Source organism: Peromyscus eremicus, chromosome 5 (genome assembly GCF_949786415.1).
Source record: "Peromyscus eremicus chromosome 5, PerEre_H2_v1, whole genome shotgun sequence".
Lineage (NCBI taxonomy): Eukaryota > Metazoa > Chordata > Mammalia > Rodentia > Cricetidae > Peromyscus > Peromyscus eremicus.
This window is the reverse complement of record NC_081420.1, coordinates 35,689,835-35,761,923: the sequence shown is the minus strand read 5'-3', so window position 1 is coordinate 35,761,923 and position 72,089 is coordinate 35,689,835. Positions and strand designations below refer to the sequence as shown.

At 37.0% G+C, this 72,089-nt stretch overlaps 1 protein-coding gene across 1 annotated transcript; it reads right to left on the bottom strand.

Moving 5' to 3' along the window:
- Positions 1–30,670: 30,670 nt before the first annotated feature.
- On the bottom strand, positions 30,671–36,905 carry LOC131910426 (prolactin-3D4-like). The gene is made up of 5 exons (XM_059262355.1): positions 36,875–36,905; positions 35,587–35,744; positions 33,917–34,024; positions 31,893–32,072; positions 30,671–30,862 (listed from the first exon to the last, which is right to left on the bottom strand). Exons 1-5 carry the CDS (start codon positions 36,903–36,905, stop codon positions 30,671–30,673), a joined length of 669 nt encoding a protein of 222 aa, XP_059118338.1.
- Positions 36,906–72,089: the final 35,184 nt, after the last annotated feature.

Here is a 72,089-nt window from a genome sequence, read left to right as displayed (position 1 = left end):
TCTGAAGATATTTAGTGTAGGAGAACTACACTGTAGTGAATTGTATGCACAGAACAAAAGTAAAACAGTTCAACAATCTGAAACATGTAAATGGGGGAGGTGATATCCAGCTGCTCAGAAACTGGCAAATGCCAAGAAATGTTTGGATTAACATAGTAAAAATGGCAATCTTACCAAAAGCAATCTACAGATTCAATGCAATCCCCATCAAAATACCAACACAATTCTTCACAGACCTGGAAAGAATAATACTCAACTTCATATGGAAAAACAAAAAACCCAGGATAGCCAAAAGAATCCTGTACAATAACACAACTTCTGGAGACATCATGATCCCTGACTTCAAGCTCTACTATAGAGCTACAGTAATAAGAACAGCTTGGTACTGGCATAAAAACCGACATGTGGACCAATGGAATCGAATTGAAGACCCTGACATTAATACGCACACCTATGAACATATAATTTTTGACAAAAAAGCCAAAAGTGCACAATGGAAAAAAGAAAGCATCTTCAACAAATGGTGCTGGCAAAACTGGATATCAACATGTAGAAGGCTGAAAATAGATCCATATCTATCACCATGCACAAAACTTAAGTCCAAGTGGATCAAGGAACTCAACATAAATCCAGCTACTCTGAACCTGCTAGAGGAGAAAGTAGGAAGCAGTCTTGAACGCATTGGCATAGGAGACCACTTCCTAAATAGAACACCAGTAGCACAGACACTGAGAGAAACAATCAATCAATGGGACCTCTTGAAACTGAGAAGCTTTTGTAGAGCAAAGGATACGGTCAACAAGGCAAAGCGACAGCCTACAGAATGGGAAAAGATCTTCACCAACCCCACATCTGACAGAGGACTGATATCCAGAATATATAAGGAACTCAAGAAATTAGACATCAAAATGCCCAACAGTCCAATTAAGAAATGGGCTATAGAACTAAACAGAGAATTCTCAACAGAGGAAACTCAAATGGCTGAAAGACATTTAAGGAATTGCTCAACATCCCTAATCATCAGGGAAATGCAAATCAAAACAACTCTGAGATACCACCTTACGCCTGTCAGAATGGCTAAGATCAAAAACACTGAAGACACCTTATGCTGGAGAGGATGTGGAGCTAGGGGAACTCTCCTCCACTGCTGGTGGGAATGCAAGCTTGTACAACCACTTTGGAAATCAATATGGCACTTTCTTAGAAAATTGGGAATCCATCTCCCCCAAGACCCAGCTATACCACTCTTGGGCAGATACCCAAGGAATGCTCAAATATTCCTTTTTATTCCTAACCCTCTCTGTAAGAATGCTAGGATTACTGGGACTCAGTAAATGTCTTCAGGACCTGGTTTTACATAACATAGACACCAACACTGTCAGGGACAAGTGGTCCACATAATTTCCACACCAATGAATCAAATTGACCTCTCATGTATTCACTTTGGACTTACATATTATGGTAGAATGTTAAAACAATGACACATCACTGGAAATACAGCTTTCAAAACCATATTTCTCTACATCTACATGACTCCTCATTATATGTGTTCACATAAATTTTTATGGTAAATCAAATCAAACTCTGCTTGACATAGAGAGTCAGAGGAAAGACACTGAACTATGGTCTTGTACAGACCTCATCAAACCGGGGTCATCCTGAGAAACAAGACAGAGTATGAAGAGGAGCTTCTTACATAGCCGATTTTCACTTATGATATAAGAGAAGGTAGAACAGATGGGGAAGGCAGGCCATAATGTAGAAATTGAAGTGGGACAAAGAAAGTCTTAAAAACAGAAACTAAATAACACAATGGTTAGTTAGGTTGCATGCTACTAGAGGAGGAGCCTTTAGTATTATACTATATAACTGCTGTATATGCATTTCTTGCCCATGTTTATAAATGTATATTCAAGTATAAGTGCCCAATTCATATCAAAGTAGCTTCCCAGAGAGTAATAAGAACAATCTCACCACGGTGATGCTAAAAATTGTCCTTGGAACTTCTGAATCTGCTGTAATGTAAGTTGGCACTGGCCTAGTGTGTAAGTTATCTTCTGTGAGATGTGGTTGATGATTTGCTGACTGTTGCTTCTTCCTGCACGCTATAGACCAGAGATCACCCCTGTTTGGCTTCTGTAATCACATACAGAACAACTAGGCTGTGTACAGCTTTACTTGTTTCAGGGAAAAACAAGAAGGAAACCTACTTTTGTTTCATGAAGCTGCTTAATGCTCTCTGGAGTCCAGTGGAAGCAGTGTGGCACACGCTGGGCACCCTGTCCTTTAGCCAACTTGCTTTGGCAAACTTTACATTCTGGAAGAAATGATACCATTCAATATATTAGACTTCAGAATTGAATGAAAACATATAGGACCATAGCATCAATGTACTTGATAAAGCTTATTTTTTTAAAAAGACACAAGAACTTCACAAAAATTAAAACACAGGAATAATGAAAATTCATTTGTTCATTATTTCTTCCCTTTAGATATCCAATCTAGCTTACTGATCTCCCAACCTCTAACCCTTCTTTAATATTCTCTTATTTTTTGGTCCTTTAAAATGTTATGGTTTGGAAAGCAAGCACTAAAAACCACACAACCTCCAAATCAAAAACTTAGAGTTTTAAGTATAGCTTTTCTAGGATTTGAGTTGAGTGTTATAGAATAATGATTATAGTAATCAGTTGTGGATTATGTTTCCTCGGGCTATAGAACTAAATAGAGAATTCTCAACAGAGGAAACTCAAATGGCTGAAAGACATTTAAGGAATTGCTCAACATCCCTAATCATCAGGGAAATGCAAATCAAAACAACTCTGAGATAACACCTTACACCTGTCAGAATGACTAAGATCAAAAACACTGAAGACACCTTACGCTGGAGAGGATGTGGAGCTAGGGGAACTCTCCTCCACTGCTGGTGGGAATGCAAGCTTGTACAACCACTTTGGAAATCAATATGGCACTTTCTTAGAAAATTGGGAATCCATCTCCCCCAAGATCCAGCTATACCACTCTTGGGCATATACCCAAGGAATGCTCAACCACACCACAGGAGCACTTGTTCAGCTATGATCATATCAGCATTGTTTGTAATAGCCAGAACATGGAAACAACCTAGATGCCCTTCAACTGAAGAATGGATAAACAAAATGTGGTATATATACACAATGGAATACTAGAAAAAATCATGCTGAGTAAGGTAACCCAGACTCAGAAAGACAAACATGGTATGTACTCACTCATAGCAGGATACTAGATGTGGAACAAGGATGACTGGACTGCTACTCACATCACCAGGGAGGCTACCTGGAAAACAGGACCCCAAGAAAGACACGGGGATCGCCCAATGACAGAGAAATGGAATGAGATCTACATGAACAGCCTGGACATGAGTGGGGGTAGTGAAGGGCGAGGGTCGAGGGAAAGAGAGCTTGGGGGAGCAGGAGATCCCAGCTGGATCAACAACAGAGAGGGAGAACAAGGAATAGGAGACCATGGTAAATGAAGACCACATGAGAATAGGAAAAAGCAAAGTGCTAGAGAGGCCCACAGAAATCCACAAAGATATCCCCACAACAGACTGCTGGCAATGGTCGAGAGACAGCCCGAACTGACCTACTCTGGTGATGGGATGGCCAAACACCCTAATTGTCGTGCTAGAAACCTCATCCAACTACTGAGGGATCTGGATGCAGAGATCCATGACTAGGCCCCGGGTGGATCTCTGGGAGTCCAATTAGCGAGAATGAGGAGGGTTTATATGAGCGAGAATTGTTGAGACCAAGGTTGGATAAAGCACAGGGACAAATAGCCAAACGAACGGAAACACATGAAATATGAACCAATGGCTGAGGGGTCACCAACTGGATCAGGCCCTCTGAGTGGGTGAGACAGTTGATTGGCCTGATCTGTTTGGGAGGCATCCAGGCAGTGGGACCGGGTCCTGTGCTCATTGCATGAGTTGGCTGTTTGAAACCTGGGGCCTATGCAGGATCGCTTGGCTCGGCCTCGGAGGAGGGGCTGGACCTACCTGGACTGAGTCTACCAGGTTGATCTCAGTCCGAGGGGGAGGCTTTGCCCTGGAGGAAGTGGGAATGGGAGGTGGGCTGGGGGGAAGGTGAGGGGGGGCGGGAGGGGGGAGAACAAGGGAATCCGTGGCTGATATGTAGAACTGAATTGTATTGCAAAATAAAAATTAAAAAAAATAATAATTCAAATTCTCCTTCACAATGCAAAGGAAAAAAAAAAGGAATATTTGTCTTAGGGTTTCTATTAATGAAGAAATACCATGACCAGAGAAACTCTCATGAAGGAAAACATTTAATTATAGTAGCTCGCTTACAGTTCAGAGGTCAAGTCCATTACAGTCATGATAGGAAGCAAGGCAACATGCAGGTAGACATGGTGCTGGAGCTGAGAGTTCTTGCATATTGATCCAAAGGCTAAAGAAAGTGTGGCTTGAGTATGATGACACCTCAAAGCCCACCTTCATAGTGACACACTTCCTCCAACAACACCAAACCTACTCCAACAAAGCATACCTCTTAATAGTGCTACTTACTCCCTTTGGGGGCTATTTTCTTTCAAGCTACCACAAGGACAGATGGTTGAATGTAGAGTGAAAGCAAAATAAAGTACTTTGATCTGTCAGTAGAAAAAAAAATTGTTCATATCTGACTAGTTTTATTGAGCAAACTATAGTACATTGGCTAAAATTTTACATTTCTTCAATGTGTAAATAGTATGAACATATGTATTAATAACAAACATATACTGTAGTTTACCATCTTTTATAAAATCAACAGATATCTACCTTCTTGAATCTCACTTAGTTTAATGTGATGTTCAATCATTCTTCCTTACACAGAAGACATTCTGAAAGCAGTCATTATTATTTTGCGTGCCTGGGATTATCCTCTTATACACCTGGTGCTTGCCATGACCATTTTCCCAACAGCGTCTGTATCTAATAATATGCTACAAAGAATCAATGATGTGAAGAATGGAATTATTGGACTTTTGGAGGGACTTGAGATCATACTCAGCATGGTAAGCTGCCTCTTCACATTTCGTTTTTCGTTTCATACATAAAAGTGGTGTTTTGTACAATGAGAAAAGAATTTTTAAATAATTCATTTGCAAGAGTGAAATTTTTGTTTCACATTTGTTGACAATTTGGTAAGTAAGGGATCACTTGCAAATCTAACACCTGAGGTGCTTACTGAGAACTGAATAATCAAGTGGTTTTAACAAAAAACCACTGTTCTTCATAATAATTTGGAAAGTGGCTTTTTTGAGTGAGGTGGACAGCCCTGCTTAATGTAGAAGATCTTACGATAGCAATTTCCTGTTTCTCCTGTATCTTAAAACTCTAAATAAAATATGTTCATCATATCTAAGGATTCAGAAAAATGCATAGAACAAAGAATATTTAAAGTTAGAAGATGAGGACACTCTACTAGAACCATGAGTTATGAAAGGCACATTACAGAAAGTACAAAAAATGTGCAAAATTCCTTGAATTGAAAGAAATTACACTAACCCCTCCATTTTCCTATGGTTCAAATCTATGTATTCAGTCAGGTACAACTTTCTGGCTCCCCTTCTGTCTACTTGTATACCGATATATTTCATCTGGGATCAATGGCACACCCAAATACATAACTTCTAGGTTTTGATGACTAATCCCTTTATGGTATTGGCCCAAGTATCTGAAAATCCATGATTTATAACTAGTAGTTCACTCCACTATGTTCTACTGAACAATTCAAAATTTTACAAGGAATATCCGCTGGCCTGAGGATATGTCTCATTTCTGTAAATATCGTTCTTTTATATATTAGGATCTGATTTAATCTCATTATTCTTGTCAAGAGGGGGTGTAGTATCTTCTCCGCATAAGGGCATCATTAGAGAGGAAGACATATGGAAATCTAAGGTGGATTCTGGGTAGAATAGAAAGAAGTAAACTCAAAACACAAGTTATGAGTCACAGGAGGATATTTACTAAAGATTGACTTCTGACCAGAAAATGCATGCACATGTACACTCACACATATTCACATTCATACACACATATACACATTAAGTGAAAGGAAAAAAAATGCTAATAATGTCAATGATACCTATCTATTTTATGCACAGACCCAGCCTGGAGTAATAGTTGACTATCCTCATTCGTCAGGACAGAGAGAATTTCAGTCATCAGATGAAGACACTCGCCTTTGTGCTATGTATAACCTTTGCCACTGCCTGAAAAGGGACACACAAAAGGTTGAAAGTTACCTCAAGATCGTGAAAGACCGAGTCATCTTTAAGGATAACTATTCATCAGAGAAGCTTCCTCCTGCAGCAGATGACTAAAAAATACAAAGTTCCACAGATAGACATTATGCAGAGACTGGGATATCTTGGAGCAATCAGTCCTAAATGAGATGTTTCCATCAAATCCCTCCCCTTAGAGCTCAGGGAATCCTTCATCAGAGAAAGCAAAACAGTTTAAGAGACAGAGGGGATAGAGAACACCAAGAAAACAAGGCTCTCTATGTCAGCGTGAGTAAAGCTCATATAAACTCACAGAGACTGAGGTATCATGCACAAGGCCTGCACGGGTCTGTGCCAGATCGTCTGCATTTATATTACAGCTTCCAGTTTAGTGTTTTTTATGGGATTCCTGGATATGGGAATGAGTGGGTCTCTGATTCTTTTGCCTTATCTTGGGCTCTTTTTCTTTCATTGGTCTGTCTTGTCCAACTTCACTCAATGTGCTGGTTTTGATTTTGTCTTAACATACTTTATTTTGTTATATTAATAAACTGAATGAATAAATAAATGAATACTGTGACTACAATAAAGGTTAATAACTGAACTGTCACTTACCTTCTGGGAGAGGGAAAATCAGTTTTCTCCAATTGAGTGACACTGGATATATCAATCATTTCAGAGCAGGTCTTTGTTCAGGAGTAGTTGACTAACATATAATTGACTCCACAGATATTTTTAATGTGTGCTTTTATTTAGTTACATTTTGGTTCATTTAGTTACATTTTGGTGTTTTTTTCCTTAGGTGTTGATTTATTTTGTTTTCTTGGTTTGAGGGGATTTTGTTGTATTAGGTTTTTGTTTGTTTTTCGAGAAATAAATTAAAGTTGAGTAGAGAGAGGGAGAGGATCTAGAAGTACTTTCAGGAGAGGAAGAATATGATCAAAATGTATTTAAATTTAAAAACTGCTTTTAAGCAAAAAAATAATAAGATAAAAGTGTGAAAAAAAGAGTAACTGTTAAATGCACATCCCTGAAACATTCTGCTGAAATGGCCCTTGGTGAACCAGACCTTCAATTCTTTCCAAAATTTTTATTTTTGCATGCATTCATTGTTACAATGAATTTTTTATAAAGTAAAAGTTATTCTTTAGAAATGCTCAATACAAAGTGAAAATTGGTTAGTTTCCTGTGCCCATTTAATATACAATCAATCTTTAGTTTTGTGATGTTCTTGGAAAAATTTTTACAAGTATGCTGTTTGCAGAGCCAGTAAAACAACTGACAACTTACTTTATAATCAAAGTAAATAAAAAAGACCAAATTAATTAAAACTGAAGAAAGGAATTGCTATTACTAAGTAGATCCTTTAAATGGACATCTGAGATAGTTTACAAAGACAAGCCATTCAGTGAGCAAATTTTCACTGTAATAAGACAATACAAGTTGTATTTGCTATTGCATTTTCTAGGAGTACCACCAATTTTATATGTTCCGAGATGTATTAGAAAAGAAGCAGGGAATGGCTCTATATTCCTCCAGCACCCATTTCCAACCATGATCCTTCTTAGGGGCATCTTAGGAAGATCACACATGTCTGGATTACTGTGGTTCTGATAATGTTTCATCTTACATGCTTGGTATTTAACATCCTGCCTCGATCCTCCAGTTGTTAAGGATGCACAGCAGTGGAACATGAAAGTATATGTTCTTCCAATATCTCTGCCTTTTCTTTCTTCTGCACATTGATTCCTGTGATTTTATCAAAATTCAGAAGGGAGAATTAATGTAAAATTTTGATATGTTAAATTTGCTAACTGAAGAGCCTTACTGACTAGGTGTCGAGTCAAATCCCTCTGCGAATCAGGTGCTTTTCTCTGGGCACACAGTGGTGTCCCAAGAACACCAGTGGGGAAGCATCAAAGGATGGTAACTTTTGTTAGGAGTTGTCCCCTGGCTAGGTCCTGTTGTCCGCAGGGGAGCTCTGCTACTTAAGTCAGCCTGTAGCCTCTGTGCATGGCCCTCTCATCCTGAGTGCACACCGTTGGAGAAGTAGCTCAAAGAATTGTCTCCACTAACTGACACATTGTCACAGGCACAGGGCTGACTCCAGCAGGGGAACAGTGACAACACTGGATCCCTAGTCTCTACCAACTCTCTTTCCAGACTGTTTTTATACATCTAGAGTATACCAGACATTTACTTTTTTACTTTCCTTAGCAGACACTCATGAGAAAAATTTGAACCATGTTTCCCTACTTTTAACCCCAAGAATAATCTGAGAGTTATAGACACTCCATACCAATCCACTGTGTGATAACACCATGCTCTAAAATAAACAAATATTCTACTATTCCCTCTAGAGAGAAATGATTGGCTGAGGAATCTTGTTTAGGGCTTATTCATTTTTCTTTGCTATAGCACTTCCATCCCACCCATCCCATGTCCCCAGTGCTGGGGCATTACCCAAGTCAATCATTAATTAAGAAAAATACACAACAGGCTAGCTTACAGGGCAATCTGGTTGGGACATTTTTCTCATATGATCTTCCCTCTTCTACAATGCATCTAGACCGTGTCATGTTGACATAAAACAGTAAAACACACTTTTGTAAATAAAACATTTATGTATCTACAGCATAAAATCTAACACTTACAATGGTAATTTCTGACTTCATCCATTTATTTTTGAATTACATTTTTCATAACAGCTGAATAATCCCACATTGTGTAAAGATAGACCACTTTGGTTGTCAATTATTCAGCTGATAAATATTTGGGCATTTCCAGTTTAGGCTACAAAAAATAGAGGAGCAATGAATGTGTCTGAAGATGTATATGAATCACAAGTTGTAGAATTCTCTGGGCTTATGCCCATAGTTGTAGAGATGAATTTGTAGCAGGTCTATTTTGAACTTTTGGAGGATCCTCCATATTGATGTCCACAATGGACTTACCGTTTTACACTCCCTCTGGAAATCCCTCACCCTACATCTTCACCAGCATGTGCTGTAATTTATTTTATTTATTATACCTTTCTAAAGTGTAGAATGGTGAAATAATATAGTTTTAATTCACATATTACTGATGGTAAAGAAGCTGAATATTTCTCAACCATTTGTGGTTCATTTTTGAGATATTGTTATGCAGTTCCATGTCCCAGTTTTCAGTGTTTTTTTTTTTTTTTTGATGTGCTTGTTTTTTTTTTTTTTTAATTTTTATTTTGCAATACAATTAAGTTCTACATACAGGCACAGATTCCCTTGTTCTCCCCCCTCCCGCCCCCCTCACCTTCCCCCCAGCCCGCCCCCCATTCCAATCTCCTCCAGGGCAAAGCCTTCCCCACAGACTGAGATCAACCTGGTGGACTCAGTCCAGGTAGGTCCAGTCCCCTTCTCCCAGGCCGAGCCAAGCGACCCTGCATAGGCCCCAGGTTTCAAACGTGCTTGTTTTTTTAATACTTTGTATATTCTGTGTACTTGTCCTCAGTCATATGTAATTGGTAAAGATGATTTTCCCACTCTGTATGCTATTATGTCATTCAAATGATTCTGCCATCGATGTAGAGAGATTTTAGTTTCATGAAGTGCCATTTATTTGTTTTTAGTATTAAGATCTGCTGTATGACCAGGCAGTAGTGGCACATGCCTTTACCCAGCACCCAGGAGGCAAAGACAGGTCTATCTCTGAGTTTGATCAGCCTTCTCTACAAAGTGAGTTCCAGGACAGCAAGGACTATGCAAAGAAATCCTGTCTCAAAACAAAAACCAAAAACCAACCAACCAAACAAAAAGTTTTGCTCTATCAGAGCCTGTTTCCCAAAGTTCTGTGCCTGTAAATTCAAGCTTATTCCTTACTTTATCTTTTATGTGATTCAGAATATGAGGATTTAAGTTGAGGTCTTAATGGATTTCGTGTTTAGTTTGTGTAGGGTGAGAGTTTTGGTTCTATATTCATTCTTATACATATAGCTATCCAATTTGACCAAGAAGAATTTTTTTAATTACAGTCTTTTCTTCAGTGTATACTTCTCTATCGAAATCAGGTTTCTGAGGGTGTGTGGACTTATGTTTGGTTCTTCCATTCTGTTGATCAATCAAAATATGTGCTTTTATGCCAATACTATGATTTTTTATTTCTGTAGCTCTACATAACAGCATTAAATCGGGGATGGATGATGTCTCCAGAAATCCTTTCATTATTCATTTTAGTCTTAGGTATCATGTCTGTTACTATTATTGTTGCTTCTATACTAAGTTTACAAATATTTTTCCAAATTCTGTGAAGAACTGTGTTGGAATTTTCATGATTTGCATGTAATATGCAGGTTAATTTTGTATTTTCCCAATATTAATTCTATAAAACAATGAGCATAAGAAGTTTTTCATTTTTTTGAGGTCTTCAACTTCTTTCTCCTATGTTATTTTTATTGTAAAATTGTATATTATTTATAAAATTGAAAAGTAAAAATTACATATAATTTTTACAAAAAATATAAAATATGAAATTGAAAAATAAATATAAAATATTTGTCAAATTAAAAATTATAGTTATGAGTAATGTATAAAATATTATATTATTATATTTATTATACTATTTTATTGAAAAAATGTTTTACTGCTTAGACTAATTTTTAGATATTTTCCTTTTATTCTGTGATTATTATGAAAGGTATAATTTCCTTGATCTTTTTCTGTGTATATTTGCTATCTATATATATAGGGAAGCTACAGATTTTTGTGTGTTAATTTTGTATCCTGCTATTTTGCTGAATGCATGCATCAGCTGTATAAGTTTCCTCCTGATATTCGGGGTATTTTCATATTAAAACATAAGTATTCTTGCTAATTTGTCTTATATGTTAGGAATTGTGTAGTTTTTTATCAACAGCTTTTAATCTCATGACTATGAGTATTAAGCTATTTAATAACCCCTTTTGATGTAATAAAGGCACTTAGAATAAAATACAATGAAAACAGAAAAATGAGCACCTTAATGTCTTGAGTTTTTATTTTTATACCTTTTATCTCCTTTCACATAGTCTTATTACTCTAGCTAAGATTTCAAGAATTAAATAAAACAGACATGGAGAGATTAGGCATCCTTGTCTTGTTCAGGTCCTCTGCAGGAGCAAGAAAGACTCTTAACAACTGAGCCAACTCTCCAGCCCCAGAAATTATTTTTAATTATCCTACATTTGTCCCAGATAGAGATAACTAACATTTTTATATATAACCTTTCATACACACACAAAATTATGAAAGGCCCAATGTCTGATATCTAAAAGCAGCAGAAAACTGATGTCTCAGTTCATATCAAGAGTAAATTCAATCTTCATCATCTTCATCATCACCATCATTACCATCATCATCAGGTCCTCAACAGACTGAATGATGGCCATGCCACCCTCACTATAAGGGCTACCTTTATTCTGTCAGATCAAGTGTTAACGGCCTCTGGAAATATCTCACAGATGCACCAGGAGCTAATGTTTTACCAGCTATCTGGGCATCCTTTAGCTCAACCATCACATGGTCTTCAAATGGAACTAATTCTTCTGATACCGTGAGCTTGGATATCTTAGCCTTGAAAACTGTGAATTCAGCCTGGTGAATGCACACACTTTTAATCTCAGTCCTCGGGAAGCAGAGGCAGACTGATCTCTCTGATTTCAAGGCTAGCCTGGTCTGTACAGTGAGCTCCAGGCCAGCTAGGATTACACAGTGAGACCCAGCCTCAAATGAAACAACCTTGTGAATTTGTGGTGCTTTACTATATCTGCCCTAGCAAGCTGACACACCATTTGAAGGACAGACTCTGGGCATCAAGCCCATGGCCTGTGTACTAGGTACACATAAACATAGGTCTGAGCTACAGCCTCAGACCTATGCCATCAGCTCCCCAGGTAAATAAATAAACAAATACCTCTGCTTAAAAAAAAAAAAAAAGAAATGCTTTGGTTTCTTTGTATAGAACTATGTTTATTTCTATGTTGGATTTGTTTGTTTATTATATGTAAAACATTTTAAAGATTTAATAATTTTAGACATCTTCTTCTAAAATAATACTCCATCTTAGTCACTGCAGAAACTTGAAAGCTTTCTAAGCTCTTCAAAATGAAACATCTTAGAGAACTGATGTCTCCAACAGCTTTTTGCTGGCTACTGGTAACAAGATATGCCTTTTCTCCTGAAAATCTTGTACAGCCACAGCAGATTTGGAAAGGATGGAAATGAAGTAAAAATGAAACAATGCGAGAAGCTCAGAAAATAGATTCATAAAACAGTAGAATTTTTTTTCATTCATTTTACACACCAATCCAAGATCCCCCCTCTTCCCTCCTTCGATTGGTGTGTAAAATGAATGAAAAATTTTCTTTAATTTTAAAAAAAGTGTAAAGGGCATTGCAACTACTTAACCATTCAAGAAAGAAAGCCATTATACATATGGTTATGGACACACACACACACACACACACACACACACACATCTATATATATATATATATATATATATATATATATATAGAGAGAGAGAGAGAGAGAGAGAGAGAGGGTGGTAATGGTGATAACATAATAATCTGTTAATTGAGGAATTTAGGTGAAAGATGTAGGTGGATTATATCTATTGTTCTTCCAATATATTTGTAGGTTTAAAATTAATTTAAAATAAGTGTAAAAAGAAACTCTATCTTTGAAAAAAAAGTGGAAAAATCACATACATAAAATCAGGATCACATTTTCCAGGCTGTACTGCAGTGACGGAAGGCATATGAGCCCAGTCGGGAGTGGCTTCTTCAGTGTCAGCAGTGTGGGAATTGCAGTGAATCCTCAGTTCACTCAGCTGACAATAATTCCGTGTGGTTGGGAGATGCTGTAGCACATAAAGGCTCTTCCCTCTAAGCTTGACAAATCAAGTGCAATTTGGAGACCTACGTTGTGTAGGAGAAAATCCACTGTGGAATAATATCTTTTGACCTCCCTATGGGTTATGCCCATATGCACATCCCCACAAGAGCATCACATACATGTCCACAAAACAAATAAATAAAACAAAATTCTTTTACAAAGGTTTTTCTTAATCGAAAACTCAAAAATCACTCTCCTCGCTTCATCAAACTAAATTTTAAGAAGTTGATATTAGATTAGAAAAAAGAATGAGTTGTTCCTAATTAGTAAATTTTTATTCTAAACAGTGTTTCTAAATTTAATTACAAATGTAGTTTTTAATTAAGCCTAGAAAGTATAAAGATGGCCTCCCCTTTTTGATAAAAGAATATCAATTTATTTTATAGTTGTTCCAATGCAGGTACAGAGACTGCTACTACAATTTCATAGCAAAGATGAAATGATTGCCATGAAAAATATACAATTTTCCTTGTTTAAAAATTTCCTTAATGCAATTGTTTTCTTAAAATCCATATCTTGTTCCTCTATTTAAATCCTCCTTTGTTTGCTCCCTAACTTTTTTCTTCCAACTTCATGTCTTCTGATTTAATCCTATGGAATCCACTAAGCACAGTGGGTTTATATAGTGGAGTTAGGGTAATCCACCTGAGCATGGGAAGCATCCCAGGAGCTTCATCTTCATAGAAAATTCAGACTCCTTTTTCCGGAAGTCATCCCTACCACTAACTAACTGCTCAGCAAGTTATAAGACTTCATTAGCTCTTTTTTCATTAATGATGGCTCTCTCTCTCTCTCTCTCTCTCTCTCTCTCTCTCTCTCTCTCTCTCTCTCTCTCGTCTTTCTTTCTTTCTTTTCTTCTTTCTTTTTTTCCTTCCTTCTTTCTTTCTTTCTTTCTTTCTTTCTTTCTTTCTTTCTTTCTTTCTTTCTTTCTTTCTTCCTGCAAGATTAATCATGTGAGTTAATGTGTATAATGGGACTGCCATGTTCTGCAAATAGTCCAGCAAATTGTCTGGCAAATATCTTACATATGTCCACTACCTCTTGCTCTGACAATTTTTCAAATACCTCTTCTATCACTGAGAATTGTTGGATAAAGTTATGATATAGATACCCTATTTAGAGGTGAATACTCCACAGTGTCTTGTAGGTGCATTATGACTGGTTGTTAGTTTCTGAATAAATACTATATAGTGCATAAAAAGCTTCTCTGATGAAAGTACAGAGATGTACCAATGTATGTGTATTTAAAGAAAGGACTATGTGACAGTTCATGTAATTTGAGAAGAATAATAACATCAAATTACCCATTAGGACCTATGAAATAAGAAGTAATATGATTCTGGACTGGGTAATAAAAGCAGGAATGATTTGTCTTGTAGAACAGGCCTTAAATCTCATCACCCATGCCACTCCTGCTACAGTGAATACATGCTCATAAGATACTCATCATAGCTATTGTCCCTGTGCTTTTTCCAATCATGGTCTCAATGTCTCTTGCTCATATAATCCCTCCTCTCTCTCGCTGCTTGGACTCCTGGAGCTCTACCTGGGGCTCGGCTGTGGATCTCTGCATCTGCTTCTACCAGTCACTGGATGAGAGTTATATCATGACAGTTAGGGTGTCCCACCATCCAATCACCAGAGTAGGTCAGCTCAGGCACTCTCTTGACCATTGCCAGTAGTCTAAGTGGAGGTAACTTTGGATTTCTGGGGACTTCTAGCACTCTGCTTCTTCCTATTCCCATGGGGTCTTCATTTATCATGGTGTCTCTTTCCTTGTTCTCCCACTCTGTTCCTGATCCAGCTGGGACCTCTCACTCTCCTAAGCTTGCTTTCCCCTGACCCTTAACTTCCATTACCCCCCTCACCCCCAGTTTGCTCATGTAGATCTCATCCATTTCTCTGTCGCTGGGCAATCCCTATGTCTTTCTTAGGGTGCTCTTTACTAGGTAGCCTCCCTGGAGTTGTGAGTTGCAGTCTGGTTATCCTTTGCTTTACATCTAGTATCCACTTATGAGTGAGTACATATCATGTTTGTCTTTCTGAGTCTGGGTTACCTCACTCAGGATGATATTTTCTAGTTCCATCTGTTTGCCTGCAAACCTTATGATGTCCATATAGCTGAGGAGCCCCCATGGAACTGGACCAGGCCCTCTGGATAAGTGAGACAGTTGATGAGCTTGAACTGTTTAGGAGGCCCCCAGGCAGTGGGACTGGGACCTGTCTTTGGTGTATGAACTGGCTTTTTGGAACCTAGGGCCCGTGCTGAGACACTTTGCTCAGCCTTGGTGTTGGGAGGAGGGGACTGGACCTGCCTCAGCTGAATCTACCAGGCTGGGCTGACTTCCCAGGGGAGACCTTGCCTTGGAGGAGGTGGGAATCGGGGGTGGATTGGGAGGGAAGGCTGGGAGTGGGAGGAGGGAGAACAGGGGAATTTGTGGCTGACACGTAAAATTAAATTAATTATAAAATAAAAATATTTATAAAAAAAGATACTCATCATAAGAGCTCATAATTTTCTTGAGTTCTTTATATATTTTAGAGATCATCCCTCTGTCAGATATGGACCTAGTGAAGATCTTTTCCAATTTTGCTTGCTGCCATTGTGTCTTATTGACAATGTCCTTTGCCTTACACAAGATTTTCAGTCTCACAAGGTCCCACTTTAATTGTCAGTCTTAGTGACTTTACTATTGTGTTGTATCCAGGAAGTTAACTCCTGTGCCATTCCATCCAAGGCTATTCCCCACTTCTTTTCCATCAGGTTCAGTATAACTGTGGCACAGCTATATCTGAATGGAATGGCAGAAGTCATAAAGCCAGCACAGCTACCTGAAAAAGATCCAGCACAGCTGAGCCACATGATGGCTGCCATGCCACCTTTGGTTTTCATCTCCACCTGTTACATACTTGGGACACTTTTAATGTTTTACAATTTGGGGATATTAGACTGATGGAAAATTCCTTATGAATCATTTATGACTTTTCCCAGGAATGCTGCTTCCAAGCTTCCTCAGGACAGTCTTGAACATACTATTCCTCCGACTTTTAGGGAGATATCTTTATCTAACTGAAGGTCTTCCTTATGCCTTGGAGGTTGTGACACACAAAGAAGCCAGAGTTCTCTTCATGAGGCTATGAGACATTCTTGAAAGATCTGTCCCTGTACTTACACAGGAACAAGATATTCAAAGCAAAGTAAACTTAAAAAGGTCAACAAGATTTGGTGGGCTAGAAGAGTTGGCCACAGTTCAGATTACAAGCCTCTTCCCATTGTACACTCAGACAATCATGTGGCATATACCTCTGCCCCATGTAGAGACATATTGATGAACAAAGTATGCAGTGGAGAGATGATAAAAATAATGAGATATCAAGACCTCCCTTTTTTAGAAAAATTAGCACATGCAGATCACAGTAATGTCATATGACCAAAGAACAACAGAATGCCAGAATTAGACATATAGACAAAGTCTATAAAGATATAAATGTGAACATTGTATTGTGCCAGAATTTGAATAATAACTTTAGTAGCTTTGGCCTGAGGACTCTGAGCATTCTGACCCTTAAGAGTTAATAATACACTGCTTGGGTCATGGCAAAATGCCCAGGTGGCTTGAAGATTTTTGTTTTGGTCTAGTGTTCTTGAAGCAAACAAAGCTAACAGCCTGAGAACAAGCTGCTATATGCCTCTAGATTCCTAAAATTGGGTTATGGGGTTAATGAGTAAGAATGATAACTCTGTTTATTAATGATGTCAAACTTGAGGGAAAATGATTGGAAATGATAACTCTGTTCTGTCATAGTTTATTAATGATGACTAAAAGATGATCAAAAGGAAGTGAAACACATGTCCAAAACCAAAAATGATATGATCTATGTTTTGGAATATCATGGATATATCCCTGCTTACTAAATTCTGTATAAATAAAGAAACACTCCAGCTGCTAGACAATCAGGCTGAAAAATTCTCCTGACCACCATGACCTGGCTCACTTTCTTTCCCTCACTGACTCCTTACATCCTTTGCTGGGACCTGTCCCACTAGGGATGACTCCTGTATGCTTCCTTTCTGTCCATCTCTTCTAAAATGGAACTAAGAGGTTTCCCATGTCTGATTCCTCTGTAGCTGCTCTTGTATCCACCCATCTTCAGACCCTGCCCTCATCTGGAGCTGGACTCTGGCATAACTGGACTCATGTTGAGGTCTTTGATCCACTTGGACTTGAGTTTTGTGCAGTGTGACAGATATGGATCTGTTTGCATTCTTCTACATGTCTACATCTAGTTATGACAGTATCATTTGTTGAAGATAATTTCTTTTCTACATTGTACAATTTTGGAAAGAATTAAAGAATTTAGATATCAAAAACCAAATAATCCAATTAAAAGTGAAGTACAGACCTAAATAGAGAATTCTGAACAGAAGAATCCTAAATTGGAGAGAAACACTTAAAAGAATGTACAACATCATTAGCCATCAGGGAAATACAAATCAAAATGACTCTGAGATTTCATCTTATACCTGTCAGAATGGCTAAGATAAAAAATTCAAATAACAACTTATGCTGGAGAAGATGTGGTGAAAGGAGAATTCTCCTTCATTGCTTGTAGGACTGCAATCTTCTACAGACACTTTGGAAGTCAACATCATGGTATCTCATAAAATTGGTAATCAATCTACTTCAGTACTCAACTATACCACTACTGGGCAAATACCCAAAGGATGTTCATTCATACCACAAGGACATTGGCTCAACTATGTTCACAGCAGCTTTATTTATAATAGCTGGAACCTGGAAAAAACTTTGATGTCCTTAACCAAAAAATGGATAAAGAAAATGAGGTATATTTACACAATGCAGTATTACTCAGTTGTTAAAAATAATGACATTAGGAAATTTGAAGGCAAATGGATGGAACTAGAAAAAAATTATTATCATGAATGATTTAACGCAGACCCAGAAAGACAAACATGATATTTTCTCACTCATAATTGGGTATTAATTGTGAAGTAAAGGACAACCATACTACAATCCACAAACTCAGTGAGCCTAGGTAACAAGGAAGGCCCAATGGGGGGATGAATGAATCTCCTTGGGAAGGGGAAATAGAAGAGACCTTTTGGGTACACTGGTGGTGGGTGATGGTGGGTCAGGATGGGAACTTAAGGGAACGAGTTGGGATTGGCTGGAGGGGAAGATTATTGAAAAAAAATGACTGGAAATGGGGTGAAGGACTTTTCAGGGACAGGTAGAAACCTGATGCAAGGGAAATACCTACAAATCTACAAGGGTGACCCCCAGGTAAGAATCCTAACAATAGTGGATAGTTAGCCTGAACTTGCCATCTCCTGGCATCAGATGGGTGACTACCTCAATTGTTATCAGAGAGCCGTCCTCTAGTAACTGATGGAAACAGATACAGAGACTCTCAGCCTAACATTAGGCTGAGCTTGGGGAACCCTGCTGAAGAGTGGGAGCAAGAATTGTAGGAGCCAGAGGGGTCAAGGACATCACAAGAAAACCCACAGAAGCAATTAACCTGGATCACAGGAACTTAGAATCTGAACCAACAACCAGGGAGCCTGCATGGGACTGACCTAAGACCTCTACATATATTTGACAGTTGTGTAGTTGTGAGACTCCTAACAATGGGAGCAGGGGCTGTCCTTATGCTTTGGCTGGCTCTTGGAAACCCAGTCCTCATATTGTATTGCCTTACCTAGCCTAAACACATGGGGAGGTGTTTAGTCTTATGGCAACTCGATACACTATGCTTTGTTGATACCCATGGGAGGCCTGCCCCTTTCTGAACAGAAACAGAGGAGGAGTGGATTGAGAAGGAACAGAAGTGGGCATGGAATGATGGGGAGATGAGGGAGGGAAAACTGTAGTTGGGATGTAAAATAAACTAAATGAAAACATTAAAAAAAGAGCTCATAATGTTTGTGTCTGTGTCAGGCTTTGGTGACTCTCCTATTGTGTCATGAATCAAATCTTCCTATAATATTACAGTTTTTCAGTAAGCATCAAGATTCCAAGTCAGCCCTAGTTTGATTATTCTATATCCTATGACTGAAGTATATGCTAACTGTTGCCTACTGGAAACATCATACCCTATGCCTTGTGTGAGAACTTGTCCAATGGTAAAGTGAAAAGCATTCGAAGAAAGAAAATACCTCAAGTTCACATCTGAAGATAACACGCACACACACACACACACACACACACACACACACACACAATTTAATCTTTTGAATCTTTAAACTCCAATATAGCAAATGCAGCATGACACTATTATGCATGTCATCATGAGATATTATTTTATGGCACCAATCCTCTGGGGACATAAACACACATCTACTCACACAAGTTAGACAAATGATAGTAGAACAAAGTAAAGACATGATAAAATTATGTTTTGGTGAACCAATGATTGAACTGAGGTTAAATATAGGAGTGTGAGTGAAGGGTTACATACCAGAGAAAAAATTACAAAAGGGATTTTGGCAAACAAAGCTCACCCACCATGTGTGAAACTCAGGAATCTAGAAACCTAGAACACACTGTACAATTTGTCAGCAGCTCAAAAGGTTGGGTGATGTACTCTCCAGTGATTCTGATGGGTCTGAGTCTCATCTGTAGTTTTAGGGAGCTAGCTTGTCTGAAAATGCCACCCTGTAGTTTTGCAGCATATATATTCAGCCATGGAGAGTCCTACTGAAATGTGATAAATTTCAGGGTCTTATCTGACCTTAAAGAGCTTTCTAGAAAAACAGAGTTTTTCACCTCCCATTAGTAAATTTTGTTTCACATTTCCTTTGACATTCATCTTAGTAAACTTCCATCCAAGATGGAAGAATTTGATCAGCTCCGGAAAATTAAAAAAAAAAAAGAAAAGGCTTAATAATAGATGTTTGACTTCATAGTACTCCTCCATACAGTATACTTTCTGAGATGAGATTTCATGTTTTTTTTTCAAAAAAATTGAGAAGTCGAAGATTTAAACAAAATCTAAATACTAAAATATCATACAAGACCAAATTGAACCACAACTATTTTTATATGCCAGAAAACCCTGAAATTTTCAATGACATAAGAAAAATATCCATTAAGCAAATGGCTCAAACAATTATCAAATATTCACTCTTTATACATTGTGAAAAGAAGACAGGGCCTATCAAGGACAATACCAGGATATTATTCTATAACTCTTGAAATCTAACAATCACAGTTTTCTTCAGTAGGCTGGGGGAGGGACTCTGTTTGTGAAGCACTTTCCCGTTAAACTTAAGGACCAGAGTTTGATCCCCAGAACTAATGTAAAGATGCCTAGCATGGTGATATGCACTGGAATACTAGAACTGAACAGAGAGACACGGGAAGATCCTTGTGTGTCTGGCTAGCCAATTTATTCTAATTAGTGAGATTCAGATCAACAAAGACTTTTTAAAATGAGGTAAACAGGATTCCTGAGAATGATATCATGGCTGTTGTCTACTCTCTATAACTGTGCACACATACCCACAAGCACACATACATAAAGGCAGAAAAGCTGAGACTACCTCAAAATTAGAGGACATACTTCCATTTTTTTTTACCTATTCCTTAAATATGCAATGATGTAACAGTTACAACTTTAGTCTCCTATCAAGAACTGTAGATGTAATTCTAAACAGTCTTATTAAACAAGAAACACAGAGCCAAATGCAGAGTTAAAAGTCCAGAGATCAGAGAGCAGTAGCCAACAGCTAAGACCACCTTTTTACTACCTGCTGCTGCTGCCATCCTTCCCCTGAGAAAAAGAGACCTTCTCATTGGTTCTAAACCCAGCTACATGACTTCTTCATCACTGTCTGTCTATATAGACCTCCCCAGGTCTCTATGGTTGGTACTTGGATTAAAAGCATGTGTCACCAAGCTGGCTACGTCCTTCAACACTCTGTCTGCCATGTGATTGGATTAAGGGTGTGTGCTACCTCTGCATGACTTCTGCTAAATGACTTGCTACTAGCTCTGACCCCCAGGCAAATTTATTTATTAACATACAAATAAAATCACATTTCAGCACAAATAAAATATCACCATATTTCCCCTTCTATTCTAATAAGAAGAAAAAAGGAAAAAAGTTATAACTAACATAAGAAAAACTATATACAGTAAGTACAATAACTATATGCAATATATACGAGCAATAAATACCTAAACAATGTCTAGTCCATTTACATTTGACAAATTCAGAGAAAATAATTCCATTATCTATTTTATAATGGTTTAAGTCCAAAATGTACCTGATTCAATACTCTTAAATCATTGTCTTGCTGAGGCATCATCACAGAAACTTCCTCCAGCAGTACATGGAAATAAATACAGAGACCCACAACTGAACAATGTCCATAGTGTGAAAGACCTCGGAACATAGTTCTAAATGGCTTGTCTTAATCAATCCTTTCCCTCAGGGATAATCATAGATAGAATGTGTGGGGATTAGGGTAGGTGAGCAAGAGAGGAGGATTTTGGGAAAGAGAAACTGAAATTAGAATATATTGTAGGAAAATATATTTTCAAAAATTTTAAATATTGTATTTTCATGCCCCTGTCACTGCTCACAGATACATATACCCAACCCATACACACATAGCCACACCTAGCTGCTGTGGATGATTAATTCATAAATAAAACACTGATTGGCCATGACAAGGGAGATGAAAGGTACCAGTAAGCCACGAGCCACGTGGCAAAGTATAGATTAATAGAAATGGGATAATTTAAGATAGAAGTAGATAACAAGAAGCCTGCCCCAGCCATACAGTTTGTAAGCAATATAAGTCTCTGTGTGTTTACTTGGATGGGTCTGAGCAGCTGTGGGACTGGCAGGTAGGAGAGATTTGTCCTGACTGTGAGCCAGGCAGGACCAGAAAAACTCCAGCTACACCTAGCTTTGTGTCCTCATTAAAAAGAAATCAGTCCAATTATTATCAATTATATATACTAATGTGTGCATCCATCCCTGGGATCAAGTTAGACATACTAGTTGTTAGAACAGTGATGATACCTAACTAACTAGCCCAGGAGCTATCAATTGCCTACATTTTTTTCAGCTATTTCTGTGATTTAGTGCATACTTCCTTTTTCCATCATAGAATTTTGCAAGGTCAAGCCTTGCAAATGCATGGCTTGACCTTGCAAAATTCTTCCACATGATGTTAAAACATTATAGTTCATATTTGCAAATTTTATATTCATTCCAGCAAACACTGTTTTCTTGCAGTTATCCATGACCCCAGGTTCTACTCATTACTACTGGTCGTGCTCAATGATCTCTGAGGTTTGGGATGAAGGAGGCATGATATAGATGTCCCACTTAGGGTAGACCACTATGCACTCATTAATTTTATATACCTTAACCAGTTGTTCATCTGTGTTTTTAATTACCAGCTAAATCAAAAATAAAACATCATATGCTTTATTTGAGATATGTATCAAGAGATGGTATAAAATGACTCATTAGGACTTGGTTAAATACAATATGCTTTTAGTAGAATATTTGTAGGAGGTTCTCCATACAGACCCACAAATTGAGTAGCCATAGTCTGTGTCCCTGATAACTGTTTCAGGTATAGGTTTTATCTTGTAAAGATGGGATGAAATCCAGAAAGCAAGTGGTTGATTACTCCCATGACATTTATATCACTACTGCCCCAGTAGGCCTCTCTTAGCAACCTGGCCATTATTGTACCTCACAGCCTTCCCAGGTTGACAATGTGTATGATTACATTTATCTCTGGTGGCATGTTTATGAAGCTCCAGCACTATCAAGACAGCCAATAGTGATGAAGCTTTCAGTCAATATTAGCTTGTCAGTCCATTTGTTTTGTCTCAAGTATGTCATGAAATAGAAAATAAATATTTTAAGACAGCCAATCTACTCAAATCATCAGAGGAATCAAAACAATTCCAATCAAACTACAAACACATTTCTTATTAAAAATACTATTAAATTTCATATGCAAATACAGCAAGCAATGGTAGGTAAGATACTGACCAATACAATGAAAACTGTTTCAAGAATCACCATCCTTATTACAAATTAAAATGCTGAGATGTAATAATGAAATCAGCATGATACTGACATAAAAACACATCCATTAAGCAATCTATTAGAATTGAGGAGCAAACTAAAAGCTCAAACTTCAACAACCACCTGCTATCTGACAAAGAGAGCACATATTGGAGAAAGGCAGTATCTTGAACCATTGATACTCCTGTTAAATTTAATAGCTACATTAAGAAAAATAAGATTATCTCTTTATGTGTCCAACTTAACACAACTCAATTCCAAATACCTCAAAAGATTTGACATGAAACGTGATATCAGATCCTGACATAGTAGAAAGTAAGGATTAGTGTTGAAGGTTCTGGCACTAAGAGACACCCCTTCCCCATTTGAATAGATCATGGTACCTCCTGTATTAGACCCCAAATTGACAAATAGTAAGTACCACATGAAGCAAAAAGAATCTCTACAGAAAAGAACAATACAATTAGGGTGAAAATGTAACCTACAGAATGTGGAAAAATCTCTTTACCATGTATCCTTCTGAGAGAGGTTTAGCAGATAGCATCCTAAATCTTCTGTAAACAAAAAAGCAATACTATAGGAGGCCCTGGAAGTAAACAGAAAATTCTGAAAAGATGAAATACAAACAGCCGAGGAAGACTGCTTTTTTTTCTTTAGTGTTAAGCATCTTTAGACACCAGGAAAAAGCAAATTAAACTTTGTGATCTCATGTTGCAGCAGAATAATAAGAGTAAGAAAAAAAAAAAAAACGACTACACCTAGAAAGATAGCTAAGAAGTCAACTGGATTTACTGCTCTTACAGAAGACCCAGACTCAGTGGCTAACCCTCGTAGTGTCCTACAGTGATCTGTGATGTCCATCCAAGGTGATTCCACTGACTGTTACTAAATCCTAAGTCTTTGTAGATCTGTGGTACAAATGCCTGAATTCAGGGAAACGTACAACCATACAAAATAAAATTTAAAAAATAAATACAAGTAAAATTTAAAAGGCTGAGCACAAATGCGTGCACTTATTATTGCGGAAAGAGTAACTATAATTCAGAGCTGGTAGAGGTGCAATTTGGTACAGCCATTGTAGAAATCAAAGTGGAGGTCCCTAAAAATGCTAGCAATAGTTCTTCCACATAATCCAGCTATAACACCCTTAGGCATATTGCAAAAGGACTCTATGCCTGACTATAGTGATACCTACTTATCCATAATTTATGATGTTCTATGGCCTACTTATATCATGGAAACAGCCTAGATATTGATGGGCTAAAAAATGGATATTGAAAAGGTCAGTGTTTCTTAGCATTCCCAATGATGCTACCTTTATCTAGTTCATCATGCTGTGGTGAACCCAAACCATATTTATTTAAACTGGTACTTCAAGACTAAAATTTTGATACTGTTATAAATTATAATATAAATATTATATGCAGAATATCTGATACTCCACCCCTGTGAAAGTGTCTTTGATGCACAAGGGGTCCCTTACCCACAGGATGTGAATCTGTAATACGAATTGCTAAATGGTCTTATAATAAAAGAAAATATCCGGAGCCAGATATTGGCGTGAATGCTGAAAGATCAGAGAAACAGAACAAACCACAGCCAACCTCACCTCACCAACTCCTCAGCTGATCTTGTTTCCTCAGACTGAAAGCCTCTGAGTCCTCATCGAATGGTTTTCAGCTGAACTGCTTTTAGTTCCTGTCTTGTCACACCTTATATACCATTCACCATCCAGTCATGTTACTTCCTGGGATTAAAGCATGTGTGCTTTCCATGCCAAGGCATGAGATCTCAAGAGCTGAGATTAAAGGTATGTGCCACCACGGCATGACTCTCTTCCCAGTGTGGCCTTTAACTCACAGAGACCAGACAGATCTCTGCCTCCCAAGTGATAGGATTAGGGTGTGTGCCACCACTGTCTGCCCTCTATTTCTAATCTAGAAACTGGCTCTGTCTTCCTATCCCAAATAAGTATATTAGGATACACAATATATTGGGGTACACAATATATCACCACATGAATCACTGATTTAATCAATGGAATACTTTAAGCAATTAATGAAAATGAAATTTACAGATAGTGGATGGAGCTAGACACAATTATTCCTAGTTGAATAACATAGTCAGATACAACAGATCTAGCCTTAACTCACACCCTGAACACTGGTGGACTTCAAGAAATAGGGAGTTTGTGGAGCACAAATATAGGTAGACCATAGATCCCAGTAACACTCAAATTCACCAGAAGCAAATAGTTCTAGTTCAGAGCTAGTCCCCAACATAGAAGAGACCAGAGTGTGACTTCACAAGACACCTGACATCAAACTGTTCAAAATGAATGTGCAGATCTGCCATGTAGATTTAAAAGCCACAACACAGATGAAAACTTTGAAATGCATTCTGCACACACACACACACACACACACACACACACACACACACACACTCACATACAAACATTAAAACCCATGAAACCCACATGAAGCTACTGTACAATTCTTACAGCATATAGCAAAAGATCTGTATGTCTTATAATACTGATATCTACTCATCCATGTCAATGCTGCTCTTTTCCATACCCAAGACATGGAAACAGCTTAGATGTAAATTAACATGTGTGTGAATATTGAAAATTAGGCATTTTCAGACAGTATAATTTTTTTCTTCATTCTTTTCTCATATAATATTCCAACAGCAGTTTCCCCCTCTCCAGTCCTCCCAGTCTCCTTGCCACCTCCACTGTCCCCAGATGCATTGCTCCTCTGGTTGCATTCAGGAAAGAGTAGGCCTCCCAGGGATCTCAGCCAAAAAGAAATATAACAAGATTTAGTAAGACTATCCACAAATACTCAAATCAAGGCTGGAAGAGTCAACTCAATAAGAGGAAAAGGGTCCTAAGATCAAGCAAATGAGTAAGAGAAAACCCCACACTCACTTTCAGGAGTTCCACAAAAACCTAAAACTAAGCAATCAAAGCATAAATGCAGAGGACTGAGTGCAGACCTATGCAGGCACCTCGACCTTCCCTTCAGGCTCAGTGTGCCCTTATGGGCCCTTCTTAGTTGACTTTGTGGGCCATGTCCTGGTGTCTTTGACCCTTCTAGCTGCTACTGTTCTTCCTCCTTTTCTTCCAAGGGATTGCCTGACCTCTGCCTAATGTATGACTGTGGGTCTTGTATCTGCTCCTATTAGCTATAAGAGGAAGCTTCTTTGATGATGATTAGGGTAGGCATAGATCTATGAGTACAGCAGAATATCATTAGGGAACATCTCCATGACTTTTAAATTTAATTGTATTTACTTTTGCCAGTCCTGTTTGGTTCTATTCTGGGTCTCTGAGCTATCCATCTTCAGAATCTTGGACATCCAGACAGTAATGGACATGCGCTTCCTCTCACAATATCAGCCTCAAGTTAGACCAGTCATTGGTTTGACACTCCAACAAGTTCTGAGCCATCATTGCCCCAGCACATCTTGCTAGCAGGACATGTTGTAGGTAGAAGGTTTGATGACTGGCTTGGTATCTCAGGCCCACCATTGGAAAACTTGCCTAGTTAGAGAAGATGGCAGGTTGAGCCTCCATATTCTTCATTGCTAGAAGTCCTTGCTAAGACTGCCCTCATAGATATCAGGAACTTTGCACTGCACTAGGTTTCCACATCACCCCCCACCACCACCAAATTAGGTCAGGGTGGAAGGGACAGGAAGAGAGAGTATTGGGAGAGATGACCTGAATTGGGGCACAATGTAATTTTATCTAGCAGTTTAGAAAAATAAAATTTGCAGATAAATGAATGGAACAAGAAACAATAATTTTAATGAGTTAACCCTTACCCCAAAATGCATACATTTCATTTCTCTCATTTGTGAATACTAGCTTTGAATATTCAGATTTATGTATCTCATTTGTATTGTGTGGCACTATTCCTAGGGATACATGAATAGACATCTACTCACCACTTACAGATAAAAGTAGGGATAGCACCAAAGTCCAACTTGGTGTATGAATGAGTTTCACTGTGGCTACCTATAGCTATCTGTATGAAGTGATGCTTACAGGAGCAGAAATGAATCAAAGAGCGAACCACCATAACCAATCCTGGCATGGACAACATTTCACAAAACCTGGAACAATGAAGCGTACTATCCAACCTTCATGCAGCTCAATGGGTTGGAGTGTATGTGTATCTTCTTCAGAATTCTCACTTTGTCTGAGCTCTTCACAAAGTTCAGCTGGTCTGTGACTATTACACGTAGCCTGGCTCCTCTCTGCTTATTTCAAGTAGCTTGACTAATCTGTCTTCCATAGACAGTTTTGCTTTCCAGCTTATATACTCTTGTGGATGGAGGTACTTAGGGAATATGCTCAATTTCATGGAAATTCTGAAGCTATTTGAGTTATATACTTCCTGTAATAATATGCTTCCCTGTGAGACAGAAAGTTCACCTCTCCTTGAACATCCCTTCCTTTTACTTCCCTGTAAATATCCTGTGTTTCAATGGGCTTCCTGGTAAGATTCAAGCTTTTTTTTTTTTTTTTTTTTTTTTTTTTTTTTTTAAGATTCAAGCTTTTAATCTTAGAAGCAACTGTTACAAGACAATTTCAAATACTCAGAGATGTCCAAAAATTAGTAATTGTCATGGACAGCTGAGAGTGGTTTCTTTCAAGGGAGAGAAGTTAGAATGCAGATATATATGATAGGGTTAAGGAAATAATGGAATAAGAAATGTTAAATGATGTGAGGGATTGTAGGGCAGAAAAAGAAATATAGGTAGAGATAACTTAACACTAAAGGCTTTCAGAAAAATTAATGTGAAAATTTTTACTATAGTAGTTTCCTAAAATATAAGCATATGCTTACATTTTAAAAAGCTCAATGGAATTATCCTACAGTGGGACAACAATATCCATATTAGACATCACAGGATAACAAGTAAATGCACCTTGTTAGGCATGGGTCACTTCTATCAAAATTGTTGGCCAATGAGGGCCTCATAGACTGTCAAACAATACAGGTTACTGCCATTGCTCTAGGTTACCCTCCAGAACATGATATTAAACCCTATCACTGAAGACTCTGCTATACTGAGCCATAGTAAAGCCTTGTGAGTATGTTGGTTTATTATTTATTAACCTAAGAATGTTTATAATAATTCTGGCAAATAGAATAATAAAATACAGGAAAAGAAAGTTCATGAATATTTACACCAAGCTTTATTTATCTCACTGTCTTCTTCTGGATTTTCCATCACTCAGTTATTCTAGTCTTCAGTTTCTTGGTCTCTTTTAATCTTTGCTTCTTTATCCTAGAGTTGTGGCTAGTGATGTTCCTGCTATCCTGTTTCTTTCCTTTAAGCCAAGCGGACTTTCTTACATTGACTTTTTTGGGTAACAACTCCATGATATCTCAAATTTTGCCTGGACTCAGTCCTTGTCTACCAACTTCACTGGTTCACAAACCCCAGAACTGGATTAATTTTATTTTATTTTCCATATCTAAAGTATTTCTTTCAGTCTTTAAATTACCTTCAATACTTACATTGACATCCATCGTCCTTTACCACATAACAATGATTTTTCCTGCTGAACTTATGAATCCTCTATGAAAAACCAGGCTGTTCCTGGGATTACCCTGTAGTGATGTGTATATCATACTATCATAGGAGATTACTAGTACCCATTTAGAGGAAACATGATTTATAATTATTTACTACTTCTCTAACGTGCTGTATATGTGACTATCTCAGAGTTTTGTACATACTCAGAATAGTTATATCATAGAATACTCAAGAAGAATTGTTAGATGTGTTATCTTCCTATTTGTCAGTGCTCCATCCTGCTTTCAGGTGTCCAGCCCTACACCATCAGCATCTTGAAACTCTGCTTTCATACTCTCATCTTCATTTACCACTGAAATTCTTCTGATTTATTTTGACTGAATGCAACAGCCCTTATATTGATATTAGTATAACATTTGTTTATTCAGAAATTTATTTCACATAGCCATCCTGGTGTGAAAGTGAGTAACTGCTAATTCTTCTCAAATATCTTTTCTGCTTTCCCTTTGGTATCCCTACATATTACTTATGCTTTCTCTTAATCCTGCCTGAAAACTTCAGACTCCAATTTGAATATCACCACTGAGAAACATGTCACCACGTCCTCTGGCCTGTTGTACTGTGTCTATAAATGTGGGAAATACTTGTTTGTTTTATATATATATATATATATGTATTTTTTTTTTTTTTTTTGGTTTTTGAGACAGGGTTTCGCAGTGTAGCTTTGGAGCCTATCCTGGAACTCACTCTGTAGCCCAGGCTGGCCTCGAACTCACAGAGATCAGCCTGGCTCTGCCTCCCAAGTGCTGAGATTAAAGGCGTGCACCACCACCGCCCGTTGTTTTATATTTTCCTTTTTAAAGTAGTAAAATAGTCTCAAATTCTGAGCTACATAAACGGAAAATTCAGGTTCGTTTCTAAGGTGGTCCTTAGAGTAATTAAGGTGGCAGATGGGCACTAGAGAAATATAGATCTATTTCACTCTTCATTCCTACTACATTTTTGAATGTTTAAATTAATTTTGTAACATGAATTTCTGAATGGTCTTATTAATAAAAAAAAACAGTGCCAGAAATGGGGGTAAATTCTGAAAGATCAGAGAGACAGAACAAGCCACAACCAACCTCACCTCGTAAACTCTTTAGCTGATCTTGTTTCCACAAATCCTTAAACTGAAAGATTCTGAGTTCTCACCCCAAGGACCTCAGTTGAACTGCTTAAAAGGCCTCTAGTTCCTGGTCCACATGCCTTATATACCTTTCTGCTTCCTGCCATCACTTCCTGGAATTAAAGGCAAATATGCCTTTCTCTGCTCAGACATCACTTCCTTCCTAGTGCTGGATTAAAGGCATTTGTGCTTCTCAAATACTTGGTAGCAAAAGCATTAGATCTCAAGTGCTGGGATTAAAGGTGTGTGCCACCATACCTGGTTCTGTCCAGAGTGTGGCCTTGAACTCACAGAGATCCAGACAGATCACTGCCTCCCAAGTGATAGGATTAAAGGTGTCTGTGCTACCACTGTCTGGCTCCCATGTCTAATCTAGTTGCTGTTCTGCTCTCTGATTCCCAGGTAAGTTTTATTGGGGTGCACAATATATCAAGCACACTTGTCAAAGTTCAGATTTTTACATGCACATCACAAAAGACTGGATCCTTATTATATTAAATGAAACAAAAGACTCTTAGAATTTTATGTTAAATCTGTTGTTTCTGAAGAATTAGATTTTATTGTATAAAAGAGATCCATTATAGCCATGCATGCACTGAGAGGAAATAAAAGCACTACAGTTCTTGTTCAAAAAGGCTCATGTCAGCAGGACACTGCAGGGTTGTGCAGTCCGCACTCATTCTTAAAAACACTCATTTTTAAAGACCTCTCGGCACCTCAGGAGCTTGAGGAAAGCATCAATCTTATGGGTATCCCTTCTCAGGCAGCGGAACAGGGTATAAAAGGCAAAAAGGTGAGTGTCTTCATCAGATGATTGCAAGTCTGCCAGTCCAGACCAGACAGGATAGGCATCTTTTTCAACTTCTTTCTGGCTCTAAACATCAAATGGACAGATGTTAGTCACATTATCCCCTCATAGGTCTCTCTCTCTCTCTCTCTCTCTCTCTCTCTCTCTCTCTCTCTCTCTCTCTCTGTATGTGTAATAGACGTGATTTGGATGTCAGTGGTCAATTTTGGGTAAAGTTCCTGCAGTGAAGTCTACTTTGATTTTTGAGAAATCTGCTCTTACTTTTACCTGCAACTCATGGCTAATCTCTTTAAGTCTGAGCCACTAGTCTGAGGGCTACAAAGGGAAGACACCACATCACCCATTTGACACAAATCCTGGAACTGGACTCAGGTCCTCACACATGGAAGGAAGGCACTTAGCCACGAGACATCTTCCAGTGCACGTTCTGTATAAATTGTTAATTAATTTTGGTAAAACACAGAGGACTATAAATTTATAATGAGAAGTCCTGGAAATTGGGGTAAAGGCATTAGACACCAAAACATAATTTGGAGACAGGTATATGTATTTTCTGACACGCCACTGATCTCAGATAAGACAGATCCATATACAAGCAGACAGATAGTGAACCAGGAGGGACTATTTGAATGTAAATATGGAATTAACTAAAAGACAATGAAAGGCAGTATCAGTACTTTCACTTTGGGGAGTTTTACATGTTCTCAGTACTTTCCCTGATGTGTCCTTCATACTATATTAGTTCTGGTAGAGTGTCCTGATCCTTTCCTTCATTTCAGATGAATCCATTCTACATTGTATACACTCTATTGAATACTTGAACATGAGCAATATATTTCACTTAACATATTGTGTGCAGGCAATCCAGGCAGTGACTGTTATATGATCTTCTGCACATTAGGCTGTAGTGTCCACCTCATCCAGGAAAGCCACTGTCGAAATGACTATGAGTCACAGAACTATTTCCTACAGAGATCACTGTTCTAAGGGCTTATTAATTGACCTTGTATTTGGGAATTTCTAAATTCTTGTTGAGTTACATAATTCACAAACTTTATACATAGGATGACCAAAGACACATATTGAAACAGCTTACCCTACTGAGTATGGTCTTCATTCCTTCCTGAAGCACATGGGTTTTGTCCTTCACAGCATTGGCTGTTTTCAGCATTATATCAGAAGCTCCAGGCAGGGTGGGCACTGCAGAAATCAGGTGTTTCAGTGGTTCTTCCCAGGCATGGGAAATATTGATCAGTGTTTTCAGAAGGTCTTCAGTCTGGGAAAACATCATTAGATATCTCCTTAAACTAAGTGACATACAGCTGTGTTGATAGATACTTGTATTTTTTTTCACAAGGGAGGCAAACTACAATGTATTTTTATTAGTAGTAATGTATGTTAATGACTTAAAAATATTTAAGGATTGCCTGAAAATAAAATTTCAGCTACTGAATTCTCCTTTGCTAAATCAAACAAATTGGGTCTTAATATTTTGACTGTTCAAAATGATCATATTTCATTTTTCATTTATGTTTTACCATTTGTCCTAGTTGTTTGAACTGTTCTTTTTGATTGCTTGCCCTGCCTATGAGAAAATTAGGTTTACAGGGCTCAGGAGTTGTCCAAAACAAGACTCATTTTACATTGATGCCAATAATCTCAGGAGTTAATGCTTCAAATCATTTCTATACTTCGGAATCAAATTGGTCTCTCATATACTTAGATAAGATATTTATATTATGGTCGAATATTATAACAGGTGACTTCAGACAAAATGCTCTCCAAAATCCTACTTTTTCTTTTATCTGCATAATTTCTGCTACACTTGATTCTAGAGGAGTTGCATAATTATTGACATATACACAAGAAAAATTATTATAAAGAATTGCTTTAATTCCAGGCATTGGTAGAAATCAGAATTGAATTTTGGCCTGTAATTGTTAGTACATGCCAGAGTCATATAAAATAAATTCTTTAGTTAGCTATTTACTGTGATGTTTATAAGGAATCTTACAGTCTATGGAAGTAAAGAAGAAAGTAATTCAAAACTAATCTAAATAAAATGTTTGTGAATAAATGGAGACACCAGTGGTGATAACCAACATATTTATTCCTAGTAGCGTTAGACAAAAGAATTAAGAATGATTACATGACATGAAAGAAGTTTAGTGTAAATTCTTACTTAATATGCAAGGGAAATGACTTCTGTGTACTGTTTGGAACCACAGTTCATTGTGGTCTTAAAAGTACTATTGTCAGAGACTATTTTTCAAAATTGAATATTTCAGTGTCAACAGTGTGCTATTCCCATTGTGTAGAATAGTAATCTGTATCAATATTTTGTTCTGTTTCTTTTTTCTTCATGATAACCACACTTTATTCATGAGAATATCTTGTATATGACTTATTTGTGTTGGTAATATCAGCATGACTGGAGAATAGATTATGTCTGTGAAATTGTTATACGTATTAATTTTATATAAATAAAACTGATGTTTGTGACAAATAGCCAGAGTGAAGAGATCATAACACATATACATTAAATCTTCAGAGTTATGTAGATGTCTTCAAAACAGAAGCCACCCAGAGGAACATGATATAGTTTAGAGAAGAGTCTTTTGTACAGTTAAGATGTAGGTAAGAGAAGACAGACCAGTCAGAGAAGACTGTATAAATTAGGATGGAACAGAAATAGGTCCAGGAGAATTTAGAAAAATAAAAAGAAAGGACATACTGCTTTGTTTTTTAACTTGATGCCAGAGGAGGATCCTTTAGTGTTATATTTCAAGCACAAAGTGATTTACATTTACTCTATATGTATATTTATATATTAAAAATGAGTGTCCAGTTCAGATCAAAACTTTCCTGGAAAAAGTAGGAGTTGGTCAAAAACAGTTTTCTATGATGACAATTACAATTCTGGGACAATATGATTTGGCAGGCATTTTAGTTAGTGCTAAGGTTATCAGCTCTATGATGTGATTGTTCTCTGATAGCCGCATCTTTTTTGATCTATTGGATCAGAAATTTCCACACTTCTTGTTGGCTTAGTAATCACACACAGCACAGTTACCTTTGTATAGCATAACTTGTTTCATAAAAAACAGGGAGGAAACCTACTTTTGTTTCATGGGCTTCTTCTCGAGACTCTGGAGTGTGGATGGAAGCAGTGTGGCATAAGCTGGGCATTCTGGTCTTGTACCAACTGCTCTTGAAATATTTCATGTCCTGGATGAAATTACATGATTTAGTTAACTGGGGATTCAGAATTGAGTAGAAACTAACATTGTATGTTTGATGAACCCTACATTTTTGATATTTAAGAAAAAAATTGAAACAGTAGAATGATGGAAACACCATCTGCCTACCCTTCATTCCCTTCTGCATGCAATCTACTCAACTGTCCTCTCAATCTCTTCCCCTCTTTACTGCTCCCTTGTATTGTACTTGCTAATGTTATTGTTTGGAAAGAAAGCACTAAGATATACTCAAACTTCTAATTACTTACATCTTTAAGTATGAGTTTTTCTAGAATGAGTGTCATAGGAATAATTATTTTTCAATGGCACAAACCTTTATTTTAATATAAGAACTGTTCATTTATAACTTGGTTCTCAAATATCAACAAGTGTCAACACAATAAAAATGTTCATGATAAATGTAGGCTTCACAGATATTATTACAGTCAATAATTAACCATTAAATTCTAGTTGCATTTTAAGGACAGAGTGAAGTAAGAATTCACATAAATATTCAAAGTTTCTGTGCTAATGATACGAAGGATGTACTTGCATAAGATATTTCTTAAGAAAATACAAATCACTTAATTCTAACTATCAACCAATTTAAAAGAGTTAAAGTGTTCTTAGAAATGTTGTGCAGCCTGAAGATTAGAGGAAGAATGAGAGGTATGAGAAAACTGGTATGGGAAAACAACAACGGTAATGTATATTCCTTTAAATGTAGCGATATATAATCCATATGCTCAATATTCAAAGGACATTTGCTTTGCTGTTTCCTCACTGACAGGCCCAGATAGATGAGTTAAATCCCTGGGGGAGAGGGAATATAGTTTGTGTCTAAAGTAGCCCTTCAATTTCACTAAGACATCCATTGCTAAAAATGATAACCCAGGAATGTTTGCATTCATGAGCTTATCTTTAACTATGTTGTTTTATTATGTTTTTCATTGTTTACATGATTTCAATTTGCCTAAATTTATTTCTCTCCATCCAACTAACTTCAGTTCTCCTGTACAAGTTATCTTCAGATCAGTCAGTAAGGAATATTCATGAATACAGAACCTATGGATACGTGACCAGGAAATCAAAATTCCAACTAAGAAGTTCAAAGTTGTTATTGTTAAAGTTAGTAAGGGAAAATTTGAAATATCATTGAATTCTTTTTGAGATTTTATGAAACTTCATATTTTGCCTTTTATACATTTTGCTATATGATTCTTTCTATTACCTATAAATTGAATTATTTGGAATTGGATACATGACTCATTCCAATTTATTCAGTGATTAGCTAAGTGAAGGTAGTTTTAGAAAAGAATCCAGGGGCTGGAGATATGGCTCAGTGGTTAAGAGCACTGACTGCTCTTCCAGAGGACCTGAGTTCAGTTCCCAGCACCCACATGGCAGCTTAAAACTGTAACGCCTGTTCCAGGGGACCTAAAACCCATGGCAAAACACTAATGCACATAAAATAAAAAAAATTAAAGTTTTAAAAAAAGTCTTTAAAAAAAAAAGAAAAGAAAAGAATCCAGAGGCAAGGACATTACTTACAAATTCATGGTATAAATCTGCAGCCAGGAAATATGTGTTATGAGACTGATCAACCACTCGATAATACAGGTCTTCAGTGGACACAGAGCCTGTTGGTTTGGAGGCCACATGCTCCCAAAGGAGCAGATTTGACACCATCAGCAACATACATACCCCTGCTGTCAGAGAAATGGCAATGAGGTGATCTATACAAATCAGGTTACAACAGTTAAACAAGCTGGGAATGTGTTCTGAGGGCCCTCTGCTATGTGATTTGGGTTGATATACCTCACTAGAGCATTCACTTTTTCAACTGGTAAAATACAGAGATAGCTACATTTTTTCAATAAAAGTTTGACATATGGGAGGCTTTTCACAGTTTGCATTTGCTCCAAATTAGTTTCTCAAGTTTGCAAACACATGGAGTTTGATTAACCATGAACCACAGTCTTCAAGTCATTATCTGCACATATTTGAAATTCTAGAGAATTTATGTTGTCTTTCATTTTACTAAATACATTATTATTGTAACTAATTCATTTTCCTTGTACATATCACTTAAGACTGGGGTGATTTGATAGTTTATTCAGATTGATTTATGTGAGCAGTTATCCAAGCTGGGCACACAAATTAATTATAACTTCCTATTTCTGTGCTTGAAGCAATTGGACTACATCTTTAATATTGTTTCAATATACCCTAATTTCTCTATAATGCAAATTGAACACTTTGAGTTCTAAGATTATGATTATGATTATTGTTATCATTGGTTTTTCAAGACATGGTTTCTTAGAGTTGTTTTGGTGCCTATCCTGGATCTCGCTCTGTAGACAAGGCTAGCCTGGAAATGGCAGAGATCTGTCTGGCTCTGCCTCTGAGTGTTGGGTTTAAAAGCATGCACCATAGCTACCCAGCTCTGTAGTATTTTCTTTTGTTCTAGACTGTGACTTTTAAAATGGAAGATGTTATACATCTAATGGCTCTTAAGTGTCAGTAACGGATGTTCCATTTTACCCTCCTGTTAATAAAGACAACACAATATAACTCTGAGTATTGCCTGTGTCTGTAACACAAGGAAGTTCCCATTGAAAAATTTGAGCTAAAACTTAATCAAGCAACTAGAATATAGAGAGTTCTTTCAGCTCTTGTTGACTTCTCTCTAGATTAAGCATGATCAAATATCAGTTCCCTCCAAAATTCAGAGCAGACTACAACAACAACAAAAAAAACTACTCTAAAAACAGTCTTTGTGAAATATACACTAAGGATTACTTAGACTCTAAGAAGTACCCAGTGAATGGCTACTTACCAGAGCTTGGCAAAGTCAAAGCAAGCGGCATCTTTGAGACGATCCACCACAGTATGATCTTCAACTCGGGAAAGCTGCTTCACCTGAGTGCTGCCTTCAGTCAACTTTCCACCTCCCATATATACCACCAGATTGTACCCAAAGGCAGACCGAGCTAGGGGCCAGATTGAATCAACATCTATAGGTCAGTGACATTCTTCCCTCAGGGTTTGTTAACATCCTCTTTACATTTACCACAGTTATATGTCAATATGTGTCACACTGCTTTTCCCCCATAAGATCTATAGAATGCAAGTCATTCTCCAAATCAAAAAGACCATCTCTGTTCATTCATTACTCATTGTCAGGTAAGTAGGAGAAAAGACTTATTCCCCAATTTTTTTCCCTAGTTAAATGTCTTATATGTCTGTCATGTCTTCTGTAATGTTCCCTAGTGTTTCTGGTGATGATAAATGGTTTCCATAATCTACCCTATCTCCACACAAGTCTACCATTAACACTGTAAAGTATTTATCTCAATAAACTCAGTAACAGTTCCAGTAATCAACAGGTCTAAACACAAATATTTAGAAGGTATTTTGAAAAGAACTTCATACCCATTGATGAAAAGTCTACTTATAAATGCAGATCATGACATTTTTAGGCACCTTTTTTTGCTGTCTTAAAATATAACATATTGATTGCTTTATGTGTCTTGAGACTTAGAACATAGCTGATAACTGTTGGTTGCAATGGCAAGTGCTGTGCCATGGTTTTCCTACTTACTACACTCTATCAATGTTGCTGATGGCTGTATAATGTCACTGAATTATAGCAATTTTAGGCAATTGTCCTGAAATTGCTACATAGTTACCAGGATCACCATGAAAGATATTCCAAGTTGTAATAGATCCTATATCATAGAAGCTCAAAATTTTGATTTTTCCTGATCAAAATATTCAATTTCTTTAGCAATTGGACTGACTTTATTTCTGATGTGCAAATAACAATAGAGGCAGCATCGTGGATAAAGTTATGGCATCATGTACATTATGGAAAATATCTAGAGAAGAAACCAACTTTGACACTGAAAGTTCAATTAATATATATATATATATATATATATATATATATATATATATATATATATATATATATATGGCATTTCCTTTTCTGGAAATGTTTTTCAAAGTTCTTCAGAGCATAAATCTATTTCATGGAGCAGTTAGAAATGGTGCACAGTTTTGAATTAATGCAAAATGTTATTGATATTGAGAATCTGTAAGAATACAAATAAAATTATAACAAGGTCTACTGGAGTATGAAATAACACCTATGTTTATCAACTATTAAGGGAGAAAGTTGATTATGTGAGAATGTACAGGAGAAACTGTTCCAGCTATCTATAATCTACCATCATTTTGCCTCATCTTGGAATTTTGAATTTTACTGTCCCTCAAAATTTAAGAAAGAATTTGAGGGGATACTTAGGTACATTTCAGGGTCAAGTAGGACCACATCCTTCTAGGTTCTACTACTTTCACTTCACCCTCAAGCTCCATTAAGGGCTGAGACATAAACTACAAAAGTTTGGTGACTACAGCCTGTTTATTGATAAAATCTTTTTACTTAGAGAGCCCAAGAATGAGTTTAAAATTTCCATCTTAACATCTCCCTTTACTTACAACAACATACATTTGCCTATAAATCACCCTGAAGTAATCCTCTATATTATATAAACATAAATCAACATAACACATTTCCTTTCATACTCTTTTTTTAAGTTTTCTTTTTTTTTGGGTGGGCGGTGTTAAAGACAGGGTTTCTCTGTGTAGCTTTGTGTCTTTCCTGTAGACACACTACTCACTACTACTGGCTACTCACTCTGTAGCCCAGGATGGCCTTGAACTCATACCTGCCTCTGCCTCCCCTGTGCCACCACTACCCAGCCCCTTTCATATTCTTAATACAAGAAAGATATTCTCACAGTATACTTTGATCCCTTAGTACCTGCTTGAGCTCAAGTGAGTCTTGTGCCATTTAGATTCTAAGGACAGATTTTTTTCCCTACAGCCCATCTTGATTGCTTAAATACTTGGATCATCCATAACCTCTCTATAGTAATCACCATCCTCTGGTTTATTTCTGATATCTGATTATATTCTAACCAAAGTGACTGTGCCGTACTCTTTGGCTATCAAACTATTGCTTTTTTCTACTGACACATTATAATGTATCCATTAGTTATATAGCAGTTTGACTCAGTAGCAACATCCAAAAAGATGAGAAGTTGCTATCCTCTGTCTATCCAGATTATAACTCTGCAGATCAATGGTATTTAAATTTCTTATATCCTACAAATGGTTTTCTGCATCAGAGCAGGGACAATGTGGGGGTCACATAACCTTCAAGCTAGTCACAATTTCTCAGCATCACAGTCAGACTTTGATATGATCTTAACTGTGTCCTAAATAGTTTCAGAATTTATAGGACCTCCCCAGGCATGGGAGGAAGGAGAAATTTACCTTTTGCACTTTCTCCCAGTTCAGGCAGAAGGTAAAGAGGAAAATTAAGGTCATTTTCATTTACTAATTCTTTTTTACTTAATTTCTGGTGAAATTAGAGAAACTGATATTTTTAGTTTAAGGATCCCCTGCACATAGACAGCTTTGCTCACCATGAGGACAGTTAATGAGCAACTATCACTGTGGTCATTTTCAGGGAATTCTTTAGGTTTAGTAGTTTTTTTCTAATGTTCTGATGTAAGACTAAGGCTGTAACTGTTAACATCCATGCACTTCGTTGAATAGGTACACACACACACACACACACACACACACACAGACCCTTTGTTTATGTGGTGCTCTAAGGTGTTTATATATCTTTATGTATGTGTGTTTGTTAGTATATGTATGCACTTATACTGGCCTGTGAATAGCCATGGAATCATTCTCAGAAATAGTTAACTTCATTTTTAAAAAAAATTGCCTTGTTAACCTAAACATCACTAATTTGGATAAACTGAGTGGACAGACATCCAGGGACCTTTGAGTGTCTTTCTCCCCAGTGCTAGGATTCAAGTTCATGTCAACATACCAGGTGTCATTATTTCTGAGGATCAAATTCAGGTCCTTGTGTTTATAACGTAAAAACATCACAGAGTCTTCCACCCTAGCATTGTGATTTTATATGTATAGAATGCTGTGGTTGCTGAATATCATGATTTGAAGAGTTATAGAAAATTCCGTCTTGAACTTGATATGTACTTTTTGCTTTTGACAATTTGTAAACAATGTATATTTAATAATTTGTTCGAATATTTTTCTTATTGGTTTTTCTTTGTGACTGTTAATTTCTGGTAAAATAATCTCAGGATTCTACTTAGTCTTTTGTGGTATTCTTGTGTTTAACATTTTAAATATTTTGTCGTGGTTTTGTCCAAGTTTTGTAGAATCATCTTACAGAGTATACTTTATGTGGAGTTCTACAAAGTCAAACATCACTTGTTTATCCATTTCCACTAAAATTAAATCGTTCCATCTTGGTGAGCAGCTTATTAAGAAAAAGAATCCTAAAAGGGACATGAAACAAAATGTATTAAGAGGGTGTGAAAAATTCCTTTCTTCTCAGAACCTCATTTAGGTGAGGTAGGAAACAGTTCCACAGCCTCAGGAAGACCCTGAAATTGATCACATTCAGTAGGATTCTCCATAGCAAAATGTATGTACTGGAAAGACAACAGGGAGATGCTTCCAGACAAGTTGAGCTGGCCAAAACACTCCCAGGCCTGCTGTGCTGCATGGAGGAGACAGAGAAGCAGCTGGATGAACTAGGAGAGTGTCAGACCTATCAGACTGACTGAAAATCAGCTGCACAACCTATGAGCTGCTGGCGTAGTATGTGTTGTGCTGTAGTTTTCTAGTTCCCCTGAGGTTTCATCCATCCTGGACTGAGCTTGGGGAGATCTAACTCTCCTTCTGTAATGTCTTCTCCTGTCTGTAACCTTCAACTAGTGTATTTAAGCACAATAAGATCACTGGTTTGCAAAATATGGAATTTGATGATACCTTTACTTTGGTCTACCAATGTCACTCTCTCTGGTGTGAGTGAATGTGCTTTCATGTCTCCCTGAGAGGATTAGTATTATGCAATAGTATCTCATATATCTGTGACCTAAAGACTGCTACTGCCATTGTCTAAGCGAGGATAATAGATTTGAAATATTAAATTTTAAGAATGTGTGTGTTCTGTGTGTATGTGTCTCTGTGTGTGTCTATGTCTCTATTTCTGTGTCTCTCTGTTGCTCCTTGTCTCTCTCTCTCTCTGTCTCTCTGTGTGATATATCATATGTGAATTTAAGGTATCTCCCTCTAGTGATAGTTTATGTTTATGGAAAATTCTTACAAAAATCTTGTTTCTTGTCTTTTACAGTAAGCTGCTGACATCACATACATGAGTCACAGGATATGAATAAATCCAACCAGTACTAGTATGTAATATTGATTCTTACTGGATAAAATTCCTTCTGTATAAAGATATGATTCATTATGTGAGAGGAGAAAGTGTTACCAACAGGATTACCCAGGTATCATCAAACCTGTGATCTCCTATATTGACTGGCATGCCATCATATGCTCACTGTAGCAAGAGCAGCATGAATAGTAGGGCATGAGGCATACTCCACAAAATAAAAGTCATTTATGCTTTTATTAATCAGGTCAAAATCCCTTGAATCTTCATGTCATATGTCTTAAATGAGAATTTGATGCTATTGTTCTGCTAAAAAAAAAAAAAAAAACATTGTAATTAACTGTCCCATAAGTGCTTTGTTTTATACTCAATGATTTGGGAAGCTCTCAGTTCTCATCAGCAACATTCCTATGTGCTGTATAGTTATTTATTCAGAAATTAGTAACTGTTGAACATTCACAGTGCAAGTTGTCGAAGAATATTCAGCTTCCAGTGGGATAACTAGGCAGCAAGACAATATTTTTGAGAAATGTGAGGGCCATTACACACATGTATTTACAGAAACTCTTTCTATATTCTTAAGAGCTGCTTATGATTAAACCAGGATAATACTCCATCATCACTTAAAAGGGAGCTAATGAAGTACTACAACTTTCTGAGTTGTTACTTGTAGTGATCCCTTCTGGAGAGAGGAGAGTAAATTTTCTACAGGGATGAAGGCTCTGAGAGACTACCCATGCTCAGGTAGATGATTTAACTTATGACATCTACACACTATTAATAAGGAGATTTCATGGGATCAAATCAGAAGACATGAACGTGGAAGGGAAAAGTGAGAGAGCAGATTCGGTAGGAAGTTTGAAGTGAGGATGTGGGATGTGGATTTAATGAGAGCACATGAAAGAAATTATTAAACATTAAAAACTACGCATTTTCATGGCTGTTGCTTCACATTTCTTATGAAATTATAAAACTTTTTCAGCAGGTTCTCTACACCTGTGTTTGAAACAACTAAAAATTAATTGATTTTCCTTTATGAAAAAAGGGGAGAAAATACTTACATTCATTTTCTTAATGTAGATTAAAAACTATATTTGGAATTAAAGTTTACAACCACAATATAACTAGAATAAAAGTTTACTCAATAGAACCAACTCATTTTTCTTATTTTTTTTATATGAAAAATCCATTTTATTATAAAAGAAATCCATAAAAAATGGGACCTGAAACACAGAGAATAATCTCTACAAAAATGGTTTCTCTATTAAATTCTCAATTATATCTGGTGAGATTTGCTTTGTGGCCAAGTATGTGGTCGGTTTTAGAGAAGGTTCCATGGGGTGCTGAGAAAAAGGTATATTCTTTTTTGTTAGGATGGAATGTTCTGTAGGTATCGATTAAGTCCATTTGAGTCATGACATCAGATAAGTCTTTTATTTCTCTGTTAAGTTTCGATTTTGGAGATCTGTCCAGTGGTGAAAGTGGGGTGTTGAAGTCTCCCACTATTAATGTGCGGGGTTTTATATGTGGTTTAAGCTTTAGTAATGTTTCTTTTACATATGTGTGTGCCCTCGTGTTTGGGGCATAAATGTTCAGAATTGAAACTTCATCTTGGTGGATCTTTCCTGTGATGAGTATGTAATGCCCTTCTTGATCTCTTTTGATTGATTTTAGTTTGATGTCTATTTTGCTGGATATCAGGATGGCTACACTCGCTTGTTTCTTAAGACCGTTTGATTGGAAAGCGTTTTCCCAGCCTTTTATTCTTAGGTAGTGTCTATCTTTGAATTGGAGATGTGTTCCTTGTATACAGCAGAAAGATGCGTCCTGCTTTTGTATCCATTCTGTAAGCCTATGTCTTTTTATAGGTGAATTAAGTCCATTGATATTAAGGGATATTAACGACCAGTGATTTTTCATTCCTGTTATTTTTTTGGTGGTAGTATGTGTATACTTATCTTCTTTGGGGTTTACTGCTGTGCCTTTATCTATTACCTGTGTTTTCGAGGGTGTATCTGACTTCCTTATGTTAGAATTTTGCTTCTAGTGCTTTCTGTGGGGCCAGGTTTGTGGATAAGCATTGTTTAAATAAAACTTGTCTTGGTATATCTTGTTCACTCCGTCTATGACGATTAAAAGTTTTGCTGGGTATATTATTCTAGGCTGGCATCCATGGTCTCTTAGTGTCTGCATTACATCTGTCCAGGTCCTTCTGGCGGTCAAAGTCTCCATTGAGAAATCAGGTGTTATTCTGATGGGTCTGCCTTTATAAGTCACTTGGCCATTTTCCTTTGCGGCTCTTAATATTTTTTCTTTATTCTGTACATTTAGTTGTTTAATTATTATGTGGCGAGGAGACTTTTTGGGGTCTAGTCTGTTTGGTGTTCTATAGGCTTCTTTTATCTTCATAGGCATTTCCTTCTTTAAGTTGGGAAAGTTTTCTTCTATGATCTTGTTGAATATATTTTCTGTGCCTTTGAGTTGGTATTCTTCTTCTTCTATCCCTTTTATTCATAGGTTTGGTCTTTTCATGGTGTCCCAAATTTCTTGGACATTTTGGTTCATGACTTTGTGGGCTTTAGTGTTTTCTTTGACTGATGAATCTATTTCTTCTACCGTATCTTCAATGCCAGAGATCCTCTCTTCCATCTCTTGCATTCTGTTGGTTATACTTGCATCTGAAGTTCCCAATCGTTTACTCAGATTTTCTATTTCCAGCATTCCCTCTGTTTGTGCCTTTTTCATTTTTTCTATTTCCCTTTTCAGGTCTTGGACTGTTTCCTTCATCTGTTTCATTGCTTTTTCATGATTTTCTTTCAGTGCTTTATTGTTTTCTTCCAGGGCTTTATTGTTTTCTTCTGCTTTATTTGTCCTTTACTCTATTTTTTATAGCATTCTTCCCATTTTTTGTTTGTCTTTTCCTCTATATACTATATCTATATCCTTCTTCATGATGTTATTCATAAGGCTATTTTCTTCTGCATCTTCCAATTTTTGATGTTCAGGTCTAGATGTTGGAGGAGGGCTAGGTTCTGGTGATGCTGTATTGGTCTTCATTTTGTTGTATGTACTTCTGCCTTGACATCTGCCCATCTTGTTGTGGTTCATTCTTGGTCTTATCAGCGCACTTGGTCTAGACAGAACTGATAGATTCAGGAAGTCTCTCTCTCTTGCCCAGATGGGAGCTCTCTTGTCCAGATGTGAACTCTGGGGCAAGATGGGAGCTCTTGTCCAGACAGGAAGTCTGGGGCAGGATGGACACTCTTGTCCAAAAGGGAAGTCCGGGGCAGGATGAGAGCTGGGGGCTTGTCTCTAAGTCTGAGGAAGTGGCTGGGATCTCGGGCAGATGGGCGTGGGGGCAGGGCATGGATATTACAGGGTCTGCCGGGAGTCTTGGAGAAAGGAAGCCTTCCTGGTAGGGCTAGAAGGGAACCAGCCCAGTGGCCAGAACCTGGGGCCAAGTTGGGCATGTCTTCCCCAGAGTGGCTGGTGCCCAGGGATGGGGTCTAGGCTGAGCCCGGGCACTAACCTCTGGTCCAGAAGGGAAATTCATGGCAGGATGGGAGCTGGGCGTAAGTACATCATTTTGAGTTGTATTAAATTTTGTTCTGGAAGGTGACATTTAATATGGAAGGTATTAAACAGCTGATGCTTCTTAGATACTAGTAACATTGTCCTCTATTTTCCCTCTTAATATACACTAATGTAAAATAAGTATAAGCATTGTCATGTGTATGTAAAACAAGGGTGATGTTCATTTGAAAGACACTGATTTCAGAGTTAATTTAGCAAATACAACCTAAAATGATCTCATCATTATGTTGCCATGTCTCCAGAGGAAGCACGACCAAATAACAGTTTACACAGTTATACAACTGACTGTACCAAAGACAATACGCTCTGGAACAAATAAGCTTTGTTAGCATTTTCTTAGTGGTACAAAGATGAATGACTACTTTCTGGATTCTGCAAGAGTCAAAGACAGCATCATCTCTGAGATTTCCCGCACAGTCTTGGTTTCAACTCAGTTGTGACATACATTATATGGTTCTGAGACTACAGGTTGCATATTGACCAAGTTTTTTTACTCAGGCAGCTCAAAAATGGCTGAACAGTTGCCATCTCGGTATCTATCATGACTTACATTAACATGAGATGTATACATTCCAGAATGAGCCAACCCTCAATATTATATAAACATGAATCTGCATAACTCATTCCTTTTCAGTATTCTTTTTCTTGAAGGAAATTATCACAATATACTTTGATGCCCCCAGACCTGTTTGAATTCAAATAAATATTGTGCCATTTAACTTCCTTTTCTTTTCTCAGTCCAAATGGTTGCTTTAATACTTGGATCATAGAAAGTGTCTCCTATGGTAATATCATCCTGTGTTTAAGTTATGATTTCTGATTGTACATTATGAACACAGTCACTGTGTGCCCCTCTTTGGCACTCAAACTGTCCCCCCTTTTTCTCTAACAGGTTAGAGTGTGTTTTTCAGTTTCATAGCATTTCAGCTCAGTAGAAATCTCGCAAAAGAGATGAGAACTTCCTAACGCCTCTCTATCCAGTTTAGAACTCTGCAAACCAATGGTGGTTGAATTTCACATATCCTGCAAAATATGTCTACAGTACAGAGCAGGCACAATAAGGGGTCTACAGCTCTTAACCCTCAAGATAGAGACAGATTCTCAGTATCACAGTCAGCCTTAGATATAATCTGAACTGTGTCCTACATAGTTTCAGAAACTGTAGCATCTCCTCAGGCATGGGTAGAAGGAAAAATTTACAGTTTGCATTCTCCCCGGTCAGTCCGAATGTAAAAAACAAAATCAAGTTCATTTTCCTTTACTAATTCTTTTTTCCTTGGTTTCTGTAGAAATCTTATAAATTTGTTATAGTATGGACAATTTTGCTCTAAATCAACCATCAGGAATACTCATGACCAGCTTTTCCTGTGGTTATTTTTCAGGGAATTCCTTTACCCTGGTAGATTTGCCATGGTGTTCCGTTTGAAAATGGAGGTTGTAACTTTTACATTGATGCATAGTTGATAACTAAGTAAAAATAATGTAAATGGGACCTTTAATTATTTTTATGCTCTCAGGCATTTCCAAGTCTGTGTGTGTGTGTGTGTGTGTGTGTGTGTGTGTGTGTGTGTGTGTGTGTAGTTATAGAGAACAGGTTGTTTTATTAAGCTTAATCTCACAAATTAGGAAAATCTTTCTGGTTAGACACCCAGGAACTGACAACCTGTAAAAAGGTACAGTAAAATATACAGAATGGTGTTTGCCTCTAACTTGAGTATCATTGTCTTAACTTCTCAAAAGACTCAGAGATCATCATTGAAGAAGGAATTAAAATAATATCAGTGCTAGAGGTAATAGTACCTGTGGTTAGATAATATTTACTGATATGTCAGGTCCATTGTACAAATTAAATCACAGCTGTGAATATTTTTATGAGTGCTGTGTATGATCAATCCATGTTAACATCCAACATTAATGAAAAAGAACCTCATGAAACCTTACAACTTTCTGAGCTAGTTTTCTGAGTTAGTACTCCAAGAAGTTTCATATTAAAGAACTTAGAAATTTTCAGTGGTGACTATTGGAAGAAAGAGAATTATATTATAGAAGGATTCACCCACTGAGAGGCTACCCATGCTCAAGCAGATGACCCTAGCCCTGTGACCCAAACAGGCCACACTATACGGATTCCACAAGGTAAACTCAGAAGATACGAAGGTGGAAGAAAAAAGATAGGAGACACACAGGGCTCTGTTCCCTAGTGTGACCTTGAACTCACAGAGATCTTCATCGATCTCTGCCTCCTGAATGCTAGGAAATGAAGGGAAGTAATAGAAAGTGTGTTTGCAAAGCTACTCAGAGAAACCCTGTCTTGAAAAACCAAAAAAAAAAGAAAGAAAGAAAGTGTATTTGTATAAAACATAATTTTGCCTAAAACAAATTTTCAAACAATAAAAAAACTTCCTACTTTCTTTCTGTTGTTTCATTTTTGCTATATAATTGTAAAATTGCTGTAACAGTTTCTCTATAACCTGGCTTGGTACACATTAAATAAGTTGATTTTTCTTCAATAAATCTGTATGTAAAATTTGTTTATTTTCTATTTTGTTGTAGGTAAAAGCTACATTGGGAGACAAAGTTGAACAAGCACTGTTTGACTAGAGTGAAAATTTACTGATTCAAATAAACTGCTTCTTTTTTTAATCTAAAATGTGAGCCACTACCAGGTAGACTCACATGCCTTTGATCTCTGCAGGCTATGAGCCTGCTCTTATGCACATTTGACTTTTTCCCATTAGCTTATGGGTTCATAGCCATAGTTCTCCCATGGTTGCTTTTTTACTTCCTGTCCTTTCTATACAAATCCTTTCTGCTGTGAAAGATCTTCATGTAAAAGGGGTATTTCTGGCTACTATTGGACATTTTAGAAAGCTACTGGAAAGGAGTTAGTTCTCTAATAAGTACCTTTTATAAAAACTGAGAGAGCTTTCAAGTTTCAGCAGTGACCAGAATGGGAGTATTGTAAGGTGAATTGCTAAACAGTATTATTAATAAAAACATGGAACAAGATATTGGGGTTAAAACTGAGAGATTACAGGAATAGGACAAGCCACAGCCAATCTCACTTTACCAACTCCTCAGCTTCCAAAGACCTGCTTCCTGTATAACATGCCTATATGTCTTTCTGCTCTCCATCTCATTTTCTCACTCTGACCAGCTACACTACTTCCTGTCTGTCTATACAGACCTCTAGACCTCCATGGTTAGTGCTGGGATAAAGCCATGTGTTACTATGCCCGGCTCTGTTCCCTAGTGTGGCCTTGAACTCACAGAGATCTGGATGGATCTCTGCTCCTGGATGCTAGGATTAAAGGCATGTGCTACCATTGCCTGACTTCTATGTTTAATATAGTGGCTAACTTATTTCTCTGATCCTCAGATAAGCTTTATTAGGATGCACAATGTATTGGGGGATACAATATATCACTACATTTCCCCTTTTTGTCTAAAATAAAAAAAAGATAACTAATACAAGAAAAGTATATACAATAAGTACAATAACTATATACAATATATACAGGCAATAAATGCATCAACAGTGTCTAGTCCATTTGCATTTGACAAATTCAGTGAAAACATTCCATTATCTATCCTATTTTGGTTAGACGAAAACGTACCTACTTCACTTTCTATTCTAACTTGTATTAACAACCAGAAACTATCCTTTGATTTCTTTTAAACTTATACACTTTGGTGAGTTTCTTTCCTGAAATTGTTAACAAGGAAACCTATAACTATCTAATCTTCAACTTCCTCAGAGCTGAGAAGGAAATAAAATTACCTATTTAAACATGCAGTGCAAACAAGTCAGTTCCAAATAAAGTGAGGAATGACAGAAACAGCTGGCTGCCTGGACAGTCACCTGAGTTTTTTGTGCAAAGTTGGGCCATCTGTTTTTGGCTCACACTCTTAGCATATCTGACAGACTTATTTGTGAAGCAGGATTTTCTTTTTTTTTTTTTTTTTTTTTTTTTTTGGTTTTTTTTCGAGACAGGGTTTCTCTGTGTAGCTTTGCGCCTTTCCTGGGACTCACTTGGTAGTCCAGGCTGGCCTCGAACTCACAGAGATCCGCCTGGCTCTGCCTCCCGAGTGCTGGGATTAAAGGCGTGCGCCACCACCGCCCGGCGAAGCAGGATTTTCTAAAGATCCTTCCTACCTTGTCTTGGCAAGGATCAGCAATCAGCAGTCCTTTGTTTTATGTCCTGCTTGTCTATTTTGGACAGCATACTGTCAGCACTCAATGAGAGGACATTTTCTTGCCCATGGCTAACTTTTGCCACAATGAAAGTAAACTTTGTAGTGAGTTTTTTTAATGTCCATCATCTTCTCTGAAGTAGATTGCTGCTGCCAGGAGCAGACATGTCTCATAGTCATAAAAAAAGATGAAAAATCCTCAGGGTTATTAAAACATCTTAAATGCCATATTCTGTAGATCTCTGAAGGGTTTGAAGATGACCTGTCTATCTAATATATATCTCTGCTTGACCTTGAAAACATACCTAATCTGACTATAATTTCGATTGGATTGTAATGACTACTAACTTACATTTCCTTATATGCTAAATTGTTGATAATAACTTTCAAGGATATGCAAATTGCATTACACTGTTAAATGAAATGTAGAGGTACAATACCTTGAACAAGATTAGAAATATATGTACACTATTTTCTAACAAAATTGATCTCAAACTGGTATCAATATACATAACTTGTATACAATATATGAAAATCCAATCCAATGTAAAATATTTAAAACTAGTAGTTGCCTTTTTAAAGCAGGTTCAATAATCTACCTTTTTATTTATCATATCCATATTCTCTTTTTTTTCTTTTCAGAATATATTCAATAATGTACCCTTTATTCTATTGTTTCTTTATATTTTTCAGAGTAGATTTAATATTCTACCTCTTATCTATATCATCTTTTTTATTTTTCTTTTTCTTTTATTTTTCTCAAACAAGAACCTTAAATCTAATCTCCTTTGTTTAGCCTTTTCCCTGACCATTAACAATAACAACCTGTAACCAACCATCCTAAACAATGTCTATTATCCAAAACCTACAGAAGGGCCACCCATCCCACCTCTTGGGAATGTGGGCATCGTGTTCTTAAAATTACTTCCTGCTGTCTTGTGGTGAAGGCATCTTTAAGGGATCCTGAAAAGAAAAATTTTGGGTTAATTATCAAGTTCTGGGAGAGGTAGCTGTATCATTTGTTGTCCAATCTCTGCATAATGTGAAAATTCAGGTCTTGTCTCAAGTCCTTGCTTGAGTAGTCTGTGAGGCTGGATCATCTCAGCTAGCCATCTCAAAACTGTCCTGAGCAGTTTGTAGTCCACAGCCTATCGATCTTTGGGTGGTGTTTGTCAGCTTAGTGGTATATCATCATCCTGATGGAATCGTCATTGTGTGTGGTGATATTTTATTTGTGCTGAAATGTGGTGATATTTTATTTGTGCTTTAATAAATAAAGCTTCCCTGGAGATCAGAAGAAATAGCAAGCCATTTTAAGTAAACAAAGAAGTCAGGCAGCAGTAGCACATGCCCTTAATCCTATCATTTAGCGTGCAGGATCTCTCTGTGTTCAAGGCCACAATGGAAACAGAGCCAGCCGTGGTGGCACATTCCTTAATTCCAACACTAGTTAAACATAGAGGTCTAGAGATCTGCACAGACAGACAGGAAGTAACAGAGCTGGGAAAGAAGAGGAAGTTGTGTAGCTTGGCTAAGAAAACCAATGAAAGAACAGAACAGAAAAGGCATATAAAATTGAGTATACAGGAAGAAACTTTCTTTGGAAGCTGTGGAGTTGGTGAGGTGGGGTTAGCTAGAGGTTTGTCCTAGTCCTCTGATCTTTTTCATAGGCTTTAACCCAAATTTCTGGCTCCATGTTTTTTATTTAATAAGACCATTAGGAAATGCATCTACAATTGAGGGACCTCATCATCTTTTTAGAGAATTCAAATTTGCTGTAAGGTGTGGTCATGAATCCCTGCATAAAACTGATAGAAACTCAAACACAAAGCTATGTACAGGCAGCTAGATGAAGCCTTTTTTCTAAAATTATTTAGTTCTCTATATGACCATTAATATCATGACAAAAGTTAAATATATATATATATATATATCTTATAAATTTTGATATTAAATGCATACCTTAAAAAAGTTTTGAGACAAGTGGTAGTGGCACGTGCGTTTGATCCCAGCTTTTAGGAGGCAGAGCCAAGCGGATCTCTGTGAGTTCAAGGCTAGCCTGGTCTACAGAGTGAGATCCAGGACAGGAACCAAAACTACTCAGAGAAACTCTGTCTCAAACAATCAAAAAAAAAAAAAAGGAAAAATTTTAAAGAAATAATAACAGAACCAAAGAATTATGAGATTAGTGGCAATAGAATAGTCCCTTAACTTTGGTTTTTCTCTGTCCCATAATAAGTTTCTTGAATGTGGGATTATTAATGCACTCATCAATGGCCATGGAAACATACTATAGGTGTTGTTTTATTGCTATGTTTACATACCACGTCTACATCTGTTCCATGTCATGGACAAATTCTTGAGTCCAATCAAAATTTTGTTACCACTGTAACATTTGTGCTATATGCAACAATAGACATATTTTGCAGGCAGGTTATTTTTGTAGATCTTAGAGACAATAGATGTTTAGTGGGGATGACTTATTTTCTACTCCAGCATGACATATAGCAACTCCAGCATGAAAATACTAGTCAGTAGTGGTGAAGCTTCCAGTTGAGCACCAGCTAGATTTTTCCATGTTCTTTTACAAAAACAAATTGTATGTTCAACAATAGGGTCTTACCTTCTCTGTCAGTTATGTTTGACAGAGGTCTAGTATACAGAATATTCAAATCACTTAAAGTAACTGAACTTTGAGATTAAAAAAATAACCCAATCAAATATATGGGACATAGAACTATATAAATATTTCTCAAAATGAAATACAAGTGGCTGAGAAACATGTAAAAATGTTCAATATAGTAAGATGTGAATTAGAACTACTTTCATATTTCACTCTTCATCAGTAAGAACAGAAAAATTAATAAAACAAATGACAGCAGATAGTGATGAGGATGTGGAGAATGAGATTACTAGTGAGAATGTAAAGTGGTACAGCCATTAAGGAAATCAGTGTGTAGGATATCCAAAAAGCTAAAAATAGATGTGCCACAAGATTCACACATACCACTATAGGCATAGGCTCAAAAGACTCTACATCTTATAACCAGGGTACTGGATATGTTGTGTTTTTATCTCAAAATTAGTAACAGCCTAAATTTCAACCAACTGAACAATGGCCAAAAAAACTTGCTACATTACAAAATGTAGTATCATTCAGCTGTTTAAAAAATTAAATTGGAAGTAAACGGATGGAGCCAGAATTAATTATCCTGAGTGAATCAGTAAGATAGCCTAGATCCTAAAAGACAAATATTTTGTTTTTAGTTATATGTTGATATTAGATTTCATGCTCTATATATTTATGTATTTGTTGTTTGATTTTTGAGTTAGTCTTTTTAGGTCACTTTACACAATGCAGAGGCATTATGGAAGTAGGAACATCAAGAGGAAAATGCCATCACCAGATTGGTCTGTGAACAAGCCTGTTGTTCATTTTCTTGATTGACGATTGATTTAACAACACCTCAGGTTTGTGATATGATAGGGCTTAGAAGACCAGTTGAAAAAATCTTAGGGAGCATGCCAGTAAGCAGCATTCATCAACCGCTTCTGCTTCAGGTCTTGCCTCCAGGTTCTTGCCTTTACTTCCTTCCTTGACTTCCTTCAGTGATGAACTGTGACTTGGAAAGGGAAGTGAAATAAACATTTCATTTCCTCTCAAAGTTGCCTTTTGGTCATATTACAAACCCTACCTAAGACAAAGACCAACAGAGATTAGGTAGCTAGTAATCACATTGGAGAGATGAGATGAACTTTGAAGCAAAGGGAAATTAAATGACGTATTGATTGTCTTTCTGAAGAGAGAAGCCCATAAAGAAAATATCACAAGTTGGTTCTTAGATAGGCTTATGAGTCAGTTATCTATTACTGGGTCATAATGCCTGAGAACAACATCTTTATAGGAGAAAAATATTAATTCATTGTTTCAGAGGCTTCTCTGTGAAATCATCTGGTCTTGTTGCACTGGGTCTATGCAACACAGTTATCTCTGGTAGAAGCATGCACACAAGAGGTGTTTATATGATGGTGATGAAAAAAAGGAAGGAGGAGAAGGAAAAAATGGAGGGAGGAACAGAGTAAGATATAGAAAGGTAGACAGAGTTAAAGAGGACGGACAGGCAGAAAGAGAGACTGACTTGAAACCCTCTACACAAGCTTTCAAAATATGTGTCCAATGCCGTAATTTCCTTCATTTAGGTTCTCTTTTGTCATGGACTCGCCATTCCGGGTACCATGACCATAGGAGAACCAGGGCTTGGGTAGTCAGGAAGGCAAGGATTCTGTGAATGACAGACAGACAACACACTCAGAAGTGGAGGTATCTTTGTCAATTTCTGGGGACCTCTCTCGCAATTTGTTTCTTCCTATTCCCATGGGTTCTTCATTTATCGTGTTCTCTTTTTCCTTGTTCTCGCTCTCTGTTCTTGATCCAGCTGGGATCTCCCGCTCCCCTAATGCTTAATCACACCACAAGGGCACATGCTCAGCTATGTTCATGGCAGCATTATTTGTAGTAGTCAGAACCTGGAAACAACCTAGATGCCCTTCAACTGAAGAATGGATAAATAAAACGTGGTACATATACACAATGGAGTACTACTCAGCAGAGAAAAACAATGACATCATGAGGTTTGCAGGCAAATGGATGGATCTAAAAAATTATCCTGAGTGAGGTAACCCAGACTCAGAAAGACAAACATAGTATGTACTCACTCATAGTTCTCTTTAAATTAACCACACATGTTTAGGTAGGTTTTCAGAGGTAAGAGATCATAGCATAGTAGACCTCATCAAAACAGAAATCATTCTTAGAAAGTAGATATAATGAAGAACATAGAAGTCAGATCAAAAAAGTTTAGAAATTCAGGAAGAAATGCTACTTTGTTCACTTTGGTAACATGCTGCCAAAGGTGGAGCCCTTAGTACTATACTACAACACAACTGGATTTGCATCTACTTCAAATGAATATGAATATAGTCAACACAAGTTGGTTTTCGGTTGAGATACAAATTCCCAGGGATAATAAGAAGAATTCCCTTGGTAAGGTGCTGGTAAAGTTAATCTTCTACATTGACAATTTCAACTCTTTGAGAGTATCAGCTGACATTGATTGTTCTCTGACTGTTGCTTCTTCCTCCATCAATTGAGTTTGAGATTACCACAGCTAAAGGCCTTATTAATCACACTCAGTAAAACTAGCCTGTGTACAAATCCACTTATTGGATAAATCATGGAGGAAAACTACTTTTGTTTCATGGAATTCCATACAGTTCTCTAGATTATGAATGGAAGTAGTGTGGCATATGCTGGGCATCGTGTTGTGAACCAACTTCTCTTGAAAAATTTTAAGTCCTGGAAAAAATTAAATGACTCGATTTTATTGGTGTTTTTAGAATTGAATAAACACTTATATGCCTACAGCATGAAGAGATTTCATGAATCTTAATTTCTTCATAGTTAATAACTACATTAAAATTGATAAAGTAATGAAGGAAACATCATCTGCCTAATTTGTCTTCTTTTTATATATGCAGTTTAGTTTAGTGGCATTCTGCACTATTTCCTCCTTTATTATTCCTCGTTTTTCCTACCCATTCCTAAATACTATTGTTTAGAAAGAAACTACTAGTCAGTATGCAAACTCTATAACCTTTATATTATGTGTATCTTCTTTCCCTAGGATTTGAGATGGGTGTCATAAACTTGTAATTACTTGTGCATATATTAATATGTACATTTGATTGGTACAAATCAATGTGCTTTCTTAAATATAAATGACACATTTCTGCCTTTGCACTTAAATATCACCAAGTCTTTATATCTGTTGTGTATAAAGATCCTAATAATCATATAGTTTATTAATATTAGTGAACTCAACAATGGATAGTAGAAAGCAATTTTACAGAACCAATTAGAAATGAGTAGATGAATAAATCACAAAACATTATTCAATGTTTTTATATATTTTTATTTGAAGGATATATTTGTATCAGTTGTTTACTATTTAAAATACAAATTATTTAATTCTAACCATCAGAAAATGTATAAAAGATCAATGGTTTCCTAGGAAGGCCACATACTTGGAAGGTTGTGAATAACAAATAAGAAATGATGGAAAAACTAGATAGAGAAATTGATAATGATAATTTATATTCATTATAAACATAGGGACATCTTGATTCTAATTTTGAAAAGTATTCTTCTTTGTGGATTCCTCATTGACAAAACCCAAGACAATAATTTACATTCCTGGAGAGAAGAAAACCTATTCCCTCTCTAAACCCACTCTTCTCTTGTGTTAAGACTCTCACTAATAACATTAAACCATAATTCTTAGTTTATGAGGGTGTTTTTTGTTTTGCTTTTATTTTCTCTGTTTGTGTGTTTCAATTTTCAATTTAAGTTCAATTCTCCTGCATCTGATAGCTTTAGATCAATGACCATAGAGACAGAACCTTTGGATGGATGGTCAAGAAATTACACTTCCAAGAAAAATCTCAAAATAATTTGTCTAAGTTGTCATTGTTAAAGTTATAGAAAAAAATATGATTTCATTCTCTACAAGTTTTTGAGATTTTTGTGAAACTTCACATTCTGCGCATTCCACATTTTACTATGTGATTATTTCTACTACCTATACAAGTGTATGGTTTGAAAATGGATACATGACTCCTTCTAATTTAATTAGATTAGGTATCTGAAGGCCCTTTTAAAGAAGAACCCAGAAACAAGGACATTACCTAAAAACTCATGGTATATATCTGCTGATAAGATATATGCAGTACGAGACTGTTCAACCACACAATAATACAGGTCTTCAGTGGACACAAGGGCATTTGTATTGGAAGTCACCTGCTCCCAAAGGAGCAGATATGAAACCAGTAACAACAGGCTTTCATAAAAAAGAATTTGAGATGATTTATACAAATGAGGATCCAGGGTTAATTTATCTGAGAATGCTGCCTGTTCTGAGAGCCCTCTGCCACATGATTTGATTTGATTCAGCTGAAGAGGGAATATGCTTTTTTAAACTGGGAAAATACTTATATTTCCTCAGTACACAGTTTGAAATGTAGGAGGCTCCCCCCATTTTATACTCTTCAGCTTTGCAGACATATGGATCTTTGATCAATCCTAAGGCATGTATAAGTCTTAAGTCATTGATTACACATATCTGAAAGACTTAAGGTGATTTGATGGCTCTAGCCTGCTTTTCTTTTCACTGTGTCATTTGACAAATTCCAAATTGCTAAAGACACAAGCCTGTGATCATCATCTACATTCAGCTTCACAAATGAATGTTTATTTAGGTTAAATTTACTGAGAAAATACATATGCAAACCTTGGGAAGTCAAATGAATTAAAACTTCCTATCTCTGTACTTGAGGAAATTGGACCATTCATTTACTTGTGTTCTCAACAAAGCCTAATTTCTCAACAATATCAATTCATCCGTTTGAGTTGTATTATTTTGTTGTTGTTGTTATTCTAGAAGGTGAGCTTTGAAGTGGAATGTATTAAACAGCTGGTGTTTCTTAGACAGCAGGAACACTGTCCCCCTCTATTACCTTGTTAGTAAAGATAATGTAAAATAACTGAGAATTGTCATGTGTGTATAGCACAAGAAGAAATCCCATTTGAAAACTGTTGATCTCAAGCTTAATTGAGCAAGTAGAATGTGTAAGGTTTTTTTCAGTTCTGTGTTGCCTCTTCTACAGAGGAAGCAAGACCAAATATCAGTTCTCCAGCGATACACAGTAGATTATGCCAAAGAAAATATATACTCCAAACACATCCTTGAACATGTATGCAGTATTAAGGCTTATTTTGAGATACATGGATGAATAGCTACTCACAGGAGCCTGGAAGAGTCAAAGTCAGCTGCATCTCTGAGAAGATCCACCTTAGTGTGGTCTTCAATTCAAGAAAGCTGCTTACCTGAGTGCTGCCTTCAATCAACTTTTCACCTCCCATATATACTACCAGACTGCCAGTATGGTGATAATGTGTTCCCAAATATATTGTGAACACTAATAAACTTATCTGGGGTCAGAGAACAGAACAATCACTGGATATAGAAGCCAGAAAATGGTGGCACATGCACCTTTAATCCTAGCATTCTGAAGGCAGAGATCCATCTGGATCTCTGTTAGTTCAAAGTCATACTGAAAGCAACTAGGCATGGTGTCATAGACCTTTAATCCCAGGAAGTGATGGCAGGAAGCAGAAACATATAAAAGTCCTGTAAACCAGGAACTAGAGCCTGGTTAAGCTTTTAGGCTTTTAGCAGCAGTTCATCTGAAATTCATTCATAGCAGAATTTCATAGCAGAAACTCGTTCTGGTTGAGGACTCAGAGGCTTCCAGTCTGAGGAAACAGGATCAGCTGAGGAATTGGCAAGGTGAGGAAGCTGTGGCTTGTTCTGCTTCTCTGATCTTCCAGCATTCACTCCAATAACTGGCACTGAGTTTGTTTTATTAATAAGACCTTTTAAGATTCATGCTACACTGTAGCCAGAGCCAAGCAGATCAGGGGGCAGACTGAATCATTGTCTGTAGATCAGTGACATTCTTCCCACAGGGAGTATTAACATCCTCTTAACATTTATCACATTAATACGTCTATATGTGTCATGCTGCATTTCCCTAAAATGATCTATAGAATTCAAGTCATTCTCCAAATCAGCAAGGGCTTCACTTTTTGTTGCTTACTTATTTTCACGTCAGCAGGAGAAAAGACTTATTCCCCAATACTTTGCCTTAGTTTAAGATCTTATGTCTGTTATGTCATCCTCAGTGTTCTCTAGCCCGATGTTTGAGGTAATAATAAATATTTTGATGATTTTAGAAACATCAGCCTACTCTGTCTTAACAACTAACAATTTCCAACCTAGGTATTTTAACTAAGTATAAGTCAGTCTCTGTCTCTGTCTCTCTCAGTTTTTGAGGCAAGTTTTCTCTGTGTAGCTCTGGCTGGCCTAGAACCTACCTGTAGACCAAGCTAGCTTCAAAGTCAGAGATCCACCTGCCCATGTCTCCCAAAAGCTGAGATTAAAGGCATGTCCCACCACTGACCAAAATAAATTATTTTTTTTTACATTAATTTATAAACTAAAATTTGTTGTGCCATTGCAGAGGACAATCTGAATAAGTCAATCTTCCTCCACCAAGAGTCCCAGGGATTGTACTCAGGTTGCCAGGTTTGGCAATAAATGCTTTCAGTCATGGAGCCATCTCACAGCTTTTTTTTTTTTTAATAGAAGAAGCCTCTTCGATTAACTAGGCATATTGTAAAATGTTTTCTGCAATATATTCTGTGATAGTGCCTGCTATCAACAGTTATCAACATAAATGTATAGAAGGTACTTTGGAAAGCACAAATCATTTGTTTAACAAAAATTTGTTTATAGCCCTATTGATGGAAATCATAACCTCACCAGGAAATAGTTTTTGACAATGTCTGAGGATGGTTTTCATGTTGGTTGAGAAAATAAATCATGTACTATGGTTTCACTATTGGCCACATTTTGCAAGGCTTGCTGATGGCTTAAGCATGTCCCTGAGTGTGGTGTTTTGAATAGGTATGGCTCTCATAGAATCCTGTGTTTGAATGCCTGGCCCATAGTAAGTAGCATTATTGGGAAGAGTGCCCTTGTAATAGGTTTGGCATTGTATGAAGAAAGTGTTTCACTGTGTGTGTCGGGGGTGGGGGGAATAGGCGTTGAGGTCCCATATATGTTCAAACTACGCCCAGTGAACATTCACTTCCTGTTGCATGCAGATCAAGATATGAACTCTCAGCTCCTTCTCCAGTACCATATCTGCCTGTATGCTGTCATGCTTCTCGCCATGACAATAACTGTAAGCCAGTCCCAATTAAACATTTTTCTTTATAAAATTTGCCGTGGTCATGGTGTCTCTTCACAGGAATGAATACCTATTTGAGACACTGAGTTATAACAATTTTGACGATTATTCTAAAATACTCTACAGAGTGACTGATGGCATTATGGAAAACATTCCACATTGTAATTGATCCTCTATTATTACAAGCTGTGAATTTCCATGTTGAAGTATCAAATTATGCAGTTCCTTCAGCAGTCTACTTATTTAGTTTTACTGTGCAACCAACAACATTTACAACGTGTGTGTGTGTGTGTGTGTGTGTATGTGTGTGTAAATATCACATATATGATATATCCTGGTTCTCCTGTGATACTAGGATTTAAATAATCTTATAAATACCTGGCTTTATCTTCCCATGTTTGATGAGTAAGTTTGAATATTTTTTTTTCTATCTTTGTTTTTCAAGTTGATTTCTCAGTCAGTAAGCCATTTAGTGTATAGCCCTATTTCAAGGAACCATTACAAATGTCAAAGAGCTTCAAGAGAATGCATGGAGATTGAAAATCAGTAAGGATGCAAATAAACTTTAACAAAGTCTAATGTAGTATAATACTCGTCAACTATTAGACACACATTGGTTATCTAAGAATCAAGGACAAAGTATACTATTTAGTTTTCTATGATGTATCATTACCCTGTCTGAACCTCAGTTTCCTCATCTAGGAATCTTGCACAATGCTGTTCCTCTAACTAGACAGCATTTGAGGAGATATTTAGATGCATTATGGAATCAAGGAGGAACACATGTTGTTCTGTTCTGCTACACTTACTACTCCCGTAGCTGCCTTGAATGTTGTGACATGTTCTAGATAGTTCTGGTGACTACAGATTGTTTATTGACCAAATTTGTTTACTCAGAGGTCCTGTGGCTGAGTAATTAATTTCTATCTTAGAATCGCCAATTTTTTACAATAACGCAATTGCCTACAATCCATCATGAAGCAAACCTCCCCCAATATTATAGAAACGTATGTCTACATGACTCAATTTCTTTTGGTATTCTTATTTCAGTAGGGAAAGTATCAAAATATATATTTAGATGCCTTAGTACCAGCTTGACCTAAAGCTAATATTGTGCCATTTATTTTCCAAAGACATCCTATTTCATCCTTTTATGACCATAGACCATCTTGGTTGCTTCAATACTTGATTCAACCAAAGCCTCTCCTGCTTAGCAGTCATGATATGGTTGAATCCTAATGGCTGTATTTAACTTAGGAATAGAGTGACTGTTCTCCAACTTTTGGCTAGCTATCTGTCACTTTTTTCATAGACAAATTAAAATGTATGTTTCAGCAGCAGTTGGGTCAATAGCTATCTCCAAACAAAAATAATACATTTCCATTATCTGTCCATGCAGAGAACTCTTAAATTCAAGGGTGTGTGTGGTTCTTCTACCCCACAAAAGTGTTTTTGAGATATAGAGAAGGATCAATATAGAGTGATAGCTCTTAACCCTAAAAAAAAATAGATAATTGTGCCTTACAGATTGTAGACATTTGTAGGACATCCCCAGCTAAGATGGGAGGAAAAAAATGACATTTTACTCTCTCCCCTACTTCAGTCAGAAGATAAAGAAGAAAACAAAGTTCATTTTCCTTCACCAATTCTTTGTCACTTTATTTATGTTGGTTCACAAATCATGCTGCACAGGGACAACTTTAGTCTATATCAACCATCAGAAAAAGATGTATCCATTATCCCTGTGATCTTCCATTAAGTTTCTAGAATTTCTCATATTATTCTGTATAAGGCTAACATTCTGACTTTCACATCTATGCATGTTTGTTGGAAATTTAGAAGTAATGGAAGTGAAGGTTTTGATATTGACGTGGTCTCATGTGTTTCCATGTCTCTTGTGTGTTCATGGGTATGTGCGCAAAGCTACACAGGCTTGTCCACAGACCAGTTTGCTGAAGGCTTTTCCCTCAATTGATGTTCCCACTTTCATAATTGCTCTAAATTGGGTTAAGTAACATAAACAGGCTAACACAAAAGTCAAACAAAAAACACATGATTATATAGAGCATAAAATTTAACATCCACATATAATTAAAACATAAAATTTTTGTCTTTTTTGGATCTAGGGTACCTCACTGACTTAGTCAGGATGATTGATTCTGGGTCCATCCATTTACTTCTAATTTTAATTTGTTTAAATAGCTGAATGATACTACATTGTGTAAATGTAGCAAATTTTTGTTGTCCATTGTTCAATTGATTGACATTTTGGCTGTTGCCAATTTTGGCATCAAAAACATGACTTAGCAAGTATCTGGGTCATAAGATGTAGAGGCCTTTGGGCCTATACCCATAGTAGTATGGGTGAATTGTGTGGCATATCTATTTTTAAGTTTTTTAGTATCTTCCATATTGAATCCCTTAATGGCTATACAACTTGGCACTCTTACCAGTAATTCCTTTCTCCACATCCTTATCACCATCTCCTGTCATTTGTTTTACTAATTTTTTCAATTCTTAATGATGAAGAAAGAAATATAAAGGTAGTTCTAATTCACATTTTACTGATATAGAACATTTTTTTTTTTTGGTTTTTCGAGACAGGGTTTCTCTGTGTAGCTTTGCGCCTTTCCTGGAACTCACTCTGTAACCCAGGCTGGCCTCGAACTCACAGAGATCCGCCTGGCTCTGCCTCCCGAGTGCTGGGATTAAAGGCGTGAGCCACCACCGCCCGGCGAACATTTTTAAGTGTTCCTCTACCACTTGTGTTTCATTTTTGAGAAATACCTACGTAGTTCCATGTCCCATATATTTAATTGAGTTACTTTTTTGTCTCAAAAATTTTTTAAGTCATTTAAATATTCTGTATACTAGACCTCTGTCAAACATAACTAATAAAGATGACAAGACCCTATTGTCGAAGTTACCATGTATTTTTTAAGAGAACATGGAAAAATAGAGTGGGTACTCAGCTGGAAACTTCACTACTACTGGCTAGTGTTTTCATGCTAGAGTTGCTGTAAGTCCTACCAGAGTCGAAAATAAGTCATCTCTCTTAAGCAGATATTGACCCCAAGAACTACAATAATGACCTGTCTATTATACCCACTGTTTCATATAGCACAAATGTTACTGTGGCAACAAACATGTTTTTGATTGGACTCAAAGACTACTCTATGAGACAGAACACATATGGATGTGATATGTAAACATAGCAATGAAACAACACTTATAGCATATTGCCACAGCCATTAAGGGTATATTAATCACCCCACATTCAATTTATTTTATCTGTAGATGGTAACTGACATTGAGAAACACAGCTAGATACTGTGTAGGATGTAAGAGGCTTTGGAATGTTCACTAAGTAGAGAAATGTCTTTGTTACACCCTTCTCTTCAAGCCTCAGGGATCTGAGCCAAATATGGAGCTGAAAGATTATAAGAACCGAAGTTCTGGGTGATTTAAAGGAAATAGCAATTCCCAGAAATGCAGGGCAAAGACACAAGTGAACTCACAGAGATTGTGACAGTATGTACAAACTCTGCATGTGATCAAGCCAGACAAAATCCCGTCACAGGGGAGGGGATGTTTACTCAATATTTCACCCATCACAAGGGAACTCTTTGCAAGACATAGCTTCTTGGTGAAAAATAATCAGATTTCTTAAGTGTGGTGTCATTTAGTATACGTACCAAACAAGGATAAATCATACTCTTAGGAGTAGTTACTATAGATAAATTGAGTTCTATGATTTGGTTTATTATTTTCTTTACTCTTTTAACTGGGAAGTAAAACATGGGGAAGATTCTAGGAGTAATTATATAATCAAATAACTTATATACAATTCTCAAATTATATATAAAAACATTATAAAGGGTAAATGATTTTAACCATCTTCTTACCACTCAATACTCCATTCTTGTCACTGCAAAACTTGAAAGCACTACAAGTTTTTCCCCTTTTTGTTATTAAGAAATTTTCTATTCATTTTACATACCAACCGTAGATACCCCCTTCTCTCTCTCCCTGCCACGCAGTCTTCTCCCCGCACCCTCTCCACATTCCCACTTCCTCCAAGGCAAGGTCTCCCATGGGGAGTCAGCAGAGCCTGGTACATTCAACTGAGGCAGGACCAAGCCCCTACCCACTGCACCACTTTAGAAGGAGTCAGCACTCTAAGAAGTTTCATTATTAAAAACTTAAGAGTATTCACTGGTAACTAGTTTAGGGCACTGACTCCTTCCCAGGAGCTTTCTAAAATGCCCAATAGTACCTAGAAATGCCTTTCCTACATGAAAGTCTTTCACAGCAGAAAAGATTTGTATAGGAAGGACAAGAAGTCAAGAGGAAACCATGGAAGAAATGTCGATATTAATTCATAAGCTGGTGGGAAAAAGTCTCATGTGCATAAAAGCAGGCCCACAGCTTGCTTATTGACAGCAGAGATCAAAGGTATATGAGCTTACCTAGGGGTGGCTCATGGTGTAGATTAGAAAAATGAGTAGTTAATTTGAATTTGTAAACTTTCATTCTAGTCTAGGTAAAGCTACATTTGCATACAAAGCTTTATCTAAACCAAGATAGTGAATGTACATATTTTCTATACATATTTGTTGAAGAAAAATCAATTTATTTATATTTTTCCAAACACAGGTGTAGAGAAACTGTTATAGCAATTTTACAATTTTACAGCAAAAATGAAACAACAGAAAGAAATTAGGAAGTTTTTCATTGTTTGAGAATTTGTTTTAGGCGAAATTATGTTTTATTCAAATCCACTTCGCATTACTTCCCTTCATATTTTCCTATCTTTTTTCTTCCACCTTCAGATCTTCTGATTTTACCTTGTGGAATCCATGTAGTGTGGCCTGTTTGGGTCACAGGGTTAGGGTCATCGGCTTGAGCATGGGTAGCCTCTCAGCCTCTATAATATTAACTCTCCTTCCTCCAATAGTCACCATTGACATTTTATAAGTTCTTTAATATGGAACTTCTTGGAGCACTAACTAAGAAAACTAGCTCAGCAAGTTGTAGGGTTTCATGAGGTCGCTTTTCATTAATGATGGATGTTAAGATGGATTGATCATACACAGCACTCATAAAAATATTCACAGCTGTGATTTAATTTGTACAATGGACCTGACATATCAGTAAATATTATCTTACCACAGATATCTATTACCTCTAGCACTGACATTATTTCAAGTCCTTCTTCAATGATGATCTCTGAGTCTTTTGAGAAGAAGTTAAGACAATGATACTGAAGTTAGAGGCAAACACTATTCTGTGTGTTTTACTGTGCATGTTTACCAGTTGTCAGTTCCTGGGTGTCTGACTAGAAAAATTTTGACACACACACACACACACACACACACACACACACACACACACACACACAAAGACTTGGAAATGTCTGAGATCATAAAAAAAATCAAAGGACCCATTTACATTATTTTTACTTAGTTATCAACTATGCATCAATGTAAAAGTTACAACCTCCATTTTCAAATGGAACACCATTGCAAATCTACCAGGGTAAAGGAATTTCCTGAAAAATAACCACAGGAAGAGTTGGTCATGAGTTTTCCTGATGGTTGATTTAGAGCAAAACTGTCCATTCTATAACAAGTTTACAAGATTTCCTCAGAAACCAAGGAAAAAAGAATTAGTAAAGGAAAATAAACTTGATTTTGTTTTTTACATTCGGACTGACCAGGAGAATGCAAATTGTAAATTTTTCCTTGCACCCATGCCTGAGGAGATGCTACAGTTTCTGAAACTATGTAGGACACAGTTCAGATTATATCTAAGGCTGACTGTGATACTGAGAATCTGTCCCTATCTTGAGGGTTAAGAGCTGTAGACCCCTTATTGTGCCTGCTCTGTACTGCAGACATATTTTGCAGGATATGTGAAATTCAACCACAATTGGTTTGCAGAGTTCTAAATTGGATAGACAGGGGTTAGGAAGTTCTCATCTCTTTTGGGAGATTTCTACTGAGCTGAAATGCTATGAAACTGAAAAACACACTCTAACCTGTCAGAGGAAAAAGGGGGACAGTTTGAGAGCCAAAGAGGGGCACACAGTGACTGTGTTCATAATGTACACTCAGAAATCATAACTTAACCACAGGATCATATTATCATAGGAGACACTTTCTACGATCCAAGTATTAAAGCAACCATTTGGACTGAGAAAAGAAAAGGAAGTTAAATAGCACAATATTTATTTGAATTCAAACAGGTCTGGGGGCATCAAAGTATATTGTGATAATTTCCTTCAAGAAAAAGAATACTGAAAAGGAATGAGTTATGCAGATGAACTTTAATATAATATTGAGGGTTGGCTCATTCTGGAATGTATACATCTCATGTTAATGTAAGTCATGATAGATACCGAGATGGCAACTGTTCAGCCATTTTTGAGCTGCCTGAGTAAAAAGACTTGGTCAATATGCAACCTGTAGTCTCAGAACCACACAATCTATATCACAACAACTGAGTTGGAACCAAGACTGTACTGGAAATCTCAGAGATCAAGCTGTCTTTGACTCTTGCAGGATCCAGAAAATAGTCATTCATCTTTGTACCACTAAGAAAATGCTACCAAAGTGTAGCATGAATCTTAAATGGTCTTGTTAATAAAATAAAACCCGGAGCCAGGTATTGGGTTAAAACTGGAAGATCAGAGAAGCAGAACGAGCTACAGCTTCCTCACCTCACAAATTCCTCAGCAGATCCTGTTTCCTCAGATTGGAAGCCTCTGAGTCCTCATCCAAATGAATCTCAGCCGAACTGCTGCTCAAAAGCTTAAAAGCTTAACCAGGCTCTAGTTCCTGGTTTTCAATGCCTTATATACCTTTCTGCTTTCTGCCATCACTTCCTGGGACTAAAGGCTCTTGTTATCATGCCTGGCTCTTTCCAGTGTGGCTTTGAACTCACGGAGATCCAGAAGGATCTCTGCCTCTGGAATGCTATGATTAAAGGTTTGAGTGTCACCATTTTCTGGCCTCTGTGTCTGTCTAGTGGCTGTTTTGTTCTCTGACCCTAGATAAGTTTATAAGGTTGCACAATATTTTGGGGAACACAATATCACCACACCAAAGCATATTTGTTCCAGAGTATATTGTCCTTGGAGTGGTCAGTTCTGCATCTCTGTAAACTGTTATTTGATCATGCTTCATGGAGACATGTCAACATAATGATGAGATCATTTTAGGTTGTATTTGCTCAATTACAAGGGATGGATTAAAAGCAATGAATGAGATTTTTTTTTTTTCGAGACAGGGTTTCTCTGTGTAGCTTTGAGCCTTTTTCTGGAACTCACCTGTAACCCAGGTTGGCCTCGAACTCACAGAGATCTGTCTGGCTCTGCCTCCCAAGTGTTGGGGATGTATTTTTTTAAAGAAAAGTATTTTTTATTTATAATATTTCTGTTAAATACCAAACACAGATCCTCCTCTCATCTTTCCTCCTGCTTCCCCCATCCACACCCAACTCCCCCCAACATTACAGAAGAATAAGGCCTCCAAGCGAGGGAAGAGGGATTATGAGAGCAAGGGAGATTGAGATCATGATAGGGAAATCTACAGAGACAACTGAACCAAGCTCTGAGGAACTCACGAACTTTAGACCAACAGCTATGGAACCTGCATAGGACCATACTAGGCCCTTTGTATATGGAAGTCAGTTGTGTATCTTGGTCTGTTTGTGGGGCCCCTGGCAGTGGGATCAGTATCAATCCCTATTTCATGAGCTGGCATTCTAGAGCCCATTCACTATGATGTGAAGCCTTGCTCACCCTTGATGAAGGGCAGAGGGAAGTCCTGCCTCAACTGAATGTACCAGGCATTGCTTAATCCCCATGGGAGGCCTTACCATTTTGAAGGAGGGGATAGTGTGGTGTGGGGAGGGGGGAAGCTGGGAGAGTGGGAGGAGGGACGAGAGTGGTATCTGTGATGATATGTAAAATGAATAAATAAATTCTTAAATAAAAAAATAGAAGAAGGAAATAATTCCAGAGAAGAACTGTGATTTCCTGGGTACATACTCAGGGGTTCAGTCTTTGTGGGCATTCGTTACCCATAGTTCTGAGTATATCGAATGCAGGAAAACTGCATTGTAGGTAGTTGTGTGGAGAGAATATAACCAAAGTAATTTGAATCTACATAAACATAATCAAGGAAAAATAAAAACAAAAGAGTTACTCCCAAAATATTAAATGCTAAAAGTTATGGTTTAAGGATTTGGCAGTGAGAGTATTAATGCAATAGATGACAGGTTAGAAAAGAAATATTTTCTTCTTTCTTTATGGATGAAAGTGATTTTTTCAAGGTCAATCAAGGAGGAAAGCACAGAGAAGAGTTGATCTCCTAATCTTTAATCTGGATATGTCCCTAGAATTTTTTTTCTAAAATTCCCTATTCTTCATTCACAGTCTTTCAACTGGACAATATTTCTAGGCACCCATTAAATTTTAAGGGCATTCTGATGGTTATGATTAAATAAATCATATTTTAAATAATAAGTAAAAGAAACAAATATGGTCCTCAATTGTTTAATATATAAACTTTTAATAATATTTAATGAATTCCTCATTCACTCATTGCTAATCATTTCTTTAAAATATTCCTAGAACTTTAGGAGTAGTTGTTGATTATATCAGACTCCAGAGTGCTAACCATTACACAATGAAACACCCTCTGTTGATTATATCAATACTGATGAATTGTATGTCTATAATGAGCTTTCTTTGCTACAGATCTAAAGAAAAACTTGGTGATATTGGAGAACACCATTATGAATTCATAAATCATAATAAAAGAAAGCACAAAAGTTTTATACCAGTGAGAAACAAAATATCAGTAAATACAAATCAATAATAGCAATTTTATGACTAAAAGCCACATGATTACCAACTCCAGTCCTCACCTCATCCCAGTCTTCCTATAAAATTCTATTCTATTTCTCCCTCCAGGAAGATCAATGCACTCCCTCCAGACCTTTCCTTTTTACCTAACTTCTCTGGGTCTACAGATTGTAGCTTGGTGCTTGGTTATGAGTTACTTAATGACTATATCCACTTACAAGAAATGGATACCATATTTATCTTTCTTTGTTACTGAGCTCATTAGGTTTTGTTTTCTAGTTCCATCCATTTGTCTGCACTTTCAATATGTTATTTTGTTAACAGTTGAGTAATATTCCATGTGTAAATGTACCACATTTTCTTTGTCCTTTCTTATGTTGAAGGACTTCTTAGATCTTCCCAGTTTCTGCCTATTATGAATAAAGCACCAATCACCATGGCTGTGGTTTTAAGACCTGGTTACATTTTAGATTAGCTTTCAATTTTAACATGTACACTCATTCCTTTTATGGATAATACTGAAAGATATTGGCAAAGCTGATTGAAAAGTTGGGCCTGAAATTGGAAACATAGATTTCTAATTACTGAGAAAAATAATGTAGAGTATGTTAAAGGCAGAGAAATAACAGTCATTGTGTGTTTGAAGAATAACTACTAAACATCAGATTAGGTATTCAAGTGAATAAAGCAGTAAGAATTTTCCATAAAGAATATAAATGAGAGGTATTGTCCTCTATAACTAAATGTATACTAACTATTCCTGGTGATTTATAAAACCAGTGAGTGCTTGGTCTTAACACCTAGATTTTTTTTTTTGGTTGTGAGCCTAGCTTTAATGGCTGAGCTCTCTTACTGCCTAGGAGTAGTGATTCATGGCTTTAATCCTAGCACTCAAGAGGCAGAGGCAGGTACTCTCTGGAACTCTCGGTGAGTTCCAGGCCAAGCATCATCTATAAAGTGAATTCCAGGACACCTAGACCTTTTACACAGAGGAATCCTAACAAAAAAACCCCTGGATTCTGTGATAATTACCTTTTAAAATTTGTGTCATAGTAAATCCATATTAGTTTCTAACTTATACCTTCCATCTTGTCCTTAATCTTTAGATAAATGAAGGAAAACCACTTAAAAAAACCTAAATGATTTGGAAGTAAAGAAGGAAAAAAGTCAGAGGCTAATAAACCAGATTGAATATTTAAAGCAAAGAAAATAGGGATAGGGTGTTTCTTTTTTTTTCAAATCTTTTTCTATTTTGAGGTAGTTATAAACTGTTAAGAATGTAAGTTTCATCAAATTCATTCAAGTTGTGGTTATGTTTTCTTTTTCTTTCAATTCTAGAACCCCAATAAATTGAATTATCTAATTTCTTCCAGGATTTAAAGTTTGCCAAGAGAAGGTGGTTAGGGGACAGGGTGCTCAGCATGTGTCACATCTTTCCATCTGTGCTCTGGAGAACCATGAGCAAGTCCACAAAACAAAAGATTTCTTCCCAGGTTTCACTAAACAAGTGAAGTTAGGCAGAGGATCGCTCTGCTGTGTGTGTTCTGTGAGACCATAAGGTGTGTGGTAATTTCACAACCAACCGATGAGGGAAGATGCAGCTGTCAGAGAACAAGGACATCATACAGAATCACTGAAATATCTGGTGTCTGCAGTGGCCAATCTCTCAGGAGCTTCTGATAATATGTTGAAAAGAGCCTTCAGGGTAAAGGACAGGAATCATGGACCTCTAGACGGACTCAAACCATATTCAGCAGGGCGAGCCATTTCTACAGGATTTTGGCATTTTTTTGAATGGCAAATGAAATATTTTAAAGTTCATTTGAAGAGTGATATTAAACTCTCCAATTCATGGACTGTTAAGCTGGTCAAGGACTGCTTGCAAACCCAACTTTCTCTAAGGTTCTTTAATAACACTTTCACACAGCACTGGTCTCAATAAAAAGTAGCTGTGCTGCATAGTAATTTGAGAGAGAACTTTTTGATGGAGTGGACACTCCTTTACTCATGACAGACATTGCCTAGATCTTCTGCAGCTTAACACAATAGATGACATAATAATCAAGATAAAGATTCAGAAAAAGTATATAAAATATAAAATACATATAGCTGATAAGTATAAAAGAATCAGGTTACATACTATAGCGGAACCCATGCAGTATGAAGGACACATCAGGTAAAGCACTGAGAATATGTAAAAATCTGCAAAGTGGAAAGATTGATATTATTGCTTCCATCATCCTTTAGTTAAATCCATATCTACTTTCAAGAAACAATTGGTTGGTTTACCATCTGCCTACTTGGATATGGATATACCTCATTAAGATCAGTAACACATTACAAAATCTATATACCAGTCCCCCTTCTAGGACTAAAATACCTAAAATGCACTATTATTCATTAACACTTTCTACTCATCTATTTTCTACATGATATCATTAAATCTTTTGAAGGATTTGCACTTGTTCTGGGTCTCATGTCTGTGAATCCCTTCCTTGAATGTTTGAGGACCTAAGTCCATTTCGAGAATTCTTGTGAAAAAGGAAAATGATTCTCTCTCTTGGTAACCCTAACACTAGGGAGTCAGACTTAAGGAAATATGCAATTAATTCCAGATAAAAAGCAAAAGATGGGGGTTGGGGATTTAGCTCAGTGGTAGAGTGCTTCCCTAGCAAGCACAATGCCCTGGGTTTGGTCCTCAGCTCCAGAAAAAGAAAAGAAAAAGAAAAAAAAAAGGTAAAAGATGTTGTCTCAAAAATCAAGATAGAAATCAAGGGAGAAACATTACCCAAAGCTGACCTCTCACATCTAAAGTCATATGCCCATAAAACCACACATGTACCCATCCGTATATATACATCCATATATATATACATCCATACACACACACACACACACACACACACACACATGTGTATACACACACACACACACACACACACACACACACACATATACATTTGAACACCAACGTGGATACAGAAAGTGATAATGAAATACTACCAGTAATAATGTCAATAATACCTGCCCATTTCATGTTTAGATTCAGTATGTAGTTCAAGAAATTGACCACGCGTCCTGGTCAGGTATGGGTGACTTGAAGTCATGTTATGAAGACATTTGCCTTTTTGCCTTTTATAACCTGTGCCACTGCCTGAAAAGAGATACTAATAAGGTTGACAATTATATCAAGCTCTAGATGTGCTGCATTTTTTTTTTTTTTTTTGGTTTTTCGAGACAGGGTTTCTCTGTGTAGCTTTGAGCCTTTCCTGGAACTCACTTGGTAGTCCAGGCTGGCCTCGAACTCAGAGATCCGCCTGGCTCTGCCTCCCAAGTGTTGGGATTAAAGGCATGTGCCACCACTGCCCGGCTTGCTGCATTGTTTTTAAGAAAGTAAAATGAGTGCTCATCCCTGAAATGTCCTACTGACATGGTCATTGCTTAACCACTGCCTTTAAAATTTTGTCTTTTCTATGCATGCATGGCTATAATGGATTTCTTCTTATAAAATAAATCTGATTCTTCAAAAACAGCAGAATCAATGTGAAATTTTATCAGTTTTAAGTGATGTTCTAAAAATGTTCAAAATAAGTGAATTTTGAAAGCCAAATAATTCACTGGACTATTTATATTAGAATCATAGTGAATGAATCTATGAAAATTATTTTAAATCAGGCAAGACACTGTTGTTACTCAGTAGATCTGTTGTATCAAGAAGATGGACTATTTTCCTTTCCTAATGTGGAAAAGGAAATTTCCTATAAAACATGCAAAGTACCTTCCAGTTCTATGAACACTACTAACCCCATAGAAGTGAAGGCCTTAGGTAGGCACCAGGTCAACTTCTTCATGTTCAATAAGCTATGTAGGTTTCTTCAGAAACTGGATCACCAATAGCCTTAGTGATAGCCTGGGTTGTTTGGTATTTCTCATGGAGTCCATTTGGCCAATAACTCATATGTAATCCATTACCAGAATCAGTTGGAAGTTTTATTTGATGACAATAAATGTCCAGGGCTGAGCCTCTCTTGTAAGTTGGTGACTTCATTTTTATAAACTTCATATGTAAACATATTTAAGGAAATTTCAGATACATTGTATTTCCATACAATCCCTCAAATGGCTCTGAATTTTAGGTGTCCCTTGCTGTATTCTGTCCCAGTCCCCTCTTCTCTCCATTCCCCTTTTGATACTCCAGTTCCAATATCGTTCTTCCCATCCATCCATATGTAATAA

Coding starts and splice junctions, on each gene's coding strand:
- LOC131910426 (XM_059262355.1), bottom strand. CDS start 36,905: ATGCCGCTTGCTTTGACTTTGCCAAGCTCTG. Junction 35,745..36,874: donor TTTGACTTTGCCAAGCTCTG/GTAAGTAGCCAT, acceptor TTTCTCTGACAG/CAGGGGTATGTATGTTGCTG. Junction 34,025..35,586: donor CAGATTTATACCATGAATTT/GTAAGTAATGTC, acceptor AATTTCATCCAG/GACATGAAATATTTCAAGAG.